Genomic DNA, 72,089 nt, shown 5'->3' with positions numbered 1-72,089 from the left:
AAGGGTGCACAACTAAAACAAATGGTATTAGAGCCCACCAGGGAAAAAGCAATACTGGACCTGGTACTCACAAATGGAGACAGTGTCTCGGAAGTATCAGTGGGAGACACGCTGGCCTCCAGCGACCACAACATGGTATGGCTCAACCTCAGAAAAGGCTTCTCTAAATCAAACACAGCAACGAGGGTCCTCAACTTTAGGGAGGCAGATTTCGACCACATGAGAGACTTTGTCCATCAAGAGCTGCAAAACCATGCAGAAACTGACAATCCGGAAACTATGTGGTCAAACCTAAAATCCATCCTGAACGAAGCATCTAGCCGCTACGTAAAAACAGTAAGCAAACGCCAGAGAAACAAAAAACCACAATGGTTCAACAAGGAAATTTCTGACCTCATTAAAATGAAAAAAGAAACATTTATTACCTACAAACATCTTGGGAAAAGGGAGGCAAAAGAAGAATATCAGGTCAGATCTAAGGCTGTCAAAAAGGCAGTCAGGGAAGCCAAACTTCAAACAGAGGAAGATCTAGCACAAAACATTAAAAAAGGGGACAAATCCTTCTTCAGGTACATTAGCGATAGGAAGAGAAACAAAAATGGAATAGAACGCCTTAAGAAATCAGATGGAAACTACGCAGAATCTGATACTACCAAAGCAGAACTGCTAAACGAATACTTCTGCTCAGTATTCACCTGTGAAGCACCGGGAGATGGTCCGCAACTACAAATAAGAAACAGCCAAAATGACCTGTTTCGTGACTACGAGTTTACACCTAGTAATGTCTACCACGAACTTTCAAGACTCAAAGTAGACAAAGCTATGGGGCCAGACAATCTACACCCCAGGGTACTCAGAGAGCTGAGTGAAGTTCTGGCTGAACCACTATCCGTACTCTTCAATCTTTCCATGCGCACGGGAATAGTACCCCTAGACTGGAAAACAGCTAACGTAATTCCACTCCACAAAAAGGGCTGCAGAACGGAGACAGGAAATTACAGACCGGTGAGTCTTACATCCATAGTGTGCAAACTCATGGAAACACTGATCAAACAGGAACTTGACAAAATTCTAGATGAAGAAAATCTACGTGATCCACATCAACACGGATTCACCAGGGGAAGGTCCTGCCAATCTAATCTGATTGACTTCTTTGATTGGGTGACCAGTCATCTGGATGCCGGTGAGTCCCTTGACGTGATATACTTGGACTTCAGCAAAGCTTTTGATAGCGTTCCACACCGCAGGCTGTTGAACAAACTAAAATCGATGGGATTAGGGGATACATTCACAACATGGGTAAGGGATTGGCTAGATGGTAGGCTTCAAAGGGTGATGGTAAACGGTACCCCCTCCAAAACGTCAGCAGTGATGAGTGGAGTACCTTAGGGCTCCGTCTTAGGGCCGATTCTATTCAATTTATTCATAGGAGATTTGACCCAAGGACTTAGAGGAAAAGTATCACTGTTTGCCGACGATGCCAAACTATGCAACATAGTTGGCAAAAGCAACGTGCCTGACTTTATGACGCAGGACCTAAGACAGCTTGAACAGTGGTCATCAACTTGGCAGCTGGGCTTCAATGCTAAAAAATGTAATGCACCTAGGCAAAAAAAATCCACACAGAACTTACACACTAAATGGTGAAACCTTGTCCAGGACCACGGTGGAACGTGATTTAGGAGTGATCATTAGCGACGATATGAAGGCTGCCAATCAAGTAGAGAAGGCATCGTCCAAGGCAAGACAAATGATGGGCTGTATCCTTAGGGGTTTTGTCAGCAGAAAACCTGAAGTCATAATGCCGCTGTACAGATCCATGGTGAGACCTCATCTCGAGTATTGTGTTCAATACTGGAGACCACACTACCGAAAAGATGTGTTGAGAATTGAGTCGGTTCAGCGAATGGCTACCAGGATGGTTTTGGGGCTCAGGGAACTCACGTATGAAGAAAGGTTAAAAAAACTGAGGATGTACTCACTGGAGGAACGAAGAGAGAGAGGGGACATGATTGAGACCTTTAAGTATATTACTGGGCGTATAGAGGTGAAAGATGATATCTTCAGTCTTACAGGGCCCTCAGTAACCAGAGGACACTTGCTGAAAATCAGGGGAGGGAAATTTCAGGGTGATGCGAGGAAGTACTTCTTCACTGAAAGGGTGGTAGATCATTGGAACGAGCTGCCTCAGAGGGTAATTGAGGCCAGCAGCGTGTTAGATTTCAAGAGAAAATGGGATATTCATGTGGGATCTCTAGGAGAGTAAGAATCAGGGAGTGGGTCATTGGTATGGGCAGACTCGATGGGCTATAGCCCTTTTCTGCCGTCAATTTCTATGTTTCTATGTTTCTATGGGGGGGGGGAGGGAACTGTAAGGCCATATGTGAGGGAATGTGAAGACGGAGGAGCTGAGGAATAGGTACTTTGTTAAGATGGAGTACATAAATACTGATGGAGGTAGGTTAACCGATTTTGGAGAAGGGGAGAAGGAAGTATATGAGAAGAGGCAGGGGCAAAGGATGAGAGGGAGAATTCTGTGTTCAGTTGTTCTCTTTGTCCAACTGGGGGTAAACTGGTGTTCTAGAATTTTTGCAGCATTGACTTTTATAGGCGGAGTTAGTGGAGTTTGTCTGTCTCCAAGATTCTGTTACTTCTCAGTGTCTGGTAGTGGAGGGAGTAGGACCAGCTTAACCTATGGGCCAGGTGGGGCTCTGGTCCAGGACTCCTATAATAAAGGGTACCAAATGCCTTGGCCATTGACTCACCAGCCCCATAGATTAAGTCAAGGTTACTTACTTTTCACCGCCTGCAAAAGGTCTGCAGCCTTGCATCTCTATTTCTCTCCTTCCTGACGAGAGTTTGATCTTCAAAAGAGCAGTGGCAACAATTCCCATTTGCGGCTCATGGCTGACCCTGATGGCTTCCGCCTGCTGCGTCCTGCCCCTCTCTGACACAACTTCCTATTTCTGTCTGGGTGGGATGCAGCAGTCAGAAACCATCAGGGTCAGCTGCGGGCAGTGAATAGGAATCATTGCGCTGCTCTTTTGAAGAAAAAACTCTCAGGAAGGAGAGAAGGAGTTTGTTTTAATCTTATATCTATTCTATGTGTGTATGTTATAAACCGCTTAGATTTGTAGATTTGCGGTATATAAGACATTTTAAAGTAAATATAAGGCCACGGACCTTTCCCCCATGCCGGCTGTCAGGTATGTGCCGTTGCAAGTGGAGTGGGGGTGGGACCAGGAGTGCTAGAAAAGGATGGACAATGGAAGGGAGAATTTTTGGACATAATAAAGATCAAGAGAGAAAGAGATGTTGCATGGGGGAAGGGATAGAGGGGCAAGAGAGGGAGAATTGTTGGACATGGTAGTGGAGGGAACAAAAGGAGAGATGCTGCATGGGGGTATGGGGTGGAGGAGAGGCACAAGAAAAGGAGAAATGTTGAGCATAGCATGGAGGAGACAGATTGTAAGCTCTTTTGAGCAGGGACTGTCTCTTCTATGTTTTGATGTACAGCGCTGTGTATGTCTAGTAGCACTATAGAAATGATTAATAATAGTAGTAGTAGAGATGCTGCATGGTGGGGAGAGGGGGAAGAGTGGAATAAGAGTTGGGCATAGCAGTGGAGGGGACAGAAAGAGAGAAGCTACATAGGGGGAGGAGAGATGTTGGACTTAGGGTACAAGGGAGAAGGGAAGACAAAGAGAGAGATGCTGGATAATAGGAGAGAGAGAAGAGGGAAGAGAGAGGGAAATGTGTTAGATAAGGCAGTGGAGGGGACATATGGTGGACCCAGGATGAGAGAGAGAGATGGTGGTCAATGAAAGAGATGCACAGGAGGAGTGGGAAGAAAGAAGGAAATATTGGATCCAGGGAAGAGAGAGAGAGAGAGAGAGAGAAATACTGGACTATGTGGGAAGGGGGGTAGAAGGAAGAGAAAAGGGATAGGAAGATGCTGGGGGGGAGAGGGATGGAGTGAAAGGAAGATATAAAGCTATCAAGGAGGGAAGAAAGAGGGAGAAGATGCTGACTTACACGGGTGGAAGGAGAAGATGCTGGGAATGGTGGAATGATGTGGGAGAGGCTGAGGGAGGGTGTGTGTGAAAGATTGGGAAATAAAAGAAATAGAATGGGAGGTCCTGGGTAAGGGAAAGAGATGGAAAGCAGTAAAAAAAAAAAAGAAAAAAAGCTTGCCTATCCTATTTTATTGGATATCCACAGTGAATGCAGGAGAGGTTTGAATGCATTATGCAAACCTCTCATGTATATTCAGAATGCCAAGGTATGTCCTTGAGAATGGGTTGAGAAACACATTTTTAAATTACTACTACTATTTATCATTTCTATAATGCTGATAAGCTATAATTGACTCTATTATTATTGCATTTGACCCCTTAAAGCAGGGCACAGAGCTTGTGGGAGGCAGGACAAAGACAGTGAAGGTGGAAGGGGGGGCCCCCATAATCTCTTGAGTTGGCCCTGGGAGGGAGTTTATGTTGCTCTCACTGATGTCGCAAAACAAAGGCAAAAACTGCAGTGATAAGAACATAAGAACATAAGAACATAAGCAGTGCCTCCGCCGGGTCAGACCATAGGTCCATCCTGCCCAGCAGTCCACTCCCGCGGCGGCCCAAACAGTTCACGACCTGTCTAAATCACCAGAAGGGGCCCCCATGCCTCCTTGGTTTCCTAATTGAGTCCTATCTTCCTATCAAAGTCCTAGCCCTCCGGTCTTGCACCTGCACGACCTGGTTGGGTTTCTACATTTATTTTCTGGTTAGCTTTCTCAGTATCCCACGATCCCCTTATCTCTCAGGAATCCATCCAGTCTCTGTTTGAATCCCTGTACCGTACTCTGCCTGATCACTTCCTCCGGTAGCGCATTCCAAGTGTCCACGACCCTCTGGGTGAAAAAAAACTTCCTTGCATTCGTTTTGAACCTATCTCCCTTCAGTTTCTCCGAATGCCCCCTCGTACCTGTTGTCCCCTTCAGCCTGAAGAATCTGTCCCTATCCACCCTCTCTATGCCCCTCATGATTTTGAAGGTCTCTATCATATCACCCCTGAGCCTCCTTTTTTCCAGAGAGAAGAGCCCCAGCCTATCCAACCTCTCAGCATATGGGTAGTGTTCCAGCCCTCTTACCAGTTTCGTTGCTCTCCTTTGGACTCTTTCAAGTACCTCCATGTCTTTCTTGAGGTACGGCGACCAATATTGAACGCAGTATTCCAGATGCGGACGCACCATCGCTCGATACAGTGGCATGATGACTTCCCGCGTCCTTGTAGTTATGCCCCTCTTTATGATGCCCAGCATCCTGTTGGCTTTTTTTGAGGCCGCTGCGCACTGTGCAGATGGCTTCAGTGATGCATCCACCAGCACACCCAAGTCTCTCTCAAGATTGCTTTCTCCCAACAATGCCCCCCCCAATTTGTAGTTGAACAACGGGTTCTTTTTCCCTATATGCATAACCTTGCATTTTTCCACATTAAAGCGCATTTGCCATTTGTTTGCCCAGTCTTCCAGCTTGTCTATGTCCCTTTGCAGGTCCTCACACTCCTCCCTGGAGCTAACTCTGCTGCACAGTTTGGTATCGTCTGCAAATTTTATAACCTCGCACTTTGCCTCCTTTTCCAGGTCATTGATAAATATGTTGAAGAGTAACGATCCCAGCACCGATCCCTGTGTACAAGATGCCACGTCTTTAATGAACAATCATAAAAAATAAATTTAAATGTAGTCATAAAACAGTTTGTATCGAAAAGGATTGATGAACCCGGACCCGACATGGTCCATGTTTCGAAGAAACACTCCTTCCTCAGGGGTCCTAATATGAACAATTAAATGTGTATGAATAAATTTGTGTGTGAGTGAGGTTGATAGCAGCAAGAGAAAAAACCAAATGTGTGATCCAAATTATGTTTAATATGAAGCAAAAATGTGCAGAATTATGGAATGTACTGTTTTATGACTACATTTAAATTTATTTTTTAGGATTGTTCATTAAGGACTTGGCATCTTGTACATCATCACTGCAGTTCTGTTGGATTTTTTTGTTTGATGTTGCTCTCACTGATGTGACACCAGAGTTTGAACAGAATGTCTTGGTAGTTCTGCTTCTGCTTTGTACCAGTTGTTGGGAATTTTATTGACTGATTTGAGAATGTTCTATTATTATTTATTGATTGATTTTTGAATTTTTTTTACCAAGTATAACTTGTGATTTGAGAATGTTCTATGTGAATGAACATGGAATAGGGAATTATTGCATTTGTTACATGGGAAAAATTCTACAGCTGGATGCCCCAATTTAGGTGTGCCAATTCTTTTTTTTTTTTAAGTTCAAATAGTTTTATTGAAATTTCACAAAAGTAGAATAAACTGTGAACAACAAGATCAATCATCCAAAAATGGCAAAGCAACCGTATAGACTAATACATGGTAAGTATTCTGAAATGAAACATTGCAATGCGCAACCTAATAATAGTAATAGCAACATAACATGTAACTAAAGAAGAAAATGAAGGAGAAAAATAATAAAAATAAGAAATAAGGGGACAGGTATGTTAGATAGATTATGAGCCCACTGGGACAGATAGGGAAAATGCTTGAGTACCTGATTGTAAAACCGCTTAGAAAACCTTGATAGGCGGTATATAAAATCCTAATAAACATAAAAAAAAAAATAAAACTATTATGTGCATGGTGCATCATCAATTCGTAAGCATACTTTAAATTGAATTAAATCCATATCAATCAATACAATAGTCCAGGAACGGTTGCCAGATAGTGTTTGTTTTATGCAAAGATCCCTTCCTTTCAGCTGCCACTAATTCAAACTTAGCTGTGAGACATGCTTGATTCCACCACGCTGCATAGGATAAGGTAGATGAAGACTTCCAGTTTGATAATATCTGTTTAATAGCAATGGACAGTAAAGCTTTGAGCAATTTGGCTTGCGGTTCAACAAGAGGAGTCTGAAGTCCATGATGGCCATACATCACTATTGCCAGTGTGATGGGTTCCGAAATGTGTAGTACGGCACTGATAGTACGCCAAATTTGCGACCAATAATGTCTTATGATGTCACATTGACTAAAGTTCCAGGTGAAGAGCGACAAGACCAGCATTTACCATCCATTGAGCTGTCTTGGTGTGCAATCTTGGCAAGTTTTATTGGGGTCCAAAATGCCTTATGTATAAGGAAAAAAAGAGATTGAGTAATAGCAGATGAGGCAAGTGCTGAGTGGGACATTTTCCAAATGTCGTTCCAGTCTCTGACGTCAAGTTCAAGTCCTGTGTCTGTACTCCAGAGAGAATAAAGAGTAGTGAGTGAGAAAGTGTCATGTTTTCTCATAATTTTATACCATTGCGATGATTCGTGTCTGGCATGAGAGATCTGATTGCACAATATCAAAATGTTAGGGAGTTCATCTGTAACAGGTTGTTGCTTCAGGTGTGCCGTAATGGCAGATTTTAGTTGTATCCATTTGAAGAAATGTGATTTTGGCAAGTTGCAATTCTCCGCCAACCTCTGAAAAGGGGTCCAGGTAGAGTTTGAGTAGAGATGACACAATCCTTTAGTTTTCCATACAGAATTATAGGTTGGTGCATTTTGAATGCGAATTTTATTATTTCCCCAGATAGGTATTTGCGTAGTTTCACTCCATTTTGGTGAGAGCATAGCATCCACGTGTCGAATAGCTGTACATGTGGATGCAAGAATTGGTTACATTTGCAAGAGATCCGACTGTCCAATGAAAGGTAGATCCTCTAAAGGTATGGTTGTAGATAGAGAGCGTTCCAGTGAGGCGTAGAGCTATCATCAGTGGTATGGAGCCATTTAGAACCTTGTCGAAGCAAGAAGGCGATGTGGTAGTTTTTAAAATTAGGAAAGTTCACACCACCTGATTCTTTGTCATTCCTCAACTTTTGTAGGCTTATACGTGGTGGTTTGTTATTCCAGAGGAAAGAAGTGAGAATGTTGTCCAATTTGGCATAGAATGAAGGTTTCATCAATACCGGTAACATACTGAGGGTATAATTGATGACAGGAGAGATCATCATTTTGACTGTATCCAGTCTGCCCCACCAGGATAATTTCAGTGGGGACTAAGATGACGTTAACTGTCGAACTGAATCAAGAACATGATCCGTATTATGTTCCGAGGTCTCATCTAAATCCGGTGCAAAGTAAAGTCCAAGGTACTTCAATTTATTGGGCGACCATAAAAGTCCAAGCTCTTTAATGGATTGGCAGACTTCCGGACAGTTCAAAGGCATCACCTCCGTTTTAGAAAGGTTCAATTTGTATCCAGAGTGAATAGAGTATGTTGATAGTATTTGGAGCAATGGAGAAATGGAATCAGGAGTGAGGTACAGCAAGACGTTGTCTGCGTACGCTGAGAGTTTGATGTCCACACCTGCATATGAGAATCCCTGGATGTGGGGTGACGTACAAATTGCAATCAGGAGGGGTTCCAATGCTAAGTTAAAGAGTAAGGGAGATAGAGGACACCCCTGACGTGTACCTCTACTAGGTTTAAAGGGCAAGGAAAAATATTGATTAGCATAAATTTTGTTAGTCGGTGATGTGTACAGTACTTTTACCATATTTATAAATATAGGGGACATTCCAAACCAAGATAGGACAGTAAACAAATATGGCCATTCCACCCGATCGAATGCTTTTTCTGCATCCAATCCGACTGCAACTACAGGATAATCAATAAGTTTGGCAAGTGAAATTAAATGAGCAAAAGTTCTTGTGTTATCACTAGATAATCGATTGGCCATAAAGCCAGTTTGATCTGGATTAATCAATTTAGGTAAGATCAGTTGCAGCCGATTGGCCAAGATTTTAGCATATATTTTAGCATCTGAGTTAATCAGGGATAAAGGCCTGTAGTTGTTTACTTTAAGTGGATCTTTATTTGGTTTGGCCAATACAATAGTAGTGGCCTCAGTGAAAGAGCCCCTAATATCTCCAGTGTTTTGCAAATATCGGAAAAACTCCAATAGGTAGGGAGAGAGCCATTTTCAAAACACTTGATAAAATTCAGTTGGTAGGCCATCTGGACCAGGTGCTTTCTTAGTGGACATAAGATTCATAGCTTCATCGATTTCCTCTATAGTAAAATCAGCATCTAACCCAATATTATCTGTTTCATGCAATATATTGTGAGTGAGGCCCTCAAGAAAAGGGATAGATGTACTGTCTGGTTGAATTTCGGATGTGTACAAGGTTGAGTAAAAGCTATGAAATTGTGTTAGGATCTCATCTGGCCCAGTAACTAAAGTGTCAGTATCAGTAAGAATGGCAGAAATTGTAGTCTTATTCCTCTTCCCTTTTACATAGGAAGCAAGATGTTGACCACATTTATTGCTATCAGAATAGTATTTAGCAGAGGTCATATATACTTGTGATGCAGCTGTTTTACTAAGGCAAGTGTTATATTGGAATCTAAGATGTTGAAGTTTCTTCAAAGTTTGCATGTCAGTAGGATTCGTTTGATGTAGTGTCTCTAAGTGTTTAAGTTTAGATTCATGTGTCTAATTCCTGTTTGTTAACTTTCTTTAAGTGAGCATTATAAGAAATAATGGTTCCCCTTATGTACGCTTTAAACGCATCCCACACTGATATCCAGTTACTGTCTTGGGGTGAGTTGAAAGCGAAATATTCCTGTATTGCAGTCGTTACATGGGTGCGGAAATTCTGATCCTGTAGAAGGGAGGAATTTAATCTCCATGTGCTTTGTGGAGAAGTAGCAGTTAGGGTGTCCAGTGACAGTAGGACAGCCGCATGATCAGACACACTGATTGATTTGATTTCAGAGTGAATAACTGATTTGACTAAAGAAGGGTCTATCAAGAAATAGTCAATCCTAGTATACGAGGAATGAGGTGCAGAGAAAAATGTATAGTCTCTGTCTTCTAAGTGAGTTATGCGCCATGGATCAGATAGGCGAAATTGGGCAATGATATCTTGAAGACATAACCATGTTTTTGATTTTTTGTGTTTATATACGGATTTTCTATCCTTTGAGGGATCAATAATCAGGTTAAAGTCGCCTCCTAGCACGAAGGGGGTATCCTGATAGCCATTAAGCTGATCAGCTAAAGCAGTGAAAAAAGAGCAGTCTTCTGTATTTGGACCATATAAGTTTAATAGATATAAATTGTGGGCGTTAATACATATTTTTGTGGACACCCATCTTCCCTGGTTGTCAGTAGTATGAGAGAGAAGTTTTATGTGATTTACATTTCTAATAAAGGTAAGAACACCATTCTTTTTGTCAATGGCAGGTGAGAATAAAGGCGGATGTGCCCAGGGGAGAGATAGTTTGGAAGAGGAAACAGCGTCTAAATGTGTTTCTTGGAGAAATATTACATCTGCGGACAGAGAGGAAATGTAGTTTAGAATTTTCCTGGATTTGATGGGATTATTTAATCCTTTTACATTTAGAGTAGCACATGTAATAGGCATATATTATAGAGATATATAGGATCAGGTAAGTCTGTAATATCACACATGTATAACCATAAGCACACAAGCCATGTACTAGCAATGATATTATATAGAATAGCCAAGCAGTCAAAATAAAAAAGAAGGAAACAAAAAAGAAAAGTCATGTAAAGTGAGAAACTGGACAATTTACCACGGGTCAGTGAGCCAGGTGGAACTCCAAAGCAGCACTGCCCAGCAGAATCAAATATCCTTCAATATGTTGAACCCCTGCAATATAAAGGCACAGTATTATAACAAAAGACCAACTGTTGGCCCACGCGCCTTAGGCCCCACCAGTAGGCGGAGCTTTGGGACGGATGGGCCAATCCGGCCTCATTCCGTCGTTGGCTGCCTGCCGGACAGGCGGGTTTGGCTCCCGTCTGTCCGGCCAACTACCAAAGGTACGGGGAAGGGGGGTGGGGGTGTCGTGGGGGTCGGCCAGGGGGGTCGCGGGTCGGCTGGGGGGGCGGTCGGAGGTTCTTGGGGGGGGCGGTCGTTGGAGGGAGGGGGGTTTGCGTCGAGGGCAGGAGGGCCTGGGATCCCTCCTGCCCGTAATGTAGTGCGGGGTGGGGGTAGGGGGTCACCGTGGCCAGGAGGGTTTGGGCTCCCTTCTGGCCCGATATTGTCGGGGAGTCGGCGGTCCTTTGGGGTGGGGATGCGAGTGGTCCTGCCGGGGGGGGGGATGTATCGGACGTCGGGGGGGGGCATCAGGCTTTCAGGATGGGGACAGACCTTCAAGGGGGACAGGCAGACCTTCAAGGGGGGACAGGACTTTCAAGGAGAGTCGGGGTGGCCAGAGGAGAGTCGGGGCGGGCGAAAGGACAGTCGGGCTGCATGCGCGGTATACAAAAGTTTTTGTACATAAAATCGTGGTTTCTGCGCGCTATACCCGTGTGCGTGTTTTACACGGGTGCGCGTTATCTGCGTGAAAATACGGTAAGCCATTAGTGAAAAAGTCAGGTACAATCAATTGTACTCGGGCTCAGAGTTTCCAAGTATTCAGCCAATTCTGTAGGATTGGTAAAGTCTTTCGTGTGATTGTTATATGTAACCCTCAGGCGAGCCGGGTACATCATGCCAAATCTCGCTCCCAGTTGTTTTAGCTTAGGGCGGTATTCCAAAAGCTGCTTTCTTAGTTTGGCTGTTTGCTTTGCAAGGTCTGGTACAAATAAAAGTGTGTTACCCTCAAATTTGATCGGCGCCTTAGCACGTGCTTGCTGCATGATCTCCATAACTTGTGTATATCTCAAGAGGCGCACTACCGTCGGTCTGGGATATTGCCCTGCTCTATTAGGTAGCGAGTTAGAGGGGACCCGGTGTGCCCTATCAATTTCGAATGGGAGATCAAATTTAAGATCAAGCAGTTTGGGCAAATTGGTTTGTAGAAATTCCGTCATATTGCGCCCCTCACGGGATTCTGGGATCCCGAGTATTCTAAAATTATTCCTCCTGGAGCGGTTACTATAATCCTCAATCAGCGTTTCTAATTGCTCTACACGTTTTGTGTATCTGAGCAGCTCTTTTACATTATTTTCAGCTACAGACAGCCTAGTGTCTGTAGCCTGTACCTGGAGCTGTAGCTTTGCAAGTTCCTTTTTAAAGGTGGCAATCTCCTCTTTTATTTCATCGTTGTCGGCCTTAACTTCCGACCGCATGGCTCTGATTTCATCCAGGATGGTCTGGGTTGAGGCCTCCTCCATTTTGGATGATGACGTTTTTTGCGGCGATACAGGGTCCGTGTTTCTTCTTTTTCCGGGCTTAGTAGAAGCCATCGCGCTTGAGACGCAATTTATCACCTTGTGTGTCGAATTTGGAGACTTAAATCATGCAGGGGGATCAATACACAGAGTGATTCTGCAGGAGCTGTGTTGCTAAGCGTCCACCATAGATCGTGCTCACTAGCGCCCCCCGGTGTGCCAATTCTATAATGGCATTTGTATGCCAGGAGGCTGTTAGAAAATACTAGCCTAAGTTGATATTCACTCGCCTAAAAGTAGATGTGAACAGTTAAGCCAGGTCTAAGGTGGACATAACCAGTGATGACTAAGGGCTCCTTTTACTATGCTGCGTTAGGGCCTTAACATGCGCTAAATTGCCCCACGCGCTAGACCTAAACGCCAGCATTGAGCTGGCGTTAGTTCTAGCTGCATAGCAGCTAAAAACGCTAACGCAGCTTAGTAAAAGGAGCCCTAAATGTGGAACTTTTAGTTATGTGTACACACCTTGCACGTAAATGCACCTAATTGCACGTAAATGCACCTTGCATTTATGTAAGCAGCTTATACATGCAAATTATAGAATAGTTCTTTTATCATTCACACACAAAAGTGTGCATTATATGCACATAAGTACTAGTATTCTATAACATGTGTGCACAAATGGTGGCTACTGTTACAGAATTAGGGGGTATATGATTTACAGAAAATTGACTATATGTAAATTGATGTGAAAACATGGGAACTAAAGGCGAAACTGGGGGTGGAGCCTGGGTACGCCCAAACAGAAGACATTTTGCTGCCCTTGGAAAGGGAAGAAAGAAGATGTAAGACTAGGTGAGGGGAAGGAGGGAAGAGAGATGGGACATGCTAAACAGGTAGGGGACATTAACTGATAGGTTGCAGAGGGGAGGGTGTGTGTGTGTGTGTGTGTGCGAGAAACCCTAGCATCAGCCCTGTGTTCCTGAGAGCAGGGTTTACCTGTCTCCTGTTCTCTCTCCTAGGGCGTCCTTTCACTCCGGGCTCTTCAACTGTCTATATTCTTAACTCCTTGTTGGGGATCAGTCACTTGATGCTTCTACTTTGAAGCAGAAATGGGTCTTTTCTCTTTTCTCTTTTTGTCTGTGTTTTGAGGACTGGAACCCTCTCTCATTCCTTGAGTCTTGGCAGGAGAATGGGCAACCAAAGATCAGTGCTGTTCAAAATACTAGGTCAAAGTACTTAAGTGAAAATACAAATAAATGCATATTTTAATACTTAAGTAAAAGTAAAAATTCAGCGAAGAACATATTTAAAAATGTACTTAAATGAAAATAAAAAAATGTTATTGTCTAATACTCATATAATACTTTTTGAGTAAATTATCCCAACAATTTTATTGCTTTGTAAGTCAATACACTTTGCTCCTGAGTAGAGTAGAATGGGTACAAGTGGTTCGATTTTTCACTCCTTCAAAAATGACAAAGACTAGGGGACACTCGATGAAGTAAAAGGAAATACTTTTAAAACCAATAGGAGGATATTTTTTTTCACTCAGAGAATATTTAAACTCTGCCAGAGGATGTGGTAAGAGCGGATAGCGTAGCTGTTTTTAAGGAAGGGTTGGACAAGTTCCTGGAGGAAAAGTCCATAGTTTGTTATTGAGAAAGACATGGGGGAAGCCACTGCTTGCTCTGGATTGGTAGTATGGAATATTGCTGCTCTTTGGGTTTTGGCTAGGTACTAGTGACCTGGATTGGCCACCGTGCGTATGGGCTACTGGGCTTGATGGACCTTTGGTCTGACCCAGTAAGGCTATTCTTATGTTCTTATATTTTAGCATTTTACATAATTGGTATGTATGATTTCTTTGTTGCACTTGGTTGTGTCCTATATATAATTTGGCATTCCTTTCCAGCCTAGTTTTTAGTCTGTACACTGCTTTGGCCTTCCCTGTAAAGGTGGTATAGAAAGCTTTCTTAATAAACATAAACATAATTGATGCAAGAACGTCAAATGTGTGTCTTAAGGCCAAACAAACAGACGTCCTCTCTAAAGACTATCAATCCAAGAACAGTTATCTCAATGCAAAATTTTCCATGGAATAACCAGTAGTTTGTTGTGGTAGAGACATACAAGGGGGTACTGGAAACTTCTCAGCCCAACCTAGAAAAGAATGACGTGAATATGGTGCAATCAATGATCTGAAACCATGTCAAAACACAGAACTTTGTATCTGCAAATTGGCACTTAACGAAATAAGATAACACTCTGTTCAGCTACAGTGGCAAAATAACGCTCAGAATTTAGGAAGTTGGTTGGTTGGGCTGAGAACTTTTCAACACCCCCTCATATGTAATATAGGTGAATCAAGAATAGGTCAATCAAGCCATCACTGATGAGGTTGGCTCATATTGGTGGAATGAGGCATTATGACATCACAATCTCAGCTCTTGCTACCAGATATTGAAACTCTTTACACTATGAGGAGGTGCTGAAAAGTTCTCAGCCCAGCCAAGATGAGGATGACGTGGATATGGTTCAATCAATGATCTGAAGCAATGTCAAAAAACATAGCATTTCATTTCTGCAAATTGGCACTTAAAGAAATAAGATAACACTCTTTTCAGCTACAGCTACAGTGGCAAAATAACGCTCAGAATTTAGGAAATTGGTTGGTTGGGTTGAGAGCTTTTCAGCATCCCCTCATATGTTGATTCTCCAAGAACTGCTGAAAGCTTCAGCTTCACCTCCACTTTAAAGTGACCCAACTCATCAGCGTTCAGTTTAGCTGGTGACTAGTAACCAGTTCAACAAACACAGGCAACTCCTTGATTCTCATAGGCTGTGCTCCCTGAACAGCAACATTTTAAATGATTTTGTGACAAGGTTTGCAAAAAGCAAAATCCTGCTCCTGGTTTTGCTGAATCATCATTTATATCTTGCTTTTACTTTTTTCCCCTCAAATATTTGTATTAATTTTGTAATTAACAAAGATATACAGATAAAACAAAAGCAAGACAATCCAACTGTACAAATCATGGGTGATATATACAAAGCAAAGCAAAACCAAAACAAACAAAAAAAATCCCAACACCAACCTATAATTACATATCTAATAAGTGTGAATATATATATATATAAACATATATACATATAGGGTCAGTACACACATTAGGATTAACAGCGAGCATTACATAGTGAGTCAAAAAATGCTTTTACACGTTATGGAAACTAAGAACCATAAAAAAATACTTTGACCCTACATCATTCAGGTTGCTGGTACAAGCACTGACCCTATCCCTTCTTGATTATTGCAACATCATATATCTGGGCATCCCACAAAAAACAATCAAAAAACTAAGACTCATACAAAACACCGCCGTCCGCCTAATTTTCGGACTAAGAAAAAACGACCACATCAGCCCCTACTATAAAAAACTGCATTGGCTTCCAATAGAAGCGCGAATTATATTCAAATTTGCTTGCACCTGTTTTAAACAAGCCTGGGGAATAGCACCTTCATATCTACAAACACACTTCACCCTACACAACCCCACAAGAACGACCAGGAACAAAAACATCTTTGCATACCCAAAGATTACAGGCTGCAGATACAAAGCCTTCCTGGATAGAACCTTTAAGTTCCAAGCGAACAGACAGCAAATCTGGCTGAAAAACCACATAAACGAACCCAATGTAACTTATAATGCATTCCGCAAAACAATCAAAACTGCCCTATTCGCAAAATACATTGACTAAAACGGTCCCCAACGCCACCAGGTCTCCTCTCCCCATTAAACGCATTTTCTCTCTCTCTACAAACCCCTCATACCTTGATCTCCTCGAACCCAGAACTCCAACTCATGGTTGTTCTAAATCCCTTAGACACTCATTACCCTTAGATCTCCAATCAATTAATACGTAACTTTCGCATCTAAACTATTGTATTGCATTTAGACTCTTTGTACGATATTGTATTTAGACTTAATGTATAGTATTGTTATTCAGACTCACGGTATTGTATAGTATCGTATTGTATGTGGATCTATTGTTTTGTATTGTTTTAAAACCTTTAATATTCGCTGAATGTCCAGCCTTCTTACTATGTAAACCGCCTAGAAGTCGTCTGACTGTGGCGGTATAGAAAAATAAAGTTATTATTATTATTATTATTATTAATCTCCCTAAAAGGGGGATGATCAATATCTAATATAATAAAGCCCTAAGCGCGCGTGTGCACTCCCACCTGCGTGCTCCCGTTTTCTGTGCACTGTAGGGACCCGCAGGTAGGAGTGCGCATGCGTGCGGCGGTGCGGAACCTGTCGGCCATGGCAGTTCTTGCCGTCTGAAGGATGTGAACTGGCCAGGGCAACGTCAGCGGGGGCCGGAACAGACTTTAATTCCTGCCTCCCAGGCTTCTCCTCCTGCTCCGGCTGGGCCCGCGTAAAAAAACCCCAAAACCCCCAGAGCTCGCTTCGGATCCGGCAAGGGCTGCGGGTCCTGAAACCTTCCGATTCAAGCAGCGTCTGCAGCACTCTACACACGCTGCTTCAGGGCCCCGAAGCAGCAGTGTGTAGAGTGCTGCAGTCGCTGCTGGAATTGGAAGGTTTGTTGGGACCGCGGGAAGGGAAGGGGGGGTGGTAAGGGACTATGAGAGCCGGCCAGACCGCGGGAAGGGAAAGGGGGGGGGTAGGGGAAATGCTGCTGCTGCACAGGGAAATTGTGTGGGGGGAGGGAAATGGAGGGGGAGGGAATGCTGCTGTGGCTGCTGCACAGGGAAGTGGTGGGAAGAAATGCTGCTGCATTGGAGGCTGGGAGAGAGACATATAGAAAGAAAAGAAGAAAGACACAGGGACAGGGAGATACACAGAAAGACAGACAGACAAAGGGGGCTAGGGAGAGAGACAGACAGTGGGAGGGAGAGAGAGACAGAAATAAAGACACACAGACATATATTCTAGCACCCGTTAATGTAACAGGCTAAAATACTAGTATATATATATTATGCAAAATGCTATCTGTCAACGGTCTAAATTCACAGTAAGTTTGGACAGGGCTCTAAAGGAATGAGCTGGTGGAGTGATGTTTTTCTGCAATCATCCTTTCAAATTTAATGGTAATGCATACTGTATTCCACCATACCATGAACTCTATCTTGGCTCAGTTCTTCCAGCAATGCAATATATTTTTTGAAAGCCAGAAACAGTAGGATATTGAGCAGGCGAACATTGGGCTCTGAAAGAGCTTTTATAAGACCCAGTTGTCCGAGTACAATAATTTTGAGGTGTAACGATTCGTGAATGTTTAGTATGTCAGAGATGGTTTTCCAAACCTTATCCCAGTATACAGTGAGATGGAAACATTGGAATATCATATGGGGTAAAGTGCCCAGCATAAGTTAGAGACTTTATTTGAAAATTTACCAATCTACTGTGGGGTCCAGCAAGTCCAATGTAAGAAAAAGTATATCGAGTGGAGGACTGGGGCCGAATGAATTGACTTGAATACTCTGATCCATACTTCCTGCCAAAGCTCATCCTTGGCAGAGAAGTCTAATTCAGGGTGCCAAGCACTCATTATGTGTGATATGAATTCAGATACTCCTTGACACTATACCATTTTGACGCCACACCTTTAAGCGGAGCGATATTAATACTTTGAAGAAGGAGATCAGGTGTGGGCTTTAATTTTTGCAAATCAGGATACATGGAGCTGACACACTGCAAGCATCAAATGTAACTGGGTAAAAGCAATCAAAATTGGCAAAATGATTATGTTAGTAAATTAAAACAAATGGTAACCTATACTTCTATACAAATAAAAGTAGCACGGAGAGATTCAAGATGGCGATGGAGCTAGTCGCATAGCTCGCGGCTCTCTCTGCATTGGAAATTTAAGTACTTTGAACCTTTTTCTTCGTACCTTTTCAGCATGCCCAAGCGCAGAGGGAAACAGAGAGGTGATCTTCCTGCCTCCTCCGCCTCCTCGCTAACGCGCCAGACAGCAATAACTTCTTTTGCTGTCCCGGTTGTCCAGGGCATTCCGGCTCGTCGAGAGGGATTGATCTCGACTTCGGGAAGTGAAGTTTCACTTAGCCCAGTTGGTCCGGGAGCCCCCCCACGCCCAGGGAGAATGTCGGGTACGCCGACGGCGTTGCAGGAAGCAGCGGGGATATTATCTACTCCGCTTGCGCTGCCGGGTTTACCCTTGACCCCGGAGGCAGTTTCAGTCTCGCTGGATCTATCACAACAATTGCCAGCGATGGGGGGACTAGGAGCTCATGGTGGTTCAGGGAATGGAACAATTCAATCTGACTTGGACTCTTCTGTTTCATCGACGTTTCCTGTTTCCCTCCTGACCCCATTGAAGAAACCACTGGTGATAGACTTGGAAGCACTCTGGGAGGCTATTGAAAGCCTTCATAAGGTATGCTCCTATTCTGTTACAGCTATGCAAACAAAATGAAAGAGATTGAGGGGAAAATTCAACATCAAGACCAGAGACTAGACAAATATGAGAAACAGGTCTCTGATTTACAAAAAATCTCTAATCTTCAAGTTAAAGACAAAGCAATGTTGTCTAGGAAGATTGAAAATCTGGAAAATGCCAATAGGAATTTAAATTTAAGACTAATTAATTTTCCAGTTACCAGACTACAATCACCCAAGGAACTTTTTCATCAATTCCTAACTTTAGTCTTAAAATATCCTGAGACTTCAGTGCCTCCCTTACAGAAATTATATTATTTAAATACTCCTAAACCAATGACTCAGGACATAGAAAATCAACAGACTGAACTAGATATTACAAATATTTTGGAGTCTTCATCTTCTGAAATTTCTGAAAGGGCTACTTTACTTGTGACCTTAGTATTTTTTACAAGACAAAGAAGCAGTTCTTCGTCTATTCTTCAGGGCTGAGAATGTTGAATTTTATGGTTCTAGAATAGCTATATTTCCAGATGTTTCTAAATGGATGCAGCTGCGTCGGAAAAAATTTCTAATGTTACGTCAATCTGTATTGGGGTTAGGAGCTACCTTTCAGCTGCGCTTTCCATGTAAATGTTATATTATTTATCAAGCAAATAGATATGTTTTTTATGAACCCGATCAATTACAATTTTTCTTGGAGGGTAAAGCGGCTTCTGTATCCCCTCAGATGCCCACTGAAGTCACCAACTAGACCGTATAGTTAGTATACAATCGTTATGCTCTGTATTTATTATATGTATAATTTTGCTTATGTTATAATCAGCTATCCCTGATTTCTGCTTGATTCTCTCTCCCATAGTTGTGGACTGTTATCATGGTAATATATAAGTAATACTTAATTTTATTTCCTATTAGGTATTATTATGTTTCTTTATCAAAGAATTTCTTTTGATGTAAAATGAAGCTGAATAAATAAAAAAAAAATAAAAAAATAGCACTAGTTACATTTTCTTACTCCCTTTTACAAAAGTGCAGCACGGTTGGAGCTGTTACTGCCTCGGCCGGCGCTAAAAACTGCACTATGCTTTTGTAAATGGGGGGGAGGGGTTTAGTTACTATACAGTACAACATTGACAAAAACCCTATCACACTCTCTTTTTACTTTTTCTCCCCTTCCCCCTTGAGCTGAGCTATCTGTAACCTTCTCCCTGAGCTTCTCTCCCTGTTATCTGTCCCCCTGCAACAACACTGTCACAGCGACCCCTCTCCCCTTTCTAGAGGCTCATGACCCACAGAAAGTCCCAAATCCTGGAACCCAGCAAGAAAGGATTATCCTGAAATTACACACATAGGGTTAGATTTACTAAAGCACACCTTGTCGGGCGATCTGTGGGTGATCCGTGGCCAAGTCTTGTTGGACAACCGATTCACTATGTGTCCTCATGCAAATTAATTTGATCGGAGACACGCCCCATAGCAACCCATGGATCGCTGCAGAGCGATCCAGACGCATGTGCAGACCACACAAGCGAGGTCAAAGCAAAGGGGAGGGGGCTGTGCCTACAGTTTTGAGTGGACAGAACACGCTTTAGCCGGAACATGCTGCAGCCAGATGGAACAGAACATGCTTTAGCCAGGACAGAACACGCTGCAGATGGAACAGAACATGCTTTTAACCCGTGGGTTAAAACCACGGGCTCGGACTGCAGGGACAGGGTGGCAGAAAGCAGGAGAGTTAGGGTGGCAGCGAGTAGGAGAGTTGGCAGGGACAGGGCGGCAGAGTGCAGGAGAGTCAGCAGTGACTAGTCCTCAGCAGTCGCTTCTTTTTGGATAGGCCAGCCCAATCGGTGTTCCTTCTTCTGTTTAGTGATTCTCTGCCTTCCTACTTTGCATGCCATTTCCCCTCATTTGCATGGGCGGGTTGGATCGGGTGGGAGGTTGATCGGCCAGGAGGTTAGTGAATCGGGTCATGGTCGAAGAAGACTCGCAAAGCTTAGTGAATCTAGCCCATAATTCCTTTAGTATGCAATTGCTAAGGGGGATGTGGAAGTGGGATGGGCATAGGCAGATCGGGGGTGTGCCTAGCATTTAGACTCTAAAGTTACAGAATACTATCTGTTATATGATTAACTGAGAGTCTAATGCTCAAAGGTTCGCAAAACTAACATAGCAAAATTGAGGTGTCATGAACAAAGCAATGAGCATGCAAATTAATGCCCTGTTAAAACAATGGCAGCAATCTGCTGCTCAGAACTAAATTTCCTGTCAGTGACTGAGTCGTGATTGGTGCAGGCATTGACAGGAAAATTGACAATTGTTTTAAAGCATGCTAAAGCAAGCCCCTTATCCTCAACCCAATTTGATACATCTCCACCCCCTACCCCCCTCCTCTGGAAATATATCCCTGGTGTCTAGTGGCACTCACCCTTACTCTACATACATAAATAACTCTTTTCTCCCAAACCTTAAAAAAATGCCCTAGTGGTCTGTTGACCCGTTTGGTCCCCTCCCTCTTTCCATTCACTTTGCCCTGGTGGTCCAATGCCCCCTCAGATCAGCCAAGCACTCCTAGTCACAAATTACCCTAGTAACCCAGTGGTCTCCCTGCTGTGACCCCCCTGCCCCAGTCATAAATTGACCTTGTGGTTATGCAGAGGGTCCCACTGACCTCTCAACTTCATAGAAGGCAGGTGTGATGCCTACTCATTCCTGCTTCTCTGGTTACCATCTTCAAAATGGCAGCACTCCACCCCACATAGATACATCCTGGATGTACTGAGAGGGGTCTATCTATCATATTTTCTTTCCATCTCCCTTTATCGTCCTAGTCCAAAATTTAATTTCTATTTTCCAATTCCAACCTCCCATTTGTCCACTGTCTGCACTCCTCATCTTTCTCCATATCCAGCATCTGCACCCTCTTCCCATCTATCCCCATTTCTCTCTCTGTGCCCAATATCTTCTCACCATCTGCCTGTATCCTCATCATGTCCAATATCTCCCTTTACAACCCCCCATGATCCAACAACTGCCATTTGTGCAACTTTGAATCTCCTCCCCAATATCCAACATCTCTTTTTAATCTCCCTGTTTTTCCCCCTTCCCCCATATCTAGCATCTTCCATCATTCCCCTCTACCCCATGATCCAACATTGCTCCCTCTCTCTTCCATCCCCTCCCTGTGCTGGACTCAGTGCCCTGTCCCCTTTGATGTAACTTTATGTTCTGTTACCTCCCTTCCTCCCCCCACTCCACTCCACAGTCCAAAATCTTACCCTCTCTCTTCCCTTCTCTTCCCTCCCCTCCACTCCATGATCTGTCATTTCTCTACCCTTCCTCCCATTTTCTAGGATCTCTCTCCTTCCCCTCTAGCCCATGATGACATATTTCTATTATCTTTCCCATTTTCCAGCATTTCTCCCTTCTTTTCACCCTATGAGCAAACATTTCTCTTTCCTTCTCCTTTTCCAGCACTCTTTCTCCCCTCCACCCCATGCTCTGACATCTCTCCACCTTCCCTCCCATTTTCCAGCATTTCTTCCTCTCCTCAAATTACCCCCCCCCTCTTTTATGAAGCCGCTTTAGGGTTTTTTATTGCTGGCCAAGGCAGTTAAAGTTCAGATGTTCACAGAATTCCTATGAGTGTCGGAGCTTTACTGCCATGGCCTGTGATAAAAAACCACAATGCGGCTTCATTAAAAAAATTTTTAAAAGTCGGGTAAGTTAAGTGCCGGTAAATAGCTCATTGTGAACCCTTGGTGTCGTCTGGATACTTTGTGGCTTTTTCCGCTTTTGGTTTGATTTTTTATGTGGCTTGCCACCCCTGTGTTGTTCTGCGTATGCCGATGGCAACATTAGCATATGACCTTTAATGCAAAAAAAATTGAATAAAATGGCATTTTTAAGGCAGCCATAGTAATGGCCTTAGTGCATGGGAAAAGGACCATGCTGAGGTCCCTCTTTGCTGCAGCATAGTAAAAGGACCTCATAGACATTTCACAGTAAATTTAATGATGGAATTTTGGATAATTGCTATTGACATACACTGCATAGAAATATAAATGATAATATAACCCTCTTTACAAAAGGGAGAAAGCAGTTTCTAGTGCAGACCAGTTCCTATGAGCATCGGGAGCAGCACAGAGCACTCAGCGTGCCGGCCTGCGCTAAAAACAGCTTCCACGGTTTTGTAAAATGAGTGTGTGTGTGTGTGTGGGGGGGGGGGAAATGCAGAATTTAACTAGTTTAAAAAAATAATTGATGAATATGAATGTATGTGTGCCAAAAAAAATCTTTTTTTTCTATATGTTAATCTATATAAAAATTCAAACTTTTATATACAATTTTTTCAGTTACGATTTGTGCTTACCAAGAAAAACAGCCACGTTCATTGGTCATAATTATTGTTGGCACTTTAATATTTTACATGGAAGCACCAGGAAAGGGGTTTTAAAAATTAAATTTCATGGTTGCATGTGTTTCTGTGATCTCTAATGTGTGTGATCTCTGAATGGAATACTTCTCTAAAAATAAATGGCTTACCCTTTTTACTGCACTGTCTGATGTCTCTTCAGTCGATATGGCGGCTGTTCTCTGATCTCTAAACCACTGCAATTGAATTGACAAGCGTTGAAAAGAAAGCCTCTTGGTGGCGCCCTCTACCTTCAAGGCTCTTCTGCTCGCACTTCCTTAACCATGGTAGGGCCTACTTTCATTTTCTATGCAAATATAGCACTTGTTGGTGAAGGACAAAAGTCTGACCTTTCATAGACTGCACTGTAAACATCATTATTGCATGGTCTTTAAGAGTGGTTCATGTCTTTGCACCATTCAACTGAATCATGTTCTATCTAAAGGTTGCTTTTCTGTGCCTTTATGTTTCTACATAAGCCTTTAGATAGTGTTTTATTTACAAAAATAAAGCATTTTACAAAAATAAAGCTTAACTATGAAAGTGGAGTTGTGGTGATTTCTTGATGAATTCTATAGATGTGTATCGCAAGTGCCACTGTTACATTTGTTCTTAATATTAAAAGCCTTTCTCTGTTAGTGCTGAATATGTGACATCAAAGTTCCTTCCTTCAAATCCTGTGACAAATCAGTGAACTGTAAACTCAGGTTGCATGTGGGAATGAACATGACAAAAATAGAAAAGCCTCTGCCGATTATCAACCTCCTCCCCACATAAAAAAAAAAAAAGAATTTCTGTTTTGGTCTAACCTCTGAGATCAACTAGGTGGCTCTGTAGGATGTTTTACCAGTGACCACAGAAGTCTGCTAAATCCGCACAGATGAGCCCTTTAAAACCGCAGTGAAGTGTGCGAATAAAAAATTTGACACTTTTACAGAAAACAAAACAAACAACCAAAAAAAATCCAATGAGAGAAATCAGCTAGGCAAAAAACTTTGTCTGCTTTTGGAATTTTTGAATTTTTCCCAGTTTTCAGGCTTTTTTTTTGGGTTTGCTCATTTCACACATTCAGTTTACATGCTTCAGATTTGGATTGGATTTAGCTTGTGCCGTTCTGAGTAGTTCAAAGTGAGTTACTTTTAGAACTTTCTAATGCACACAAATCAATTGTATATATGCTCATTCATAATTTAAATCATATTAAATAAATTTTGTGTGCACTAGACTTTTCAAAGGTGTGCTAATGAACCTAATGCATGGTAACAAATACAGATCCCTAAAATCCACTCCCTTCTGCAAATAGAAATGACTTCCTGAAAGTTAGGTGTGCATCTGGGACTACAGACACTGCAAATATCTACTGAATTTTCTTCAGAACAAAAGTAGAATGGGATTGGTTTTTGTGTGTTTTTTCTTGAAGAATAAATAAGCCCGAGAGCTAGTCTCGACGGGCGACCTTAACGCGGGGCTGGGTGGCCCGCTGAGTCGCCCGTGGGGCTTGTGAGAGTAGAGGTAGGGTTGGGGTAGGTCGAGGGTTAGGAGCATGTTCATCCAGGGTGGTCCGTGGTCGAGGGATCTCCCCCCCAATTGGTTGTCGCGGCCAAGGGGGATTGTGGGTGGGAGGGGTTAAAAAGTAGTGCTCTCGGAAGACCCTAAAAGTTTTAGGTCCTCCGAGGCAGCCTTTGCTCCACGTGGCTAGTCCGTGCTGGTGATCGCGGCCTACCTGTCCGGGTCGTGGTGATTTCAGCAGCGCGATCGTTGGTGGCAGTCTGTGGGTCGGTCCTGCATTTCCAATGGCGCACGCACCTTCTACCGCCGCCGCGGATCCCGCGGAGCTGTCCCTATTAGCCGGCGACTCCTTTGACGAAGGGGACACGGCTTCGGTGAGTGCGGCTGCGGGCGGGGGTCGGACATTGCCTCCTAGGCGCTCCCGTTCGGCTGCCCGAATGGCAATAGCGCTGGAGGTGGTGGGGGAGGTTCCTGTGGTCAGAGAGAGCGCGGGTTCGACCCGCAGGGGTAGGGACCATTTTCCTGGGTTGCGATCGCATGGTGGGGCCTGTGCGGGGAGGGCTGCGGTTGAAGCCTTACTTGCTACTGCTGCAGATACTTGGGTGGTGTCTCAGGGAGCGGGGGAAGTGGCTGAGGTGCTGGTGGAGGACCAGCGTGGTTTGGGGGCTTCTCCTTCCGGTGGGAGTGGGGACTGTGGGAGCAGGTTCCAGGAGGCTTCCGTTCGCCCTTCCACTTCCGGTGCGGCTAGTGGCCCGCATGGGGGTATAGCGGGCGGATGGTCCCCGTGGGGCATGTGGGGTTCTCCTTGGGTGATGGGCCCGTGGGCTTCGGTCCCTCCTTCTTTTCCGGGTATGGTCCCTCCGTCGCCTTGGGGACCGGGTTTTGCTGGGGGGTCTGGTGGCTTCAGGGGGGTGGAGATCCATGGTGAGGCTGCTGGTTCTGTAGGGCTAACTTACCCTCCTGCTGTTCAGGTTGCTGGCCCCTGTCCGGATTTCTTCCCACAGGCTGTCGCCGCTGGAAGTGTTGCTGTGGCCGGGACATCTACTGCTGGACCTATTCGTGATGGACGTGCTGGAGCTGTGCGGATGAGCCTGATCGGACCACGCAGCATCCTGCTATGGCGGTTGCTGCGGAGGGCGCCGCTTCGGTTGCAGTTGGTGGCGGACGCGGACCCGGAGATGACCGGATTGAGGGTAACATGGCCCTAGGGGCTGGGGTTGATATTTGGGGTAAGCGGGGGAGGAAGAAAGGGAAGGGTAGGAAGAACCGTAGGGGCAGGGATTCTTCTTCGTCCTCTTCCTCTTCTTTAACATCCTCTTCCTCTTCTCTGTCGTCTTCCTCTTCTGGGTCCCATCAGCGGGTGGCAAGTGGGGGTCCTGCGCTAGTGGCATGAGGGCGATGATCGGGTGGCATGAGGGCGATGATCGGGGGGTTCCTGCGCTAGTGGCATTGTCGGAATTATGGGAGAAGGTCCCTCGGTCGGATTGGTTTTTGTGTGTTTTTTCTTGAAGAAATAAGGCATTAAGGTAAATTATGATGATGTTGAAAAAATAATCAAAGACATATGGGCCAGATTCACTAAATGTCACTTTAAAACCAATAGACACTGATGAAGAAGCCAAGGGGAGACCTCAACGACGATGGAATTGTGAGGATAAGATGCCAAGTAATCAGCCAAGGGTATATGGTTCGAAAGTTACTTTATTGATAAATATGCTACAAAAGCTCATAGACTCGACGCTGGCAGTGTTTCGGCATTTGTGCCTTTATCAAGAGTCTGAGAGACCATGTAAAAACAGAAAAAGATGTAACATGATTAAAAAACAATGTATTTAAAAGAACAACACAATTAAAAAGCACAATTAAAAAAAGCATAATGAGAAAGACAACAAAAACAGCAATTAAAAACCAATTAGCGAACCTTGTACAAACAAACCCCCTCTTCTACAAAGCCGTGCGGTAACGGCCACAAAGCCCATAGAGATATAAAGGGCTTCGGGTATGTCGCCATGTAGTAGCTGCTAGCGTGGCTTTGTAGAAGAGGAGGAAAATGATTGAGGATGATTTAAAACTAAAAATTTAGAAAAATACATACTTGGCAATGATACACTTAATAAAGATTAGCACAATAATATGCATGATGAAAATAAAACAGAATGCAATTAGTAAACTTTGTACAAACAAAGAGATTAGAAATGATTTAAAACTAATGATTTAGTAAAGTGTATGCTTGGCAATGAAATACTTGATGAAAATAAGAATAATATGCTTGATGAAAATGAAACAAAAGGCAATATGGCAGCAAGCTAAGGACCGATACAAGGAACTTTTGAGAAAGGCAAAGGCGCCAAAACACTGCCAGTGTCGAGTCTATGAGCTTTTGTAGCATATTTATCAATCTAATGACAATAAAGGATGCACGCAGGTATACGTACTTTAGATGATGTGTTATCAAATGGGAGAATGCTTGATTTTTCACAACTGCAACAATCATTTGGCATTGCAAAGTCTCAAGTACATAAGTGGTTGAAGTTGAAGCAGGCCATTCAGAAGGGGTTTCCTGACTGGCGAAATTTAAAAAATCAGTATAGCTTGCCGGGTCTTTGCTTCCAGATAGATATGCTAGGGCATCAGGTCGCCAAGTGGTTTAAATTAATATCTGAGCATCTGAATAAAAAACCTAAAACTAGTCTAAAAGACATTTGGAGCATTGAGACAAAGCAGCAAATTTCTGCTACTCAATGGCCACAGATTTGGACTTGGAGGATGAGATGTACAGCATCAGCATCTATGAGGCAGACTTGGTTTTTTCTGTTGTATAGAATTTTCTGGACCCCCGTTTGGTCGCAAAAGTTAGATAGTTCTAAGCCAAATAGATGCTGGCACTGTCATCTCGATATAGGGACACTGGATCATCTATTGTTCTATTGCCCCTTAAATTTTGGAGATCTATATGGGGTCAAGTTACTATGATCCTGGAAGTTCCATTATCATTGACATATGATGTTGTGTTGATTGGAACATTATTAATGCCCAAAAGTTCAATTAATGCAAATCAGAATAGGCTGCTTCTCGTCATGACAGGAGTTGCTATGCAGCTGATCATGAAAAACTGAAAAAATTGGGATAGGTTAAATTACAATTTTTGGTGGGAAACCTTATGTCAAAGTTATAAATTTGAACATATGAATTTGATACAATTGGGACACTATAATAAATTCAAGGAGGTTTGGGATCCATTAACAAAATTTTGTAAGAATTGATCTGTTATGCACGTCCAGGAAGGGTGGGTGGGAGGGTATGGGAGGAGGGTGATATATATTTATTATATCATTTGATTGTATTGAGTGCTGATTATTGTATTATTTGTTTGCTTATCTGTTGCATTTACTGTTGGCTTTTGAAAATGAATAAAGATTTTTGTAAATAAAGTGACTTTCGAACCATATATCCACAGCTGATTACTTGATGTATTATTCTCACGGTTCATAGTCAAAAGCGCGCAATGACAAAGACGCGCTGACAACCCAGCGCAGACAACTGAGCGCAAGTAGGAAGCGCGCCAAAGAAAAACAGTATTTTAAGGGGCTCCGACGGGGGATGTGTGTGTTGGTGGGGAACCCCCCCACTTTACTTAACAGAGATCGCGCTGGTGTTGTGGGGGGTTTGTGGGGTTGTAACCCCCCTCATTTACTGGAAACTTAACTTTTTCCCTCTTTTTTAGGGAAAAAGTGAAGTTTTCAGTATAATCGATAGTTTTTAAAGAGGTCAAAGAACTGCTTTTTCTTTGTTCTGTAGGTTAGCAGCCCATTTATGATTTTAAAAAAAAAAGATATATATGCAGATGAGTTCCATAATTAATTTAGAGTTCTTTTTGGGGCCTGGCTAAAAGATAGCATTCTTTTTGTGAAAACTTGCTAGTGAAGATGTCTTGGAGTGCCAGTTTTCACTGATTTTTGAATTAATGTGCCTCTCCGAGCCAGCCCAGAGGTAGCTATCGTCTCAAGGAAAACTTTTTGTGTCCTTCACAAGGGTAGCTGAAGGTCCTATCCTTCAACCACCCCATATTAGTCTATATCCCCTTTCGTGTTCTATCCCTTCCCCTCCAGGTATCCAGTATCTCCCCTGCCTTCCTCCACTTCCAAAGTCAAGGATTTCCCCTTTCCTTCCCCTTAGGTGTCCAGCATATCCCCTTTCTAACTCCCAGGTCCAGCATCTCCACTTCCTTACCTCCCAAAGTCCATAGGTTTCCCTTTTCTCCCTCCATTTCCAGAGATGGTCACATACAGTATGTCCAAGAGGTCAAGATGAGGTTTTGGAGGTCCCATTGGTAAAACAATTCGGGGGGAGGGTCAAAGTTCAGAGTCTCACCTTCTTCAGTTGGGCACCATCATTTTAAACTCAGCTCCCAACAAAACTTGGATGAGTATCTGAGCACTGAAGGTTTCACAAATCATTAAGGACACTTTCTAATGGATTCATTTTAAGTTACAATAGACTAGGAAGACGATCTAGTAAAATCAAGCAGGTAGTTGTTCCCTAACCTTTTGTTTTCATTAGACCTTCCTTTTTTGGTTATTATTTTTTTTTTTTTAGAATTGTATTTAAGCCAATTGTTGTCGGCCCCTATTTCCCTAAATATATTATTGTAATTTGTATTAATTGTTACGTTTGTTTGTTTTTTATTTTAACTAAACTCTTAACTTATGTAAATTGCATTGGATTTGGAATATGCGAATAAATCAAAGAATTTAAATAAACTTGAAACTTAAACTTGAAAGAAGTGGCTATGTCATCGTACATGTTCATTTAGTGAAGGTCTGATGACCTTTAGTAGTAAAATGGGAAGAACTAATATAACTTGTGGGAGGGTATTAATGTGTATACTTTCTGTGTGGTATGCTTTTTTTCTGTTTTACATGGATTTTGTTTTATGCTTCTGTTATCTGTATTGTAACTCATGTAGTGTGCTTATATAGAGAGTGAGAACTACCTATATTTTATAAATAAATGAGCATACGTTAATGTTCAAAAGAAACCACTCATATAGTTTTCTTTGAAAATTAGCCACAGCATATATACCTATGCAAATATACACATGCACTTTGCTGTGAAGCAGGCAATTGAAAATTGCCCCCATAAAGCATTTACAATGTTTACTTATCTAGCTTTAAAAATGGAATATTAGTTGCTGTGACCTTACAAGTCTTTTATGTTTTCCAAATATAACAAAAGTGTCTGACAAATCGTAGATTCATCTAGGATTATCACAGCGGTTCTTGCTCTAAGCTTGTTTTGTTCAAAGGCTACACTCCAGCTTTTGACTCTTATATAATCCAGCATGTTTATGTTTCTGTGGTCACTCGTAAAAAAAAAAAATTGAAATCTAGTCCTAAACTCAAACTGCTATTGTCCAGGTCTAAAAATCCCTGGGTACTTTCCAGGGGGTATGAGAGGGATTATGGAGCTGCCTCTGCTTAGGAGAGAGGAGAAAGCGGAACACCTCCAGGAATTGCCAGGTAGGTGTGAGACAGTAGAGGACCTAATTAGCTTGTCTCCTGAGAGGTCTTGTTTAATCATTTCAATACCTTCTCAGTACTTTCATAGCAACAATCATGGGATTTGACCCACAGGGTTGCATAGAAAGCACTATAGTGGAGAAGAATCACCAGGATACGATATCCTTGGGAGTTTCCCAGCCAGAAACCACTCACCAGCAGTGCCGTACCTAGCATGTGTGACACTCGGGACCCATCATTTTTTGGCACCCCCCCATCTGTACGAAAAACATGATTTTTAGTAACAAGCCACAAATCACACATGAGTACCTAGGAAAAGGCAGCATCTTATATACTGCAGTGAGAAGTAAAACAGCAATACACCCATTGTAAAACTAAACAAGCCAGACTAGTACAGATCAATCCTGCAGTCAATCCTAACAGAAAACCATGTCTTTCGAACACACAGAACACAGAAAACACCTTTGCCTAGTATGGAATGTCATCATAAACTAACCCCTCCCCCTTTTACAAAACTGTAGTGTGGATTTTAGCCACGGTGGTAACAGCTCTGACGCTCATAGAATTCTGAGCATCAGAGCTGCTACCACCATGGCAGGTGCTAAAAAACGCTCCACAGTTTTGTAAAAGGGGGGATAAAATAGAAATACATAGACAAAGTTTAAATTGAACCAGCAAGAAGTTGGACTCTGCATACAATGCAATACCACAGAAACAGTGACACATGTCTCCTAAAGCAATAAATAAATAGAAATTTTTTGTTCTACCTTTGTCTTCTCTGGTTTCTGCTTTCCTCATCTTCTTGTTACTCTCTTCCTTCCATCCAATGTCTGCCATCTCTCTGCCCCTATATGGCATCTTCACTCCTTCTATGCCCCTTCCAGAAACTGTATGCCATCTCTCCTTTCACCCCCATTGGTCTGGTATCTGTCTCCTCTCCTTCCCCCCCGCTCTGGCATCTCTCTCTCCGCTCCCTTCCTCCTATTCTTCCCTGGTCTTCCTTCTCAATTTATTTTCTGCCTCTGTCTAAATTCTTTTTTACTATTCAGTCCTCAATTTTCCTCTTTCACAGTGTCAACCTATAGCTTGCCACCTCTTTCCCTCACCCCTTCCAGTAACTAACTCTATCCTCTTCCCTCAATCCTGCATGTGCCCTTTTTTCTTTCTCCTCCCCACTTCCTTCCAGCATCTGCTCCCCTTTCCCTCACACTTCCATTCAGCAGCTTTCCTTCCTCTCCCCCACACTTCCATTCAGTGTCTGTTTCCCTCTCTCTACCCCTTCCATCTACTGTTCACCCTCTATCTCGCCCCTTCCATTCACTGCCCTCTGTGCTCTTTCTATCCAGTGTGCACCCTCTCTCTCTCTTCTATATGGCATCTTCCATCTTTCTATGCCCCTTCCATAAACTATCTATCCCGTGCCCCTTCTCTCCTTTGTACATAATTGATTTCAACTCTGTCACCTCTCTGTTTTTCTCTCTCTGTCACCACCTCCTCCCCTATGCTCTGGCATCTCTCTCTTCTCCTTTCTTTCCTTCCCACCTCACGGTCTGGCATCATCCCTTCCCTGATTCCTGGCATCTCTCTCCTTTCCTTTTCTTCCATCTTTCCCTCCCCCTCCATGCTCTGACATCTCCTCCTTCCTTACCCCTTCCTTTTCCCTTGATCTGGCATACCTTCCTCCTTCCCTCCATGCTATGGCATTTCTTCTTCCCTCCAAGCCCTGGCATCTCCTTTCATTTCTCCAGTTGGTATAGCACACTCTCCCCAATTCTCTCCCCCTCTGCTCCCTTTCCTCCTTCTGTAACCCAAGGCCTGGTGTTCTGAACTTCATCGGGCAGCAGCAGCAGCATTCACATTTCACTGCTGTTGCCCGCTTCAGGCCTTCCTCTCTGTCGGGTCCTGTCTTCATGAAAACAGGAAGTAGGCAGGACCCGGCAGAGAGGAAGGCCTGAAGCCGGCAACAGCAGCGAATTGTAAAAGCTGCTGCTGCCCGAAGAAGGTAATGATGCCAGGCCTTGGAGCACCGAGGCAGACCGCTTCTCCCCCCCTCCCAGCCAAACCCCCGCTGATCCTCCTATCTCTCCCCCCCAAGTGAACCTTTCTGACACTCCCAGCAAGAGCAGCAAACCTCCCTCCAGTAGCGTTGGCTGCTTCGCGGCTTTCTCCTGCTGGTGAAGCGTCACTGATGTCGTCATCAGTGATGCGGCAGAGGGAGGAGAAAGCCGCGAAGCAGCCGACGCTACTGGAGGGAGGCTTGTTGCTCTCGCTAGGAGGTTGGGAGCGGGATAGGGACCGGGCCGGCTGTGCAACCCCCCCTAAGGCTGCACCTTGGGTGGACCGCCCCTCTCCCCCTCCCCCCCCCTTTGGTACGCCACTGCTCACCAGAATAAGCCACAGATGAGTTGATTCTAGACTAATACAGAAGTATCAAGGTATTTCACTTGTTATCCTCATTTACTAAGAAGAAAGGGACTTAGGGGTCTTTTTATCAAGCTGCGGTAGGGGTTTAACGCGTGTAATACTGCACGTTAAACCGCCTGCCGCGCTAGCCGCTAACGCCTGCATTAAGCAGGCGTTAGTTTTTTAGCCGGCCGTGAGGGTTAGCGTGTGATGAAATGTCCGACGCGCTAGACGCGCTAAACCCGCTAGCGCAGCTTGATAAAAGGACCCATTTGTTTGATTGAAGACTTTTTTTTTTTTTTAATTTGAATTGCTCTGCAGAGCTGGGATTTTCATGGGCATTCTTTGCTGTTTCATGATACATAACATAACCTAAATGTTTATTTATATACCGCATTAGGCTTTTGGTTCAAAGCGGTGTACAGGATAGTAAAAAATATCAAGGAACAGTAATTTTTAACAAATTAGAATACAGTTTTACAAACGCATGAAAAACAATAAACAAAAAATTAAGGTTAGTGATGGGATAAGATGATGAGTGAAAGTTTTCTAGTCTTGGGTCAACAAGCGTTAATTTAAAACTGGGTCATCAGGTTTGGGGAAGAGGTGAGTTTTCTGGAGCTTTCTAAAATGCATATATGATGTAGAAGAACGGCCCAGATGCCTCCATTCTGAATCTTTGGAAGCTGCTAGGTAGGATAAAAATTTATTGATGAAACAGTAACAAGGTGCTGTCCAGTGAGACACTGGACATTGGACTGTATTGCAATTCTGATGAGTGAGGCCCACAACAGAATGATCTAACCAGTGGCGTACCTAGGGTATGTGGCACCCGGGGCCCATCATTTTTTGACACCCCCCCCCCCCCCTCATGTAAAATTTTTTTTTTTTTTTTTTGCAATAACCATGAAATGGAATAAATGGTCAGAATAGAAACAGGCAGTGAAAATTTTCTTTTTTTTTTTTTTTTTTTTTTCCAAAGTATTTTTATTGAGAATGGCAAAAGGTCCAGACAAGCAACCATGGTCTGTACAGAAACTTATACATTATCAAAAAGAACACAGAATGAGAGTAACAGCAACAACAAGCATGAACAAGCCTCTCCCAAGAGAAAATTGCCAATGAGAGGCATAGCAATACACAACAAAAGGCCAAAACTTGGGGCAAGCAAACAAATCCCACCCCAGAACCCACAAGAATAATAAGCCGGACTAGACCCTCAGCCATATTTTATAATGAAAAAAACCCCCACAAGCAACAACACCCAGACCGCTCACCAGACACACCAATCCGCACAACAAGCACCCAAGAAACACCCAGCCACCACCCAGACAAAACTACCAGACACACCTACCCCACCAAGCCCAGACCCAACCCCCCCTCCCCAGAGAGTGCAAGCGCAAAGTGGACCGTGAAAAGGGCAGCTGCAGAAGTGGAAAGCCCCAGATAAGTAGGTTAGCTAAAGAAAGCCTACAGATAGAAGAAATCAGGATAACAGAAGTTCCAACAAATGCTCCCACAGAAAATTTTCTTTTATTGAACCTCATTTATGTAACCATTATTCCAAACATAACATAACATAAATTATGTCTGAATTGTCATGACATCAGAAGTACATATGGAGTAGTTGCAGGTGATGCTTGGGACAGTTCTGATTATGTTAGTTTGGTTTTATGTGTTTTTTTAATAGAAGGGTTTTTATTTCTTTTTTTAAGGTTTTGTAGTTTGTGGTCGAGGTCAATAGGTTGTAGAGTTGGGGGTCAAGTGTTGCAGCTCGAATGGCTAGGAGGTTGTCGAACAGTTTTTTTCTTTTGACGTTTTTGGTTGGAGGGTGTGTGAATGGTGCGTGAGTTCTCCTATGTCTGTTTGAAGTGGATTGAATTATTTAGCTGAAGAAATTAGTTACCCCCCCCCATTCCACACACATTAATTCTCTTCCATTTTTGTTCCCATTATAAAAAAACACTGATAAGTTCCCAGGAAAAAAATACATTAAAATAAGAAGTGAAAACAAAGGCCCCTACAGATGAGAACATAACATAAGAATAGCCTAACTGGGTCACACCAATGGTCCATCATGCCCAGTAGCCCATTCTCATGGTAGCCAATAGTGCTGCCCGATTCAGAGAAAAATATTTCATTCGATCCGATTCACCCTGTTGAATCGATTTTTCGATTAGATTCACTGTTAATGACACCGCTTTTTAAGTTTAAACAAAGTATAACAATAAATTTCACAACAACAATAAATTTCACAAAGTACTTAAAAAAAAAAAAATCACATTTTTCCATTAAAGCAGTTCTGGAGACATTTGCTTGAACAGTCTTTTTTCCCAGTCCATAAGCAAGCAATATGAAAAAGATTTCCTTAATTATCTACTCAAACATTTTTGCTATTTACTTTCATTGTACCTATACTATTATTCAGTAGAAAAAATGGACTTAACTGTGCAGGAAATGAATCTCCTCATACACCCACCATATAGTGCAAAAATGTGCAAAGGTCTGTTTTTTTCTTTCGATCACTACATAGCCTAATGCCACACAAGCAGCGCTGTTACAAACATATTCTGAAGGTCAATGCTAAGGTTGACAAAGTTTCCTTCCTTGGACCAGAAGGAGATACTGACAAACCACTGGAAGAGATTCTAAAACAACTACCCAGAAATAACACCCAAAGACCCACTCAGTGTGTGAACCAGTTGAGTGGAGTGGACTAACTGGGGGTGGAAATGGGCCCAGAGTTTGCTCAGCAGAATTTCCCAGACTACCTCTTCCTCTCAACACACTGACATGCTACCACCACCACCAACACTAGGAACACCTCACCGAGTATGCCAGCAATGCTTATAAACTTTATAAAACACATTATTATATTTTCTTATAAAGCATATATTTTAACTGAACTCAGCCTTGCCATTCACAAAAATAGAAAAGTTCCCATTTCAAGCTGTCTCATGTACACTTTTCAAATCTAACATATTGTAATCACAAAACAGAAAATAAAATTATTTTTTCTACCTTTTGTTCTCTGATCAATATTCAAATCTTGTTGGTCCCAGGCTCTTGTTGTCTTGCTTGCCAGGGTCTCCTTTCTCCGTGCTAACCATCCGTCTGCCATCTCTGTTCTCCCCTTCCGTTTCCCTTCCCTCTCCCGGAGATCTGGCATCTTTCCTTTTTTTTTGTCTCCATCCCCAGATTCACCTTTTCTCAACTCCCCACCACCCCAGGATCCACCATCTCTCCCTTTCTGTTCCCAACTATCCTCCTATCCAGTATCTCTATCCCCCCTCCACACCATCCCCTGTTTCCAAGTTCTCTCCCTTTCTGTTCCTTCCCTCCCTAAATCCCATTATGCACCATCTCTCTCCCACTCCTCTGTTTTTAGACCCATTCTTTCTAACCCCCAAAGTCTGGCATATGCATGTATCTTTGAACCCCCCCTTCCCTCTCTCCCTCTGTGTACTTTTACACCAGGACCCCCTCCCCCGAAGGTCTGTCCCCCCTCCGAAGGGCTACACCCCACCCCTGAAGACCTGCACCCCCCGAAGGACTTTACCTCCCACCCGAAGGTCTGTCCCCCTCTGAAGGCCTAAACCCCACCCCTGAAGGACTGCACCCCCCCCCCGAAGGCCTGCACTCCCTTGAAGGTCTGCACCCCCCCGAAGGCCTGTCCCCCCCCTTGAAGGCCTGTCCCACCCCCTTGTAGGCCTGTCCCCCCTTTAAGGCCTGCCTGCCTGCCTTTCCCCCCCTTGAAGGCCTGTCTCCCCCTTGAAGGCCTGCCCCCCCCTTGAAGGCCTGCACCCCCCCTTGAAGGCCTGTCCCCCCCCTTGTAGGCCTGTCCCCCCCTTGTAGGCCTGTCCCCCCCCCCCTTGTAGGCCTGTCCCCCCCTTGAAGGCCTGCCTGCCTTTCCCCCCTTGAAGGTCTGCACCCCCCCAAAGGCCTACACCCCCCCCCCCGAAGGTCTGCACCCCCCTGAAGGCCTGCCTGCCCCCCTTGAAGGCCTGCACCCCTTGAATGTCTGCACCCCCCCCCGAAGGCCTGTCCCCCCTTGAAGGCCTGCCTGCCTGCCTGTCACCCCCCTCCCCCTTGAAAGCCTGCTTGCCTGCCCGCCCGCCCCACCCTGAAGGCCTGATGCCCCGACCCACCCCGAAGGACCGCTCGCCCCCCTGGCCTCCCCGCACCACCTATTAACAGCCGCAGCAGGATCGCGAAGTCAGCGTCGGGGACCAGCCCTAAGGGGGTGTTCCCGGCCTTGCCGTTCAGTCCCCCGCCCCCCCCGAAGGACCGCTCGCCCCCCTGGCCTCCCCGCACCACCTATGAACAGCCGCAGCAGGATCGCGAAGTCAGCGTCAGCGATCCCTGCTGCTTCCTGCGCCACGGTCCCGCCCCTCCTCTGACGTCAGAGGAGGGGCGGGATCGCGTCGTAGGAAGCAGCGCAGGGATGCTGACGCTGACTTCGCGATCCTGCTGCGGCTGTTCATAGGTGGTGCGGGGAGGCCAGGGGGGCGAGCGGTCCTTCGGGGGTGGCGGGGGACTGAACGGCAAGGCCGGGAACACCCCCTTAGGGCTGGTACCCGGGGCGGCCCGCCCCCCCGCCCCCCCCCCCCTAGGTACGCCACTGGATCTAACTCTAATATTGGTATGCCCTGAAAAAAATTCCCAGCATGACTTGAAAAAACATCAATTTCTATATTAACAATCAATAGAACTATTAAAATTTGGACTTCATGAGCTACATTCTGTATCTTTTAATAAATCAGACAGGGCCTGAGAATTTGAACAAGGAAGTTAATAATTTCGGAAACTTTTTTTTTTTTTTTTTTGCAATTGTTTATTTATAACAAAAAAAACCTCAGACCACCACAGCAGTACAATACAAGAACAGTACAATCAGTCAAATTACAAAACAGCAAACCCCATTGAGGTCATACCCCCCACCCTCCCAACCCTTCCCCCACCCCCCGGTATCAACGAACAACACCCTACAAAATTGAATGAGAGGTCATCTGTTACTGAGCATAGGAGTATTCCCCCCCCAAAAAAAAAAAAAAAAGATCAACTCCATTGCCTGCTTTTCAGTTGTTGACTGCTCAAGGCTCAGGTAACCAGGAAGGAACAATGCTGGGCTGATCTAAGGGCCAAGTCTCAATCATAACCAGAAAATCTGGTCAAATAGCATTGTCAACGTACTATTAATAGACCAGACACTGTAAAGGAATAAGCTCTTTGGAGGGGCATCAGCAAGAATTAGTCTGGCCCTGAAAAGGAAGGGTAAAAACAAAATTATTGAAGCCTCTCTGTTTAATATGTGGACCCTCCTTACTCTTACATATTTCCCTTTACCTTCATCCCCCCTATAGTAATGGGTATAGCATAATCATGAACATTAACCCCCATTCAGCCAGAGAAATATTAGATTTATGTACCAAAAAAACTAAAGAACAAAAGAAAACAACCACAAAAACAGGAGCCAGAATTCAACTAAAGTGATTTTTCACCTGCTTTCTTTGAAGTTATTTTGTCAAAAGTGATAATTGTTAATTGTATATATAGAAACACAGAAACATGATGGCAGATGGCCCATCCATTTTGCCCATCCAAAGCATCCAGTATCTCCTCCTCTCCCAATGTGATCCCAAGTGACATCACATACTTTCTTGAATTCAGATACAATCCTTATCTCCATCACCTCTACCGGGAGGTTATTCCATGCATCCACCACTATTTTTCCCCCCAAAAAGTATTTCCTTAGATTACTCCTCAGCCTCTAACCTCTTTACTTCATCTTATGCCCTCTCAAAATCCTGATTGAAGTAGAACGGATATAAAGTGGATCTGTCAAAAATTACAAAGACTAGGGTACACTCAATGAAGTTACAGGGAAATAATTTTAAAACCAATAGGAGGAATTTTTTTTCACTCAGAGAATAGTTAAGCTCTGGAACGTGTTGCCAGAGGTTGTGGTAAGAGCGGATAGCATAGCTGGTTTTAAGAAAGGTTTGGATAATTTCCTGGAGGAAAAGTCCATAGTCTGTTATTGAGAAAGACATGGAGGAAGCCACTGCTTGCCCTTGATTGGTAGCATGGTTTGTTGCTACTCCTTGAGTTGTGGCCAGGTACTAGGGACTTGGATTGGCCACCGTGAGATTTTGCAGAGTATTAAGGGGCTATGTGTCATTGTTTCTGTGGTGTTTCACTGTATGCTGTTTGACTTCTTGGTGGCTCAGTTTAACCTTTATCTACATATTTCTATTTTTAGTTTGTGATTACAGTACTTATTCCAAACTGGGTGAGGATGTATCTGTGTTCTGTGTGCATGAAAGACATGGTTTTTCTGTTAGCGTTGACTAGCCTTGTTTGACGAAATGCATCGAGCATGGTTCTTGGGAGTACCTTCAATAAACCTTACTGGGTCAGACCAATGGTCCATGTAGCCCAGTATCCCTTCTTCACAGAGGCCAATCCAAGTCACAAGTACCTGGCAAAAACCCAAATAGTAGCAGCATTTCATGGCAAGCAGTGGCTAAGACCATAGTTTGTCTCAATGGCAGACTATGGACTTTTCCTTCAGAAACTTGTCCAAACCTTTTTTAAAACCAGCTACATTAACTCCTTGCACAGTCTTCAAGATAAGTCTTTTGTTTTTTTGTTTTATTTAATTGATGAGTAATCGATTAAGTAATCACAGAGGAAGAAACTGCTCAACTTCTGTCTTCAGCCAAGCCTACTACATGCCCTCTGACCCTATTCCCACCTCTCTACTCGACCCCATGTCACATACTCTTATCCCTCCCATAAGCCATATTCTCAATCTATCTCTTTCCACTGCAACTGTCCCTGCTGCCTATAAAACATGCGGTGGTTAAACCGCTTCTCACAAAACACTCGCTGGACCCCTCCAGCCCATCCAACTATCGCCCTGTCTCCCTTCTTTCGTTTCTATCCAAGATACTCGAGCATGCTATTCTCCATCGCTGCTTGGACATTCTATTAACGCGACACATTCTCATCCTCTACAATCTGATTTTCGCCCCCAACACTCCACAAAGACTGCCCTCACTAAGGTCTGTAGTGACTTGTTCATGGCCAGATCTAAGGGCCTTTACTCTATCCTTATCCTTCTTGACCTGTCTGCTGCCTTTGATACTGTAAATCACAGCTTATTCCTTGATATACTGTCCTCCTTTGGATTCCGTGAGTCTGTCTTCTCCTGGTTTGCCTCCTACCTTTCCCAACACACCTTTAGTGTATGTGTTGGTGGGTCCCCTTCTGCTGCTACCTAGGATTCTGTCTTAAGACCTCTTCTCTTCTCTCTCTACACCTCTTCCCTTGATGCCCTGATCTCCTCCCATGGCTTCCAGTATCACCTATATGCTGATGACTTCCAGATCTACCTCTCTACACCTGAAATTTCACCTAAAATCCAAGAAAAAGCCTCTGCTTGTTTGGCTGACATTGCTGCCTGGATGTCCTGACGTCATCTGAAATTAAATATGTCCAAGACTGAGCTGCTCCTCTTTCCTCCTAAACCCTCTGCTCCTAGTCCTCCTTTCTTCATCTCTGTAAATAATACTGTCATTGTTCCAGTCTCCTCTGCTCACAACCTTAGAGTGGTCTTCGATTCTGACCTCTCATTTTCTACGTATATCACCAAAATTCACCCCTTCCTCTCTGAGCACACTACCCAGACCCTTGTCCAAGCTCTCATAGCCTTATGCTTAGATTACTGCAATCTACTCCTAACTGGTATCTGTCAGTGTCTCCTCTACCCCTTGCAATCTGTGCAAAACTCTGCTGCGCAACTTATCTTCTACCAGCCTCGCTATGCTCATGTCACCCCTCTCCTTAAGTCACTTCACTGGCTCCCTATCTGCCATCACATACAGTTCAAGATCTTATTGCTGACCTACAAGTGTGTTCATTCTGCTGCCCCTCAATCTCTCTCCTCGCTTCTCTTTCCTTATACACCTCCCAGAGAACTCTGTTCCTCAGATAAGTCACTCTTAGCATTACCCTTCTCCTCCTCTGCCAATTTCAGACTTTTGTTCCTTTCATCTAGCTGCCCCCTATGCCTGGAATAAATTATCTGAGTTTGTCCATCAACCCTTGTTTAAAAAGCAGACTGAAAACCCACCTTTTTGATATAGCTTTCAATCCTTAACCCAACTTATCTGCCCTCCAACCCAGCCCGCTGATTAACCATTCCCCTTAACTGTTTCCATGACATCCTGTTTGTCTGTCTTGGCTGTTTAGATTGTAAGCTCTTTGGAGCAGGGACTGTCTTCGTTGTGACTCTGCACAGCACTGCGTACATCTGGTAGTGCTATAGAAATAATTCATAGTAATAGTAGTAGTGTGAAGAGTTTTAGTCTTTGGGAAGCAGAGCTGAGATTATGATGTCATAATGCCTCATTCCACCAATAAGAGCCAACCTCATCAGTGATGTCACAGTGGTTTGATTGTCCTGTACTCCCCTCTGTCCTCCAACCCCGCCCGCTGATTAACCGTTCCCCTTAACTGTATCCATGACATCCTGCTTATCTGTCTTTCCTGTTTAGATTGTAAGCTCTTTCGAGCAGGGACTGTCTTCTTACTCTTTGTGACTCTGTTCAGCGCTGCGTGCGTCTGGTAGCACTATAGAAATATTTAACAGTAGTAGTAGTATCTTGAAATTCAAAGAAATCTTGCTTTAAGGACATATGAGGAGGTTGGCCATGGTTGCTAGCAGTAAGTGTTTTGCTGACAACAGCCATTACTGAAGAGCCCCGAAAAAAGCAATTAAGTGTTTAATGTAGGATTTGAGTTTTGCTATCTTTTTTACTATTAATGACATCTTCAATTTGACTAGGGCTATGTGAAGGCACTTATTTTTTCTTCAAAAACAAGTGAGCAAATGGTCCATACATTTGAATTAGGTCTTAGGAAGCAAAAGTTGAACATACTCATAATAAAATTTATCATAGGGGTGAGTACCATTTTAATAGCCTCAAGTTTTCTTAGCAGAATAAGTGCATTGCAATGTTTGTTTTGTTTTATTCATTTTTAACCTGCTTTTAACAGAGTGGCTCACAATAAAACACTCACAATCGTTAAAGACATTAACACACATTATACAAAACTACATCATTTAGGGCTCCTTTTACTAAGGTGCGCTAGCGTTTTTAGTGCACGCAGGATATTACCATGTGCTACGCGGCTAGAACTAACGCCAGCTCAATGCTGGCGTTAGTGTCTGGTGCGCGCGGCAATGTAGCGTGCACTATTCCATGCGTTAATGCCCTAACGCAGCTTCGTAAAAGGAGCCCTTAATGTATAGAGTAGTTTGGACTCCAGTGAGATTACGAAAAACAGACTTGACACGTTCCAATAAGTGCTGGCATTGTAAGTTAGAAATTGGAATGTTAGATCACTGTCCTTTAATATTTGGGTTCTGGAAGTCCATATGGAGCATAATAATTTCTATTCTTGAAGTCCCAGTTCCGCTATCTTATGGAATTATATTGTTTGGTACTTAAGAACATAAGAACATAAGCAGTGCCTCCGCCGGGTCAGACCATAGGTCCATCCTGCCCAGCAGTCCGCTCCCGCGGCGGCCCAAACAGGTCACGACCTGTATGAATCTCCAGAAGGGGTCCCCTTGCCACCTTGGTTTCCCATTTAAGTCCTAGCTTCCCATCGAAGTCCTAACCCCCCGGTCTTGCACATGCACGACCTGGTTGGGTTTCTATACTTATTACCTGGTTAGCTTTCTATACCTGTGTTACATCCCAGCACCTCTCTCAGTATCCCCCGATCCCTTTATCCTTCAGGAATCCGTCCAATCCCTGTTTGAATCTTTGTACCGTACTCTGCCTGATCACTTCCTCCGGTAGCGCATTCCAAGTGTCCACGACCCTTTGGGTGAAAAAAAAAACTTCCTTGCATTTGTTTTGAACCTATCTCCCTTCAGTTTCTCCGAATGCCCCCTCGTACCTGTTGTCCCCTTCAGTCTGAAGAATCTGTCCCTATCCACCCTCTCCATGCCCCTCATGATCTTGAAGGTCTCTATCATATCTCCCCTGAGCCTCCTTTTTTCCAGAGAGGAGCCCCAGCCTATCCAACCTCTCGGTGTATGGGCAGTGTTCAAGCCCTCTTACCAGTTTGGTTGCTCTCCTTTGGACTCTCTCAAGTACCGCCATGTCCTTCTTGAGGTACGGTGACCAATATTGAACGCAGTATTCCAGATGTGGACGCACCATTGCTCGATACAATGGCATGATGACTTCCCACGTCCTGGTTGTTATGCCCCTCTTTATGATGCCCAGCATCCTGTTGGCTTTTTTCGAGGCTGCTGCGCACTGTGCAGATGGCTTCAGTGATGCATCCACCAGCACACCCAAGTCCCTCTCAAGACTGCTGTCTCCCAACAATGCCCCCCCCCCAATTTGTAGTTGAACAACGGATTCTTTTCCCCTATATGCATGACCTTGCATTTTTCCACGTTAAAGCCCATTTGCCATTTGTTTGCCCAGTCTTCCAGCTTGTCCAGGTCCCTTTGCAGGTCCTCACACTCCTCCCTGGACCTAACTCTGCTGCACAGTTTGGTATCGTCTGCAAATTTTATAACCTCGCACTCTGCCTCCTTTTCTAGGTCATTGATGAATATGTTGAAGAGTAACGGCCCCAGCACCGATCCCTGTGGCACACCGCTCGTGACTCCCCACCAGTCAGAATATTAGCCCTTTACTCCGACCCTCTGCCGTCTACCCGACAACCAGTGCTTGATCCATCTGTGCACATCCCCTCCCACCCCGTGGTTCCACAGCTTCCTAAGCAGCCTTTCATGTGGCACCTTGTCGAAAGCCTTTTGAAAATCGAGGTAAATGATGTCTATGGGTTCCCCATTGTCCACCCGACTGCTTATTCCCTCAAAGAAGTGCAGAAGGTTCGTTAAGCATGACCTTCCCTTACAGAATCCGTGCTGGCTTGTTCTCAGTAGGCCATTTCTCTCGATGTGCTCGCAAATGCCGTCCTTGATCATAGCTTCCACCATTTTCCCTATTATTGAAGTCAGGCTCACCGGCCTGTAGTTCCCAGTGTCACCCCTCGATCCCTTCTTGAAGATGGGTGTGACATTCGCCAATTTCCCGTCCTCTGGTACCTCTCCAGTTTTCAAGGATAGGTTGCAAACATGCTGGATTGTGCCCGCTATTTCTTGTCTTAGTTCCTTCAGAACCCTTGGGTGGATCCCGTCTGGGCCCGGTGATTTGCCACATTTTAACCTGTCTATCTGTTTGAGGACATCCTCCTTACTTACCTCTATGTGCTCCAATTTTTCAGCCTGTTCCCCACTCATGAGCTCCTCTGAGTCCGGTATATTAGATGTGTCTTCTCTCGTGAAAACCGACGAGAAGAACATGTTCAACCTCTCAGCTACCTCTTTATCCTGCTTAATCACTCCCTTCCTATCCCCATCGTCCAACGGCCCCACCTCCTCTCTCGCTGGTCGCTTCCCCTTAACGTTACTGAAGAATGCCTTGAAGTTTTTCGCCTCCCTGGACAGCCCCTCTTCGTATTTCCCTTTTGCTTTTCTAACCTCTCGGTGGCATTCCTTTTGGCATTTCCTGTGCGCCTGGTGATTTTCCTCCGTTGGGTCCTTTTTCCATCTCCGGAAGGATACTTTTTTGTCATTTATTGCCCTCTTTACTTCTATTGACATCCAAACCGGGTCCTTTGACCGCTTGTTCTTGCAGCCTTTCCTGAAACTGGGGACGTACATTCTTTGTGCTTCCTGCAGGGTGTCCCTGAATAGGATCCAGGTGCTTCCTACAGTTTCCATCCTAAAGATGTTTCTGAGTTTCCTCCCCACCATTTTCCTCATAGCAACATAGTTCCCTTTACTGAAGTTGAGCGCAGTCGTTACGGTCCTCCTTACTATGGGTGTCCCCCTTTCTAATGTGAATCTGATCGTTTTGTGGTCACTGTTGCCAAGTGGTCCTTCCACTTCTACCTCTCTTGCAGGCCCCCCTAATCCGTTTAGGATGAGGTCATGAATAGGATGAGGTTATGAATAGAAGAATGCTAGGTAGTTCCAAAGATAAACTTCTTCTCATTATGACAGGTGTGGCTTTGCAAATGTTTACAAGGAACTGGAAACAATGGGATAGGTTAAATATGCTGTTTTGGTGGGAGACTCTATGCATGTATTACCAATATGAGAAAATGTTAGTGGAAAAAAATAAATGAATCTCAAAAATTTATAGGAATCTGGAGTCCATTAGATTCTTTTGTTAAACAGCTTTAATAATACTGTGAACCTGCTATATTAAATATTTCATATTCTACATACAAATCCAGAGAGGGGGAGGGGAGGGGATTGTTTATTTTGTATTTCATGTATAGTACATAAGTGCTTTTTAAGAATGTTATTGATAGATAATTTGTTACATTTTCTGTAAGATGTTTTTATAAAATCAATAAACAATTATTAAAATAAAATAAAAAAAAAGAACTGAAAAAAACCCCCTACATCAGAAATGCCTTTTTTCATTTGCATTGAACTTTCCAGATTTTTTTGAATAGTGTTTATTTATTTATTCACTTTTCTATACCATTCTCTCAGGGGAGCTCAGAACAGTTTACATTAATTTATGCAGGTACTCAAGCACTTTTCCCTATCTGTCCTGGTGGGCTCACAATGATTATGATCTTTGTGAAAAGAGAAACAGCTTAGGCTGGAGGATAAGATATGCTCATTTAACATGAGAACATAAGATTTGCTGCTGCTGGGTCAGACCTGTGGTCCATTGTGCCCAGCAGTCCACTCACGCAGCAGCCCTTAGGTCCCAGTGCCCTATTTGAGTCTAACCTTACCTGCGTACGTTCTGGTTTAGCAGGAACTTATCTATCCTTTTCTTGAATCCCTGAAGGGTGATTTCCCCTATAACAGCCTCCGGAAGAGCGTTGCAGATTTCTATCACTCTCTGGGTGAAGAAGAACTTCCTTACGTTTGTGCACAATCCATCCCCTTTTAACTTTAGAGAGTGAACAATCTCTCGTTCTCTACTAAGTCTATTCCTTTCAATATCTTGAATGTTTTGATAATGTCCCTTCTCAGTCTCCTCTTTTCAAGCGAGAAGACGTCCAATTTCTGTAGCCTCTCATTGTACGCCAACTCCTCCAGTTCCTTAACCATTCTCTAATTTGTCCAATTTTATTTGATATCCCAAATTCATTTGTGACCTTCTGGATGGTGGAAAGAAACTAGGTGCACGGACAAGAGCAGGTCATCAGCATAAGCCAAATTTTGCTCTCAAAGCGACTGTGTCTAATGCCCCTAATGGTCAAGTTAGTCCTAAAAACTAAAAACAGTGGCTGTACAGGAAGTTTAAATAATAATAGAGATAACGGGTGCCCCTGTTGAGTTCCTTTATTTAATTGTTTTATCAGGGATATAGAGACATTTACAAGGTATAGAATATAAAAAGATGTAGTATTTGACAATAAGACAGACCAAATCCAAACCTTTCTAACACTTTAAACAAAAAGGGCCATTTAATACTGCCAAATGCTTTCTCTGCATCCCATCATAGTGCTATAAGAAGAAAATATTTATTTATTTTTATATCCCTGCCTCCTCAAATAGCTCAGAATATTATACTCATGTTATATAAAAAGCAGGTGACAAAAGAGCCTTCTATAGCTTCCATAGCTATTTTTCCTTTATTAACTTTATATCTATTAGTGTTGACTGGTTTGCCTAGCTCAGGGGTAGGCAATTCCGGTCCTTGAGAGCCGGAGCCAGGTCAGGTTTTCAGGATATCCATAATAAATATGCATGAGATAGATTTTATCTCAAGAGGCAGTGCATGCAAATGCATCTCATACATATTCATTGTGGATATCCTGAAAACCTGACCTGGCTCCGGCTCTCGAGGACCAGAATTGCCTACCCCTGGCCTAGCTGTATTTTTGATGCTGACGGACTATGACTGCTTTACTTCTAATAACTTAAAAATTTTTGTAGAAATATAGAAATATTCCAGATATGCCTTCATTTTGAAATAAAAATTTTTAAAAATGTAATGAAATAGATGTTTCGTTTCTGAGCATATACAGAAATTTGACTTACCCCATGATTCCCATTATGGGTTTAGAAATTATTATAGTACAGAAATACTTCCCTGACTCAATTGATCAGTGAGCGACTGAGTCAGGGCAGAGCCCTGACAGTAGTGACAGGAGATGCAGCCTCCTGTCACTGCTGTCAGGGCTTCTGCCGGCTTTTTTTCTTTTTTTTTTTAATGGGCCAGATATTTTGTGTGTATTACACATTCAAAATATCTGGCCAATAAAAAAAATGAATGGCTAATCAGGGACTTCCTTAGGCTACTCACTAAGGAAGTCCCTGATTGGCTCAGATATCTCAGGCCCCTCCCAAGGGAGAAGCCCGAGGAGCCTGAGTCAATCAGTGCCTTAGGCCCCTCCCGGTGCAGCACATGATATACCGGGGTGGGGCCTAAGGCCCAGTTGCATTGTTGGAGGCCTAAGGAGCAGGAGGGACTGAGCACCCCTCTTGCTCCCAACTTTTAAAGGTACAGGGAGAGGGAGGAGCGTCCGCGTCCAGGGGCAGGAGGGGGTTGGCATCCCTCCTGCCATTTGTTTTGGGGGGAAGGGAAGGAAGGAGTCAACCCGATGGCAGGAGGGGGTTGGCATCCCTCCTGCCATATTTTTGATCATGGTGGGGGGAGCGCTGATGACTGGAAGGAGTGGGCATCCCTCCTGCCATTTTTTTGGAGTTCGGGGAGGGGGAAGGGATGGAGCGGTCACGGACGCCCTTGCCAAAGTCTCTAATGACCTGTTCCTGGCCAAATCCAATGGACTCATTCTTCTTGATCTGTCTGCTGCCTTTGACACTGTGAATCACCATCTCCTTCTCGACATGTTGTCCTCGCTGGGATTCTAGGGTTCTGCTCTCCTGGTTTTCTTCCTATCTTTTTCATCGTATCTTCAACGCATGTTACGTTGGATCCTCCTCCACCGCCATTCCGCTGTCTATTGGCGTACCCCAAGGCTCTGTCCTGGGCTCTCTCCTCTTTTCCATGTATACCCGCTTTCTTGGTATACTGATCTCCTCTCATGGTTTTTAATATCACCTCTATGCTGATGACTCCCACACAAAATATCTGGCCCATTAAAAAAAAAAGAAGAATAAAAAACAGGCAGACCTGTCGGTAACACAGTTACTATCAAGATACTGTAGAATAAAGCCTTTAAAACATCAGACTCAGATCTAAATCTTTTATAGCAAAATAAAAAAAAAATGGAGCCACCAAGATGATTAACTTAAACTTTTTATGATGAATTTCCAATCAGGTCTTAATTATCATCACAACTAATAAACTGTCATAATAATCTTGGAGAGAGCATGAACTCGCAGGCCTTGAGCATTCGCAGATGCTCAAGGCCCAGCAAAGAAGAGGACGCAGATCTTCAGGCACCGGCACCAACCGGTGGCCAGATGGGGGTAAGAAGTGTGTTCGGATGGGTCTGGGGGATTTCTGATCGTGGCGGGGGGGGGGGGGGGGGGGGGGGGGGGGGGGGGAGGGGTGCCGGATTGCGGGGAGTGCTGCTTGCAAATCGAGGCAAGCTCGGTTTCTGAGGTGCCGATTTTGCAAATGTTTTGCTCGTCTTGCAAAACACTCACAAACCGGTGCACTTGTAAACCGAGGTACCACTGTACTTCATTTTGATATGTCAGCTGCTTTCAATACAGTTAATCATGAAATGTTACTTCTCAGATGATCTGAAATTGGTTTTACTGTCACAGTACTTAATAATAATAAATAAAAAATAGACAATATTTGGTTGTTAAGGATAGTGTTTTCCATTTCTTGGAGACCTCCCTGTGGTGTTCCACAGGGATCCCCATTATCTCCATTGCATTACAATATGTATTTATGGGGTCCTATTATTAAGGTGCGTTAACTGATTTAGCGTGTACTAAATGCTAAGGCATCAATTATATCCTATGGGCATCTTAGCATATAGTGCGTGCTAAATTGGTTAGTGTGTGCTGAATTGGTTAGTACACCTTAATAAAAGGACCCCTATGAGTTAACTTGGGTTATTGGCTTAGAAAATGCTGAAAAAAATTTCATATGGACATGATATTTTTATGTGGATTTCAATTAATAAACCCCCCTCTTTTACAAAGCCGAACTAGCGCAGCTTTGTAAAAGGGGGAATATTAGGGATATCATTTTTTCTAAGATTAAGGGCTCCTTTTACGAAGGTGCGCTAGCGTTTTTAGCGCACGCACCAGATTAGCACGCACTATAGCGTGCGCTCGCTGAAAAACTACCGCTTGCTCAAGATGAGGCGGTAGCGGCATTGTAGCAAGCGCTATTCTGCGTGTTAAGGCCCTAATGCGCCTTCGTAAAAAAACCAGTTTTTAAGTCTAAATCTTTTTGTCTTAAGCTTAATACAGACAAAACCAGGGTTCTCTGGTTTAGTCTGAATAGTGATATCATTCTAGCTTGCATTTTATGTTGTGATGGTATTCAGCTTCCAATCGAAAGATCTTTTAAGTTACTTGGAGTTAAGTTAAATACTGCTCTGACAATGAATTGTCAGATGTGGAGGGGCCTTTTTGATATGACATCTAAATCTGAGTTTAGATGGTTTGAAGAAGACACACAAAAATCCAGTAGCAAACATGTCCATTTTTAAAAACTGCAAAACATTTTGGATTCTTTTTCTAAGTTTGTTTTTGCTTTTTTTTTTCTCGAAAATGCGTTCTGTTCATTTATCCTCTGTGCATCTATCTTTTTGAACCATTAAAAAAAAAAAAAAAAAAAAAATCCAAATGAAAAATGCACAAAACAAGCTATTGGGATGTAGGAGGGAGCCAGCATTTGTTCTAGACTTGCCACACTGACATCTCAACAGAGCAGTGGGGCACCATAGGGGGGCACTGCAGTGAATTTCACATAAAAGGTCCAAGGTACACATCTTACCATAACCCCCTTATAATGTATAGTGAGCCCTCCAAAACACACCCAAAAACTACTGGACCCAACTGTACACCCAACTGTAAGCCCTTATGTCTGCAGATGTCACCTATATGTAGATATAGTGGGATTTGTATGGATTTTGGTAAGAGCGGATAGCATAGCTGGTTTTAAGAAAGGTTTGGACAAGTTCCTGGAGGAAAAGTCCATAGTCTGATATTGAGAAAGACATGGGGGAAGCCACTGCTTGCCCTGAATCGGTAGCACGGAATATTGCTACTCCTTGGGTTCTGGCCAGATACTAGTAACATGAATTGGCCACTGTGAGAACGGGCTACTGACCCATTAATGTTATTCTTATGTTCTTAAGACTCACAGATTCCACCAAAATTGTAGTGGTTGGAGTGAGATATGGGCCTGTCCCCATCTCTATGGTTGGTAAGGTATGTACCATTTCATTCATATCTTTGGGGGAGTAAGGGGTCAGTGACCACTGAGGAAGTGTGGTGGGTCAATTTTAAATCCCTCCAGTGGTCATCTGGTCAGGGAACCTTTTATGGCACATATTTGTTATTGAAACAGGCCTAGCCCCAAACATCTAGCACAGTGTTTTTCAACCTTTTTACACCTATGGACTGGCAGAAATAAAAGAATTATTCTGTGGACCGGCATTAGTTCGTGGACCGGCACTTGAAGAACACTGGGCTGTCGTGGGCCAGACCCCGCCCATCTTTACCCAATCTCCACCCCAGATCCCGCCCCCTAATTGCACCTTGCACATCCTGTGCCTCATCTGGAAGCCTTCCCTCTGACGTTGCAACATCAGAGAGAAGGCTTCCGGTTCAGGCGCAGGATGCCCGTAGAAGCCACTGCCCATGGCTTTGTGCACTGAATCAGTGAGGAAGAGGGAGCTGGCTCGAAGATAACGCTGCATCGATCGCACCGTGGACTGGCGGTTGAAGAACACTGTTTTGGGCCTGATACACATGCTGGCCCTGTGGACCGGCAGGAATTTTCTGTGGACCGGCACTGGTCCATGGACCGGTGGTTGAAGAACACTGATCTAGCATATATTTAAATGTTCGATTATGGCAGAAAAACATCAAAATATCAAAAAGCCTTAAGCAAATGTTTGAGGAGGTCAAAAAACGTAGGTGTCAGCAAATAGACCTGCTCCTGGTTTACAATATTGCACACAGAATCTCTATCAGTTTCTAGGGAACAACCTCTATAGTCTCTTATTAGGTTTTCACCCGGGTGTATCCCACAGAGAATGTGCGCCCTGAAGCGCACTGTGGGTATTACCCCCAAAACATCATATATACTCACCCAAATTTTTGTTTTAAATTTCAAAAAAGTGCTATGTGCAATACAAAACTTAAAACATTCAATATCAGTGTCACTTGTTCCCATATAGCAGGGGTAGGGAACTCCGGTACTCGAGAGCCGTATTCCAGTCGGGTTTTCAGGATTTCCCCAATGAATATGCATGAGATCTATTTGCATGCACTGCTTTCAATGCATATTCATTGGGGAAATCCTGAAAACCCGACTGGAATACGGCTCTCGAGGACCAGAGTTCCCGACCCCTGCCATATAGGGTCAACAATATGAATTATTGAAGTTTCATCCACAATACAAAAATCAATAAACTTATCTAGAGATGATCGCAGCTGTCCATATGTTGTCAAAGAGGTGCCTTGGCTGATTTCCCTACAGCAGTGGTTCCCAACCCTGTCCTGGAGGAACACCAGGCCAATTGGGTTTTCAGGCTAGCCCTAATGAATATGCATGAAGCAAATTTGCATGCCTATCACTTCCATCATATGCAAATCTCTCTCATGCATATTCATTAGGGCTAGCCTGAAAACCCGATTGGCCTGGTGTTCCTCCAGGACAGGGTTGGGAATCACTGCCCTACAGAGTGCCCCGTTTCATAACCTTCCTCAGGGGCAAACTCAGGAGCACAACCCACTGCTATCAAACTATAACATCTCCGAATTTCCATGGCCACTTTTTTGAAATTTAAAACAAAAATTTGGGTGAATATATGTGATGTTTTTGGGTAATACCCATAGTGCGCTTCACGGCGCACTTTCTCTGTGGGATATACCTGGCTGAAAACCTAATAAGTGACTATAGAGGTTGTTCCCTAGAAACTGATTATTCACCTTTAATTAGGAAAAATTGAAGAACGGTGTAAGGTTCTATTTGCAAAATTGTAAACCAGGAGCAGAAAAACATTCAAGTCATAAACCCGCCCTAGTCCCACATGCCTCCTTGAAATTTACATAAACTGCAGATGAACAGCATAGAAAGGACACTAGCATTTCAAGCTGGTAGGCAACAATCTTGGTTAGATAAATGTATTCAGCAAGTTTTCGGAAATTAATTAAGATCACTTTGTTCGTTAAGATTATTACTTAGTGAGTTTTATTACTGAAATTCTATTTTACAAATATTTTTATTTTTTACTGTATTATTGTATTTCGCTGATTGTCCAGCTCTTTTTAGTGTAAACCGCCTAGAACTTTTGGTTATGGCGGTTTAAAAGAATAAAGTTATTATTATTATTATCTAGAACAGGGCTGCCCAAGTCCGGTCCTCGAGACCTACTGGCTGGCCAGGTTTTCAGGATATCCACAAAGAATATGCATGAGAGAGAGATTTGCATACCAAGAAGGCAGTGCAGGCAAATCTCTCTCATGCATATTCATTGTGGATATCCTGAAAACCTGGCCTGCCAGTAGATCTCGAGGACCGGACTTGGGCAGCCCTGATCTAGAATATAGGTTTCAAAAATAGTGAATTGGAAGGGTTTGCCGAGGAAAAGCATCTATTTGTCCCTTTATGTCACTTTTTGGACATTTATCCTTTTTGAAAATGAGCCCCTAAACATCTTGCCCAGATGACTTTTTAAAGATGAAACAGTTACGGTTGCTAGGCAATTGCTTTTTTCTAGCCACTTTAAGGCTATTGATTGTATCTTAGCTGGATTATTGTAACTCGTTATATATAGGTATCACTAAAAAAACAACTTACTATGTTACAGCTGATCCAGAATACAGCTGCTAGACTGATCTTCGATAAATCTAAATTTGATCATGTGTTCTCTTTGCTTGTTACCTTCACTGGCTCCCTGTTAGAGCATGGGTGGTTTTTTTTTTTTTTTAATTATGCTGTTTGACCTTTAAGATTTTGGAGAGCACAGGTCCAGCAGACCAGCTGTTAGGATCTCGTAATCACACTCGCAAACTGTTTTGTTATTCAATATCCTTCTCTCAAGGGTATAAAAAAGATATCTCTCTATGAAAGTCCTTTATATATCACTTAGTTAAATGCTGGAATACTTTACTATTGGATATTTGTATATGTTCATGCTGTGATCAGTTTCGTAAATTATTGAAATTTTTATTTGTTTTCTAAGTTGCTTTTGTTTGTTTTTATAATTTTTGTCCCTTCCATGAGTTAGAAGGATATAATTTTTTGTTCTTGTTAGTTCCTGATTAGTGAATCAGTTTCTTATTTTATTAACACACTTTGAACCTATGTTTAAGGATAAGGTAGGCTAGAAGTTCTCATCATCATCATAATACACTAATCTATACACCTCCTTCCACAATCAAGTGTTCGTGTTGAGTCCACATCTGCAAGGTAGGTGTTTTCTGCTGCTTTACGCTGGTATTTTATAAATACACTTCTCCCTTCAAATTCACGGGTTTAGGACTCACAACTCCAGTTATTCACGAGTGTCTAAACTCTGACCCACCCCACCTCCCTTCCAACTCCTGGACCTCTCCACTCCTTACCTGGTGGTCTAGCAGTGATGCATATAGGAGCGATCTTCCTATGCTCCAGCCCCATGCAGAGCCGTCAACAAAAATGGCTATCATCAGCTCCTGTGGTCTCATGAGACTACAAAGGGAACTCGCTGCAGTCATTTTTGTTGATGGCTCTGCACAGGGTAGGAGCATAAGAAGATCGCTCCTGCCTCACTTCACCACTAGACCACCAGGTAAAGTGTGGAGAGGTCTGGGAGGCGGGAGGGAGGTAGGGGTGGGTTAGAGTCAGCCTTAAAGCTATTCACGATTTTTCCAAATTCATGGGCTGGCTCTGCCCGTAATCCCTGTGAATTTGGAGGGGGACATGTACCGTACATCTTATTCTGGAACTTAGAATGTAAAATGAATAAGCAGGAAAACATTTTTAGCCACAGTGAACTATCACAGCGTATCAGAAACATTGTGCTTTAAAACAGTGGTTCCCAACCCTGTCCTGGAGGACCACCAGGCCAATCGGGTTTTCAGGCTAGCCCTAATGAATATGCATGAGAGAGATTTGCATATAATGGAAGTGAGAGGCATGCAAATCTGATCCATTAATATTCATTAGGGCTAGCCTGAAAACCCAATTGGCCTGGTGGTCCTCCAGGACAGGGTTGGGAACCACTGCTTTAAAACATGTGCCATCGTGTTTCTCAAAATTCCTACATGATACAGTCAGTGGGAAATTATATTTGTGTTTATTTTGAAGGGGTCTATCACAATCACCAGTTTGTTTTAAGGACGCCAAACTTTTGGTAAAAATTGTTGTCCAGTGTTATTGCTTTGTTGTTTCAACATTGTCTTGAAAATGAATGCGACCATTGGGCATTCTGCGCTACTATGTACCTTGTGTGTCTTAATAAAATAGTACCTAAGCAGGAATCCACTTGGTCTCTTAAAACTGACGCCATTATAAAATGATCCTCTAAACATCCATTTCTTCACTGCTCAAGATCACTCTCTGCAGATCAGCACTATCATTCTTGTTGCCTGAGATCAGCGGAAAAGATTGTCAATTCCCTATTCTACCTCCAGAGCACTACGTTCGAATGCTCAGAATCTCCTTTCAGTACCTTCATTTTTTTTAAAATAAATCTTTATTGATTTTCAAACCTTCAACAATGCAATACAACAAATGCAACGTACAATGATACAATAAACGCACATTTTAACATGCTCACAAATCAACCTTTTCCCCCCCACACCCACCCTACCATCCACCTACCCACCCACCCAATAATCATTCAATAGAACATAAATACATATATTACCATAAAAACTTTACCATATTTTAGATAATGATATCTTCCCACCCACCTCAAATATAAAAACTCAAAAATCTGATTATGACATATATATCCCTCCCCCACCCTACCAAAATAAACAAAAACCTGAATCACAATAAACACTTACTTATTATCAACTATAATGAGGTAACATAAGATGTCATTGGGCCCCATGTCAATTTTTGTATATTACCATGCCCCACATTCTCAGCATTTATTCTTTCAAGTCTATAACTAGAACAAAGACTTGCCCACCAGAATGAAAAATTTAAACGATCACAGTTCTTCCAATTTCGAGTGATCATCTGGATGGTTATCCCAGTCATTATAAGGGAAAGACGACCTCTATATTGATCTAAAGGGGGTTTAACATGTAATATTGTACCACAAATGACTGCCTCATAAGTTAAAGGAATTGATGATTCCAAAATGTTATTAATTTTTCCCCATATTGACCTTCAGAAGCTAAGTATCATTGGACAATAGAACAACAGATGATCCAGTGTCCCAACGTCTAAATGAACGTCTAAATGCATAAGTTGGAACTATCCAACTTATGCAACCTAACAGGGGTCCAAAAAGATCTATGTAATAGATAAAATCATGTCTGTCTCATAGTTGCTGACCCTGTACATTTCAATCTTCCAGTCCAAATTCATGGCCTTCATTAAAAATCATCAGCACTAGGCGTAATGAAATTTTTTTTCGATCACCGCACCCCAGCTTTGGAACTCATTCCCAACTCATCTCAGAGAGGAAAACATACTAGGAAAACGTAAGAGTTCCCTGAACACGTTTCTCTTTAAGGACGTGTTTGAAACCTAAATCTACTTTCCACAGCATATCTAAATAACCGATCAGTTAATCATTCTTTTTTCTTCTATTTTCTTGAAATTTTTATCTAGGCAAGTCCCCTCCCCTTCATTTTCTCCTTCAACGTGAACTTTTCTTTATACCATTGTAGTTCTTCCCCTCTGTTCCTTTTGTTCTTGTAAGTCGTTGTCCATTGTGTGTCATGAATGTATTTTTGTATATTTCTCTGTACCCCATTTTTTAATATTATGCACAGCGCTTAGAAAGTTTTATAAGCATTTTTATCAGATTTTAAATAAACTGTAAATTGTAAAAAAACCTTGAAAGGGAAGAAATGGGGGTATCCAAAGAAGAGAGATGGGGAAGTTTGAACTTGAGAGGGATACAAAACGGATTGGGTGAGAGGAAGATAGAAAAGAAGCCGAGGATAAGACAACAGTTGATAGAGGGAGTAGAGAGAAAGAGAGAGCTGAATGGAAATACTGGGCCTATTTTACAAAGCCGTGCTACCGGCTGCTGCGTGGTAACGGCCCCGAAGCCCAAAGAGATTAAGGGCTCCTTTTACTAAGCTGTGATAGCATTTTTAGCGTGCGCAGAATTGCCGTGGACGCTAAACCCTTGCTACGTAGCTAGAACTAACGCCAGCTCAATGCTGGCATTAGCGTCTAGCGCGCACGGCAATTTAGCGCATGCAAAGTGTGTGCTAAAACCGCTAGCGCAGCTTAGTAAAAGGAGCCCTTAAAGGGCTTTGGGGCTGTTGCTGCGCGGCAGCCACTAACGCGGCTTTGTAAAACAGGCTGACTGTATAGCCAGATGACTAGCTAGGTGACAAGGACGAAGAGGGGCAAATGAAAAGACAGAGGGTATGTTCACCTTTCTTTCATTTCAGCTCTTGAATGCCTTTATTATTTCTTACTTTCTTCAGTTTGGATAGCTGATGTACATCATTGAATATTGAACATCTTAGTTGATTCCTGTACCATCTGAAGATAAGTCCTTTATGTTTTGATGTTAGACCTGTTGATTATTACACTATTTTCTGTCCTTTTCTGATGTTTTAAGAACCTGATTATATGTTATATTTATAATTATGATATAGTTGTGATATAATTGTGATATAATATAGTGGTGATATAATTGTAATATAGTTGTTCTTTTGGATTCTCTTGTTACTACTTTTATTATTTCTTCCCCACAAATATCATGGTCTTTAGTAAGAAAAAAAAAAACAACCAACAACAAACCAACAACAGGCATACAATTGATACATTATCAAAGCTCTTGCCATGATTTTACAAATTCAGTTGCAGACAATATCAGTGCGTTTATCCTGACAAAGTATATTACAGTGGAAAACTCTTTCTGGCACTTTAAATATTCTTTCCTTCTCGATCTCAGTATCACATGTAACCATGTGTAGAATCATAAAATAATTGTGCAATGTACAAGCTTTCTGGGAGCGTGTACCACTGTTTTCCTTAATTCTTTATCATTCCCATTGATCGTGGCATGTGTGCATTGATCCAAGTCGGCCATCTGGTTAGGCGAGATAAGCATGCTAGTGTCTTTGCATTGCACTGTCACTCAGGGAGGGGGGGGTACATTTTGGCTGTAGGGAATTATGGGGACAGGATTAGCCCTCTTCCTACAAGTAAACTGAATTTTAAATGCAACGCTGCAGCTGCAAGAACCATATTGCTAATTTCTGTTTTGTTTTTGCCCACGGATTGGGTACGTTTGTATTTTTTGTTTGTCCTGTATTGTAAGGAAGAGGCATTATTACAGCGTTCTCTCAAAAAGACTCCATTTTGGCACATTCAGGATGCAGATTTTCATTGAGCATTTTAGGTGCTTGTAAAGCATACTTAAAAATGTTTTGAGGAATGGTCAAGAGTTCATAAAAGACTGAATTACATGAGCTTGATGACTAATGTAAAAGATACCTTTTATTAATCATTTCCTGGTGAGATTTATTTAATGGATTGCTAAGCTTGTGGGATCCTTTCACCTCCTTTTGTTTTCCAGATTCCCCTAAGAAACTTTTCCATTTTTTCACTGGGTTTCACTCTTAGTAAAATAAGATTTTCTTTTTCTTATGCCAAGCAGTTTGTAAAAACGTTCGTCTTCTCCATGCTGCTTAACGCCTCCTAAGTGTGCACGTTGGGTCCAGGGAGGGTGCAGAAGGGGGACAGAGGAGGGAAAGCTGGTCTCCAATCCCCTTCTTCAAAAAAAAAATAAAAAAAATGGAACAATTCTGTCAAAAAAGATTAGTTCTGTTTTGTCTGCTGGGTGCTGGCTATTCGTGAATATAAAGAGAGGGGGCTTGGGTGTCACATTAAGTTGCTAAGGTGGCTGGATTTCAGCTATTGACTTGAGGATCCTGAACTGGAGCTCACAAAAGAGCAACCAGAAGGGGAGGCGCGGGATGGTCGGCCATGTGTTGTAACCATGCCTTCTTTAGCTACCCATTTGCTTCTTTTGTCGCCGCAACTTTTATTGTTATACAGCTGTAGAGAGAGAGAGAGAGAAAGAAGCTAGACACAGGCTCCAGGCAGCACCAGGCAGAAAAGGGGATTAGCATATCCCTAGGATCATCTTACCCCCTCCACCAAATTCCTTTCAGGATGTATAATTAGGGAACGCAGTCCTTTCGGGAGCCCATGGACAGGGGAAATTAGCTCAGATCTCTTGATTGAATGTTAGAAGACATTGAAGAAGAGAGTTTGCTTATTCTACATGAGATGGGTGCTTTTTGGGGTTTGTTTGTTTTTTAACTATTTATATATTGAGCCATCCCAAATCAAATGAAATTCTTCTGTTTTTGATGCTTGATGTGATGAAACTCCAGAGCTTTGCCGTTAGGAAAGTCACTGATACTTTATAAGAAGAAGGGGTATTTTTACTTTCATTCGTTTAGAATCCTTGACTTGTCTTGAATTGTGAAAATAAAGGGGTCAACATATTAAAGGACATCAGGACCTGTTACCTGGATATCCTGCCGAGACCTGATTATCTTTATCGGCCACCTTGGCACAGATTGTGCTGGGGCAGTCTGGGTGCAGGGCCAGGGCTTTCAGAAGTACGCCTCCCGCCACCCCCTGGTCGTGCCCTGCAACTGAAAACCGCCAAATGACATTCCTACTCGCACTTCATACCAACCTACTGCAATCAACTACCCCCACAGATTAGATCCCTTGAAGGACTCCTCAACTTTAGGAAAGCAACCAAAACATACCTCTTCACTTAACTCCCCCGCCCACGACTGATAGATTACAAAGAAACGCATATTGATACAAGATCCTCGGTATGTGTCGTGTTAGGATAAAAACTTGTATTGAAAAACCTTACGCTGTAACTATGGAAAATTGCAACCTGTATACTGTATATTATGTACAGTATATTGGTATTAGATCATTAATATGTGTCAAGTTAGGATAAAAGCCTATACTGGAAAAACTTGTACCATAACTATAGAAACATAGAAACATAGAGTATGACGGCAGAAAAGGGCCGACGGCCCAACAAGTCTGCCCACTCGAATAACCCTTCCCCCTAAGCACTTCCTCGAAGTGAACCCACATGTTTATCCCATTTATTCTTAAAATCGAGCACGTTGCTGGCCTCTACTACCTGGAGTGGAAGATTATTCCAATGATCAACCATGGTAAATTGTAACCTATTAACTGTATATTATGTATGTTAGCCTGTAACCCATTCTGAGCTCTTTGGGGAGGACAGGATAGAAAATGAAATAAAGAAATACTCTCTGAATAACCATCAGATAGAGCAGTGTAATGCGGCGAGATTCCGGGTGTGCCACGAGATGCTGGTGAGGAGGAGAGGTGCCGGTGCTTACAGGACCTGCCTCTCCTCTTTTCTGTACCTCTCCTCCTCCAGCAGCCCCCCCCCTCCCCACCGGTGTGGTAATTGCAGGCTCAGGGCCGCGGCTGGAGGGCCTCCGCACATGCGTGGACGCCAACGTGATGACATCACACGTGTGGTGACATCATCGCGTCTATATCCATGCACTTCCGGATGCCCTCCAGCCGCAGCCCCGAGTTTAGTGCGCCGCGGCTTTAAAATGTTTGCAGGATGATGAGATAGGGCAAAGAACAAGGCTGTCCTAAATCTATCCGGATAGTGTTTGAATGTCGCCGTTGCCTAGACAGTGCCAACACCTTACTGCTCCATCCAGATACTCAGTGACAGCCACTATCCGGATGTATTTCTTTGCCTATGGTGAATAGCATTAAAAAATAAGCTCCACTGATGGCTGCAGGGTTAATATCTGGGAAAAGTTATTAAATCTATAGGACTAATCTACCTACGAGTGGCCACTGAAAAGTTCTCAGCCCAACCAACAAAGTTGGGGCAGTCTCCATCGAAGGCTATACACAGTTCAGCAATTTTCCACTTTTTTTCATTCCATATTTTTCTGACGGAACGAAAAAAGTGGAAAATTACTGGACCAAGTGTATAGACCTCAACTGAGACTGCCCCAACTTTGTTGGTTAGGCTGATAACTTTTCAGTGGCCACTTGTATGTTCCTTACTCAATAAAGATTATTTTCTATAGACACAGAATAGGGTTCTATAAAGCTGTGCATCCAAATTTTACTATTACTACTACTACTTATCATTTCTATAGCTCTGCTAGATGTATACAGCACTGTACATTAAAACATTCAAGAGACTATCCCTACTCAGTAGAGCTTACAATCTAATCAAACAGACAATGAAGGTAAGGGGCTTAGGGAGTTTTCCAGGGATAGAGCTTGACATATTGACTCAGGCAGGTGAAAGGTGGAGCACGAGAAAAGGAATATAGTCTGTAGTTGGCAGTAGAGGAGAAGGGTACAGATAAGAGAAACCTGTCTGATGAATGGAGTTCCTGGGGAGGAGTATAGGGAGAGATAAGAGATATAGAGGAACTGCAAAGTAAATGCACTAGTGAATGCAACTAGTGTGCAAATTTGGGCATGCATGTTATAGAGCAGTGCCAGCAGTGTGCCAACATAATTGTTAAATTGGGTGCCAATTGTACCTTAAGTACCAATAACAACCCTGAGGGATTTTACATCAAGCATTATGCCATCTTCCACGCCCTTGGTTGATTCCACCAGATTTTTTGATTGAGTTGTGTGCTTTAGCTATGAACAAGAATTATTTTTTGTTTGAGAATCAATTCTTCATGCAACTGTCTGGGGTGGCTATGGGGCGACCTTCACCCTGACGGTTGTGAATTTATTCATGGGATATTTTGAAGAACAATTTATATATCCCTTGTGTTTTTTCAGACAGATTTTGGGGTGAGCCCGCTTCATAGACAATATTTTTTGTCTGTGGAAGGGGTCCCTGGAGGAATTGTTCAAATTCAGAGAGTATGTGAACTCATGTCATACTGCTTTGCGTTTTGAGATGACATATCATCGGACACAAATCTCGTTCCTAGATGTGAGATTGAAGATCCTGGATGGACATTTTAATACCACCATCTTTGTGAAGGATACGGATCATAATTCCCTTCGAGAATTTAGCAGCATGCACCCGCACCCGTCTAAGACCATTATACCTTTTGCCCAGTTTCTCCGCTATCAACGGATTTGTAGCTCCAATGCCGAATATAGGCACCGGTCAGTAATATTGATGGAGAAGTTTCATCAGAGAAGATATCCAGAAACTATTGTATCTAGAGCAGCTAGACGGGCTCTTTACAATCACAGGGAGGCACTATTGGAGTATCGGAGGGAATAACCTCAAGGGGATGTGATCCCTTTTGTTTCTAAGTTTAATCAAATATCCCCTCGGATAAAACGGATCATGCAAACACATGTTGGGCTCCTGCGGGTTCACCCCTTTTTTCAGGATACTAGGATCATTTTTGCTTATGTGACATCTTGAGCCCTAATATGTTACCTGCAGTGGACAAGGAGGGTGTTCAGAATGGTGAAAGGGGACACCACAGTTGTGGTGGATGCTCTGTGTGCTCTCTGATGCTAAACATCACTGAATTTGTGCATCTGGTTTCAGGACAAAGGTTTAGATTGAAGAGCAATACAACCTGCATTACAGAGGGGGTTATTTATATCATCATATGCCCCTGTCCTTTGTTATATATGGGACAGACCTCACCGAAATTGAGGGTCAGATTACTGGAGCACAAGTCATGTATACATACTAAGAGAGTGGAAGAACCCCTGGTGGTGCACTGCCTTGAAGCCCAATATGCTTTTCGTTCACTGCGATGTGTGGTGATTGATCATCTCCCCTGCTCTGTGAGACGTGGTGACCGGAGACGTCAGCTACGTCAGAGGGAACAAAGATGGATCTACAATCTACAAACCGTCCACCCAGCAGGGCTGAATGCCCGAATTGAGTGGGCGGCGTTCTTTGGTTGAAGCTGGCTGGGGATTGGTCTGACTGAAAGGGGAAGAGCCTGTACTCCATTTTGAAGACACTGGTTGCTAGAGAATCCCACGCCTCAGCTTCTATGTGTGTGGATATGAACAGTTGGAGCACTTGGAGAACCTCTACAGTTGCTGGTGGAGTAGGTTGGAATTATTCCCCAGACGTAGCTCAGCGAAACGGAGGTTTCCCCGTCGGGAAAGAGTGGCTGCGGGGCCAGGCAGGCTTGTACTTTTTGGATGCATGGAAGACAGCCTGGACACCGTCTGCAGCTCAGTGTTTGTTTTTTTCTGCTTACCATTGACTGTGTTTGAGACTCATATATGTGCTGCTTGCTTTACTCACATTTTTTGAAGTTTTGTTATTTGACGTGCTAGATTTTTTTTTGAGGTGGTTCCTACCAGGGCTACTATAGTGTTTCTCACTGCTGAGTGAACTGAAACACTTTAGACCTTGCTTAATTGTTGCTTATAAGTGGAGTTTTTTTGCCATATGAAGATGAACTGAGGCTTTTTCTTCACTTTTTTTTTCTTTTTTCTTGTTGTTTGTATGTTAACTGAATGAGCGGGTCTTTGTATGAGTGCAGTGGGTAGACCTGGTAGTGTCTGGGTAGGTCCCTCCTATGGTTTCCAATAGGGCATAATTAATTAGTTTGGGGAGTTTTGTATGTCCTTCCTGAGATTTTTTTGGGTTTTAACAAATCCTCAACAATGACACCTAGATCCTTTTCCTAGGCAGTGACTCCTAAATAGAACCTTGGATCACGTAGCTATAGTTCGGGTTCCTCTTTCCCACATGTATCAATTTGCACTTGCTCACATTAAATATCATCTGCCATTTTGATGTTCAGTCTTCCAGTTTCACAAGCAAGAGACTCTGGGGTTAATATTCAACTGATGCCGCTCAGTGTTTTGCTGACTGCTGCCAGCGTTATCCCTGTAAATTCAATGCTGGTCCAGGTTCAGGCTTCAACATTGAATTTCCATGTTTGTGGAGCTGGCTAACACATGGCCAGTTAAATACGATATTTAGTACTTAACTGACTATGGATTACCACATAAAGGGCCCCTTTCACAAAGCTACAGTAGCGATCCTCTCACAGCAAATGCACCAAAGCCCAAAGGAATTGAATGGGCTTCAGAGCATTTGCCACAGAGGAATTGTTACCATGGCTTTGTAAAAGGGGTCCAAAGGTATGTCTGACATATTTTGTCCTAATTATGCAGTTAACCTGGCTGTTTAAGTACTAAATATTGGTAGGGTTACCAGATGTCGGGGAAAATCCTGACATATCCTCTTTTTAGAGAACTGTCCTGGCTTCCGGACGAACTTTCCAAAACCCGGAATTTGTCCGGGCTTTGGAAAGCCACTACAAGCTCCGGACGCATCTGAGGGGCCCCTGAGCATGCGCGAATGATGTCACGCACATGCTCCAGGCCCTCCAGATGCAGCCAGAGCTCATAGCAAAGAGAGGAGGTTTTCTGGGGGTGGGGCTGGAGGGCGGACTGGGGCGGGGCTAGAGGCAGAACTGGCCGAGGCTGGAGGCGGAACGGGTGGTGCTGGGGCAGAACAGGGTGGATGGGGGTGGAACAGGGCAAGGTCATGTGTCCGGGGTTCTATTTTTTAAACTATGGCAACCCCAAATATTGACACATAATTAGCCAAGTGCTGACACCTCTCCTGGAATGCCCTCAAAATACCTGCCCCCTCTTCTATGAAATCACACTCAAGGTTTTTAGCACAGAGAGATGCGCTGAATGGCCCGCACTGCTCCCGATGCTCATTGAGTTCCTATGAGCGTTGGATGCAGCACAGGCCATTCATCATGGCTCTCTGCATTAAAAACCACTAGCATTGGTTTCGTAGAAGAGGGGGCTGGTTTTTAGTTAGGTGCTAACCAGACATTTTCTGCAGTGCTAACTGGTTAAGTGCAGCTGAAAATCATTTATCAGTTTTTAGGTTTTGACATACCACCTTATTTGCTTTGCAAGTCAAAGCATTTGAAAATATAAAATCTGAACCAATAAAAGTAAAGAACTCCATAAATGACAGGAAAGTACACAATCATAAAAAAATACAGTCAAGCAAACATTCTAAGGCCTAAGATCTAAAGCTGTATCTTCCATGATGGTATCATTAACAGAAAAAGCCAGCAGTAAAAAGGACAAGAGAATAATAATTAATTCATAGGATGTTCAAATGCTACTGTTACAAAATTATTATTAAATGGATGGAACTCCACCAATAAACTATACACCCTCTCAAAGAGAGGAACATAATTTATAAAGCAATATTAATATGGGGAAAATTAGCTTGCTTGATTAAAACTTAGCTCTGTAATAATAATTAAGTGTAATATATGTGAATATTTATTCAAGAACTAAGACTCAAAACATTTATAACCAAACTGAAAATTTATTTTCTTGTAGAGCAGAATTAATGATAAAAACATTAAAATCAAGCAGGTAAAGCAGTTACATATAGGATCTTTGAGCAAGGATAACAGGATACACTAGACAAAGTTTTTACTAAGGTCACTTCATTAAATTTACTCACAAATGCTGGTTGAAACAAAGTCCTTCAGGTGGAGGGAAGGCCTGACTTTTCTCCAAAATGTAAAGCTACCTATTTAAAATGTAAAGCTATTTATCCTCTTTAAAACCTCTAATTTCTTATTATATCTTTCCCTCATTTATTGAATTACCTGTAAACCGTGCCAAGCTCTATCTTTATGGAGAGGATGCGGTATACAAACTTAAGGTTTAGTTTAGTTTAGGCCGCATGGCCTAGTTGGAGAGCTAAGCACATGGCCGAGCACATGGTCAATGAGAAATATTGCAACTTGATCCAGGCCTGTGATCCAAGGAAGAGGAAAAAGAGAGAGAAGGTCGAGTATGTCCAGGCTTTAAAGATGTGGGCTTTAAAGATGTGGGTAGTTCAAAACTCAAGGCAGTCTCTGGCATCACATCCAATCGTAGAGCAGGGCATCACATCCAATCAGAGCAGGGCGGCCTTGTCCTCAGTGATGTCATGATTAAATTTTCTTGCAGACTGGGGGGGCAGGGGTATTTGCACACACAGCCATGCTTTTATTTATTCTGCATCTAGCAATGTATTTGTCCTGTATTTTGAAGGCAAATGGCTCAATTCTTTCTTTTGTAATAGGTGCATTTAACACAATATCTGGATAAGATGGCTGGAGGCAGGGCTGGACTCAAAACTTTTCAGAATCCCAGTTTCTTTACTTTAAGCCCATAATTTCAAGCAAACTTAAATAATTTACCTCTAGCAAAACTAAATACATTGTGTTACATATTTTAACTCCAAGCAGAATTCTAAAAAATCATATCATGCCACATATTTAAACTCCAGTAAACCAAGAAGAAAAGGACTTTCTTATTGTATAATCATCCTACCCAGAATGACATATGGCGTAGAGCATATTAGACCCAATTTGCTCTACAACATATTTAAACTCCAGCACTACTGTAAAAAAAATATGTCTTAAGTTTAGATCTAAAATCCTTATAAGAAGTCTCAGCATGCAATGATGATTGTAAAGAATTCCATAGGAAGAAAAAGTATAACCTTTGCAAATGAAACAACAATATAGGGACAACGAAGGTAGTTCAAGGAAGAAGGACAATTAAAAGTGCAGCCATAAAGATTTTATTTATGCCTGACCAAACTTGGCCAAGTTTTGGTATAAACCTTTTTCAAAGGCTATAGGGACAGACAAATGATCTTACTGCAGAAAGCAATAAATAGTGTTTTCTTTAAAAAACGGTTATTAAAATGGAAAAGGCTTATGTGGAAACTTGGCCAAGTCTGGTTCGGCTTCAATAAAATCTTTGGTTGCATCTTTGGTTGTCCTCTTTTCTTGGACCACCTTTGTTATTCCTGCATCAAGGAATTCCATAGCACAAGTGATAAGGAAAAAATGTACTTTGTATAGTGGATTCCCACTATGCACAAAGTGATCCTGGGAGAATCAACCTGTGATTATTAATAGAGCATAGAAAACAAGTAGGTACATAATGAGTAGTAAGGCATGCCAAAGTCTACTAGGCCTAGTCTCTGCCCTTAACCATGCTTACTTCTCAGATAGGTATTGTTAGGCATTGATAGGTATTGTTAGGCAACTTAGGAATCACTAGGTGTCGCATGGAATTCCAAGCCTTGTAATTTTATTTGTTAAAATCGATTTATCAATTACCATGCCATGTAAGCTAATTCATTGAATTTAGGTTATGCACAGTTTTTAGCTAGGTGTCGCTAGACAGCCTCAATTAGGGTGCCTAGTGGTGCCTAAGGAACCGTTTATAGAATTTGGCCCTAAGCTATTATTCTGTAATGGCAAATTTGCATGCCATATCTGTTTTAGAATACTAGTGTAAGTCTGCAGTTCTGCAGCAACTATAAGGCATAGCCATTTATGCCTTGTCTATAGCAGTTGTAAATGTGGCATCTCACATTTGCAACTCACAGTATTCAATAAGTTGCACGTGTTGCTTGGCAACATGCCCATGAGCCCTCCTCCACTCCCAGCCCAGCTCTCAGTCAAACAACTGAACAAAATGCTGTGCTGGATGCCAATATGCAGATCTGTGTGGCGTCACTCATTGTTAGGGTTACAAGATGTCTGGGAAAACCTGGGCATGTCCTATTTTTAGAGGACTGTCCGGGCTCCCGGATGGACTTTCCATAACCCGGCATTTGTCTGGGTTTTGGAAAGCCTCTAAGCATGTGCAGATGATGTCACTCACATTTGCACATGCTTCAGGCCCTCCAGACACAGCTGTAGCTCGCCAGGAAGAAGAGAGGAGGTTTGTAGGGGGTGGGGCTTGAGGCAGAATAGTGCATGGTCATGTGTTCAGAGTTTCCTGGAGAAAAATATGGTACCCCTACTCATTGTGCAACTCTCCTTTGAGTTGGTCTAGATGGTTTTAAGCACTCTCTTGGGTTCAGCGATCACTGGAGCTGTTGGTATGAGCAGGGAATTTACAGACATGAATAGGAATCAGAGGCCTAGTTTGGGTTTTTCACCTATTAGCCCTGAGTCTCATGATCAACTTGCCTGTGAAATTCCATAGAGCAACCCTGAGCTACTCTAGTCTAGTTAGAACTCTCAGTTTCTAAAAATTCTGCTGAACTTGCTTCAATTGCAAATAAATTGGAACTGGATAAAGGTCAGCAAGGGGAGACAATTGTAATGTTTGCTGACAGGCTGGAAAAAATGGTGAAAGCCAACTACCATTGTTCAAGATAGTTTGACCACACAAAGGAGAATTGAAACTATGAAAAATAAAGACTTCTTAATTTGAGATTTGTGAACTTTCCCAAAGTGCCATTTTAGCTACCTAGAGACACTTTGAAGAAATATTTTGAGGAAGTTGTAAAGATCTTACCTGAGCTACATCCTCCCCTTGCTAAATGTCTTTTGCCAATTAGATATGGACAAGAAGATAGTCTTGATGCATCTACCATCCTTGAGAGATCAAGTAATGAAGAGACTAATAGAACTATATTATTAGTAGTTTTTGTATTTGAGCAAGATAAGGATCCTGTATTTACTTTGTACTGCCTCTATAATTCTATACATAGGGAGTCTTAATTCCTACCTCCTTTCATAGTTAGGGAGCGACCCTGGGTCAACCTAGCTATTTCCCCTTTTCTGGGCTTAAATGGACTTCCCAGCCAACTTTTGGAGATTCCATCTCCGTCCTCTTTTTTCTGGGTCTAAACAATAGGGTTTCTTCCTTGTACAATGAAGACTTTGCTCTGTGCAAATTAATATATAAATGAGTTGTTACTATGACTTCCTAGTTACTTCTCAAACCCAGGTCATCTTTTCCTATGACCTCTCTAAGCATCCTGTTTTCCTTTTCCTGGGCTTAGGCCATCTGTGATGGGACCTACACCCTGTCACAATCACTTGTTTATTCTTTTAAAAAATACTAGGACTAGGGGGCATGCAATGAAGCTTCTAAGTATAGATTTTGAACAAATCAGAGAAAATATTTATTTGCTAACATATAATTAAATTTTGGAATTCACAAGAAGTAGTGACCAAAAATCCCCACGAAGGCAAGAAACAAAGTCTAAAGGAAGTGGAAGAAACTGAGGTGCTTTCAAGAGGTATGTTTTTTTAAAATTTTTATTGGATTATTATAAATTGTTATAAACAAGAAACAGAAAAGGAAGGAAAAAGAAGAAAGAAAATGAAAGTAGTATATACATTATTTCCTCGACTATACTATAGAACAGTCTATAAAAATATTGGGAGTGACTATAGATAGACATCTTACTTTGGAACAGCATACTGATCTATTACTGGAGAAATGCTTTTCGGTGCTTTGGAAACTTTGCACCATTAAGAAATATTTTGATCATTCCGTCTGTTAGTGCAGTCATCTGTTTTAAGTATTCTTGACTATTGTAATATTATCTTTCTGGGTGCCTATAAAAAATTTTTTAGAAAATTGAGAGTGGTTCAAAACACTGCAATTCGATTGATTTTTGGTTTGAAAAAATGGGAGCATATTACGCCATATTATCAGAAACTTCATTGGTTGCCGATTGAGGCCAGAGTTTTGTTTAAGTTTTCATGTATTTGTTATAAATTAATCTTTGGCTTGTCACCTGGCTACTTTCCCATTTTTCTCTGAACCACTCAAATAAGTCCACACATAGAGTTTGTTTACTTTTCCTTCTGTTAAATTGTGTTGTTATAAAAGATTTCTTGAGAGAACTCTCTCTTTTCAGGCTGCTGAATTGAATGGTTGCTTTGGAAAAATTATGCTAGGAGCTCCCTCCTATCTTGATTTTAGAAAATTATTGAAGACCCAATTATTTGATAAATTTGTATCCTAATTGTATTCTGTCGTCTTTTTAAAATTTTATGCATTTCTTATGTTTTATTATTTGATGTATTTCCAGTTTAAATTGTATTCTTCACTGTATGATCAGTTTTTATTTGTTGTGAACCACCTAGAACCATTTCTGGTTAGGTGGTATATAAAAAAATAAAATTATTATTATTATTATTACTAGCCCACATTAAGGGTAACATAGGAAGCAAACAATCAAAGAAATACAAAAATACAGACAGAGCAGGCAAATGTTCTTTTCAAACCCTATTTAAACCTGATCCTATCAAGAAGATATATTTAAACCTTTATTACCAATAAAAGTTTATAGATGTATTGGATCTTTAAAAAACATATGAATCTATACTCCATGTCACCAGACATTTACATGGAAACTTAAGGAAAAAGGATCCGCTTCCAGCCACAACTTTTGACTTCAGCTGGAGGAACGATTTATGCCATTTCTGCGTTTGTCTGGAGACTTCAGGGAACATCAATATGGTCTGGCCAAAAAAGGGTACATTCCTCTTTGGAAAAGAAGCTTTCATAATTACCATCTTTTTATCTACTGAAGATAATGTTATTAACAAAGTAGATCTTTTCTGAATTGTTTCTTGTGATGATTCCAAAAACTTTGTTAAATCTAAACTAGCTGGAGAAGTTAGATGGTCTAAATCTCCCTCCTGAGTTTCCTTCCTAATAGTTTGAGGTAAATAAGCATTCTTTACTTCCATGACATCTAAACTCAATTGTAATATATCGTTCATATACATAAAGAAAATTTCTCTAGGAGATAGATAATGTGTTTCAGGAAAACTAAGCAACCTCAAATTTGTTGCTCTAGAAGCGTTTTCCAATGCTTCCATTTGTATATGAGTAATTAAACTCTCTTTAACTGAGGTTGCTAATACTGATTGGCAAGATTTAAGCTGAGAATCCATTTTCTCCATTTTTTTTCAATCACATCAAACCTATAAAGTACTAAATTATCTTGCAAAGTTTGATCCATTGTAGTTATTGCTGAAAGCACATCTTGAAGAGTTATTTCTTGTGAAGTGGAAGCAGATTCCTTTATAGATTTTGGTTTAAAAAGAACAGGTGTTGGTACCTTAATTATCCCAGTAGAAAAGGTCTCAGTAAACACTATAAGAGAATCCTGTCCATGGTCTAAAGATCCTTTTTCATCACTAAATCCAGAAGAAAGGGAAGCTTCTGTAGATAGGGAAAGCTCCAGGAGCACCACTGTGGAAATAGATCAATGTTTTCTTTAGGATCTTTGAATACCAGCTGGGCTTGATTCCCCCTAAGTCCTCCTTTTCTCTTCCTCATTGCAGCAGAGCAGAATTTCACGCTCCACACTCCTACATGCTCTGAAGGGGCCCAAAGGGGTGTGCCCCTTTGGTCATGTCCCTTTGGGCACACGACCGCGGCCACATACTGTGGAACAGGTGCTCAGAAAAAGAGAGAGACCAGGATCCTTCTCTGATGTCACCAGTTCCTGAGTGTCCAAAATGGTGCATGCTCCAACTTCAAAGACTCCTCCAATGTTACACCAACTCCATGGAACAGGCAGTCAGAAAAAGAGAGACCAGGATCCCTCTCTGATGTCACTAGTTTCTGAGTGTCCAACTTCAAAGACTCCTCCAATGCTACTCAAGTGGGATCTTTATTAGTGATGACATCAATTTTCATAAAGCTCAACACTGACAGTATTTTGATGCCTCAAGGGCGCCTTTGTCAAGAGTCTTCAAAGGTAGTCAGATGCTACTTAAACTTTACAATACAAACTCATGCAGATATGGGCGGCAAGCATCTGTGATTCCTGTATTATACAATGGAGCAAATAAGGCTGTGCTTGGAAAAGAAGTCTCCGCTATGCAAGTGGCAAGCCAAATCAGATAGGTAAAGGCGGAATGGGAAACCTGATTAACATAATATTACATAAAATAATTGGGATTACAGTGCATCCATGGCAATATAAATTTTGGGGGCAAATAGTCCCCATGTGGTATCTACAGTAGTGAAAATTAAATATTCCTTTTCCAACATTTCATTGGAATTTTAATACACAATTAGGCTTGATTAAGTTCAAAGTATTGGTAATCTGGAGCCATGCAATTATTTCCAGGCTTACACAATATGATACTAGGTAGAGGAAAAACTGGAATGCCCTCCATTGTCTCCCAAGAGTTTGTAGAGAAAATATTATTAGCAATAATTAGTTGTATCTTTTTGGAATTAATCTGATACAAAGGAAAGAACCATGTGGGTGATATAAAAACACACTTTGTTTCAAATAATAAGCCAGGGTCAAGAGGAAAGAGAAGGCATACCTCCCATTTTAATTACAATAACAATTTGGGTAAAGAGATAGTGAATGGCCTGAGATGTTTTGTGCACCATTTAAAAAATAAAATTGTAAAGTATTTATTTTTCCACTTGCTCTTCCGAAGGTACCATTGTCAGAATATCCTACTTAATAATGACCCTTCTGGTTGAATTACATACTTTTTTTGTTGGGATACATTTTTAAAAAGTCCTTGTGAGTTACTGGAAGAAAAGGTTTTTATTATAGCCTCTGGAAAGCATGCATTCTTAATTAAGTAAACAAAGCAGGATTTTTCCCCATTACATGTGAAACAAGTGTCAGGGGGAAAAAACTAATTTAAGTTTCTTTAGAAAGAACTAGGAAACACTAAGGAGAGTTAATTGAAGCTTGTTGAAATTACAATAAACAGAAGGCAGCACAATTAGCTTCTTTTGCCCTCTGTGTGGTTCAGAGATATTTTTATCTTTTATTTATTGCACTATTAAAAACTGGGGAGATACGCCAGCCAGGACTAGATAGGCAGCACATAGAATTATGCCGTTGCTCAATTTATATTTAAAGAACTATTTGTGGGGAAAATTACATACCAGTCATGTAATAATGCCCCAACTGGAATAACTGTTTAAAAAGAAATAGAGTCAGTATTATTTTCATATCAACTTGCCTAGTTTGCATTCTCTCTCATATTCCCTCTCTGTATACTGTATAAATGGATTGAGGAAATTCTAATACAGTCATTTGTAGAAAGATAAGAAATGAGACAATTACCTAATTATCTGTGTACAATATTTGCAATTGTGATTTTAGAGTCAGTTTTGAAAAGTTAAATAAGCCTTACAGGTATGTACCGTATATATTTTTTACTTTGGATTTATAATAAAGTCCCCTTCACATTTGAGCAGTTGCGATCAGTTTTATGTTGCTCACGGCTATAGGCCTGGTTAAAACAGCTACGAAAACTATCCCCCTCTTCTACGAAACCACCCTAGCGGTTTTTAGTGCAGAGAGCTGCGCTGAATGGCCCGTACTGCTCCTGACGCTCATTGAGTTCCTATGAGCGTCGGCAGCAGCATGGGTCATTCAGCGTGGCTCTT

The sequence above is a fragment of the Geotrypetes seraphini genome, chromosome 7 (assembly GCF_902459505.1).
Source record: "Geotrypetes seraphini chromosome 7, aGeoSer1.1, whole genome shotgun sequence".
NCBI lineage: Eukaryota > Metazoa > Chordata > Amphibia > Gymnophiona > Dermophiidae > Geotrypetes > Geotrypetes seraphini.
The sequence above is the reverse complement of the archived record's forward strand: the minus strand, read 5'-3'. Positions refer to the sequence as shown.